This window comes from Arachis ipaensis, chromosome B10 (genome assembly GCF_059453495.1).
Source record: "Arachis ipaensis isolate K30076 ecotype BB chromosome B10, ASM5945349v1, whole genome shotgun sequence".
NCBI classification, from domain to species: domain Eukaryota; kingdom Viridiplantae; phylum Streptophyta; class Magnoliopsida; order Fabales; family Fabaceae; genus Arachis; species Arachis ipaensis.
Window position 1 is genome coordinate 134147941 of NC_142435.1, and position 72089 is coordinate 134220029.

Here is a 72089-nt window from a genome sequence, read left to right on the forward strand (position 1 = left end):
GATACCATTTGGATGAAAATCCTAAGACCTAAGACTCCCAATATGTGAGGACTAGTGAGCACTGAAACCCTTGCATGAGCATATGATTTAGAGTTCACCCCACTGACACTTGATCACTTCACTCACAGGACCTGACAAGTTGTTCTTCAATCCATCTTAAATGAAAGAACCGATGAGCATAATTCATTTCTTGCTTGGGGACAAGCAAGCTTTAAGTTTGGTGTTGTGATGACAAGTCATCTTAGCCTATTTTAACTAGTCTTTTTCTTTTTTTTTCATTAGAATTATGCACTTTCTTGAGCCATAAGCAAGTCAATTAGGTAGATTTTCATGCTTCCTTTGATTTAATCAACCATGTATGAATTCATGCTATTTCATGAGGTTTTATACTATAATTGTCACATATTATGAAAGAATGAATATCTCATGATTTTAAGCATAGCTTTGATGTGTTTGGTTGATTAATGATAGGTGAAGAAAGCTTGGAGAAAGGTTGAAGCAAGAAGGAATAGCTAGGAGTAAAGAGAAGACAATGGAATAAGTGAAATTGAACCAGGAAGCAAAAAGCTGGACCTAAAGTTAGCCTCAAACTTTTGCACAAACTTTTGGGTGAAAAGTTAGCCCCAACGTTAGCCCCTAACTTTTGGGCTAACGTTGGAACATGAAAATCACCCCTGGGCACCAAAAGTTTGCGCCAACGTTAGCCCCTAACTTTTGGGCTAACGTTGGCACATGAAAACTACAAGGGGAGGAGCAAAAGTTTGCGCCAACGTTAGCCCCTAACTTTTGGGCTAACGTTGGCGCCACAAGTGCACTAAGGAAGGCCAACGTTGGAGCAAAAGTTAGACCCCTAACTTTTGCCCCAACGTGGATAGCAGCAAGTTATGGTGGCTGATATGAAAAGTTGGACCAAAAGTTAGACCCTAACTTTTGCTCCAACTTTTGGTCCAACTTTTGCAAAACTCCAACCCGGTTCATTTGGTTCACTTTGGTTCTTCTCCAAACTCCAAGAGCAATCAACCAAGGCCTCTTTCAACCCAATTCTACCAAGAGCAAAGGCCCAACTCAAGGCTTGAAGATCATTTGAAGAAAGTGTATAAATAGGATAGAATTCAAGTTCTTCAGGGAGCTTTTCCCTTTGAATTTTCATAATAGTTTTCGGAGAGCTTTGGATATTGAGTGATCTTTAATTTCTTAGTCTTGGGGAAGGAGAATTCACTTCTCTTCCTCTTAGTTTTATTGCTTTCAATTTCAATTACAATTGTCTTGGATCTTGGGTTGGAGAATTGAAGAAATTCTGTTTCAATCTCATCTTTGGATCTCTCTGCCTTATTTACTGCTTGATTGAATTTAATTTCTGTTAATTGCTCTTCATCTACTTTCCTTGCAATTTACAATTCCCTTGCTATTGTTCTTGTTGGATCTAGGAAGGCATTGAGATCTAGACTCGGTTTTCTAGTCTCTGGGTCCTGAGATCTGAACTTTCAATTTCTAATTCTCTGTTTACTGTTTTCATGTTCATTTACTTTTCTGCTTCAAGATCCGATTTAACCCAAACCCTCTTCTATTTCTCTGCTTGATGCAAATTTACTTTTCCTTGTTTAATTTCTGCAAATCCAAGTCCCAATCCCCTTTACAATTCAAGTCATTTACATTTCTTGCACTTTAAGATTCTGCAATTTATATTTCTTGCATTCTAAGTTTCTGCCATTTAATTTCTTGTTCTTTAAGATTCAGCAATTTATTTCCTGTTCTCTTTAATTCCATGCAATTTAATTTCTGCAAATCACAAAACACTCAACCAAATCTTGATTCGCTTGACTAAATTAACCACTAAGCTAAAATTGCTCAATCCTTCAATCCCTGTGGGATCGACCTCACTCCCGTGAGTTTTTATTACTTGATGCGACCCGGTACACTTGCCGGTTAGATTTGTGTGTTTTGGGAGAAATTCACTTTTTCACCAAAATACTCATCAAGGATGCTTGTCACTTATCTATGCCAAGGTTGTTTTTTTCTGTGCTATAGGTTAGATAGATGAATTGAGTGCTAGCCTATGAGAGATTACAAAAAGGTCAGTGCCTGGCATATTTGTGGGAGTCCATGCAAATAGATCTGCATTTTGTCGAAGGAAACGTCGGAGTTTATCTTTTTTGTGTTTCTGCAGAGTTGTACCTACATAGGTGAACTTTTTTATATCATTATTCAAAGAAATATTTTGTAATTCCTCCATTAGGGTAGGTCGGTCTCAGAGCTCGGCCCGTGGATCCAACTCGGCTAATGGTGAAAGATTAAGCGAATTGTGAACAACATTGATCTGTGCACCTATAGCTCAGTTAGAAGCAGACATTTTCATACTGATATTGTAGCATTGCCGAGCTTCACGGTGGTCACTGTGGATGGTGGCAATAAAGTCGTCCTGCACGTGAAATTTGACACACAGATGAATTGTAGATACTATAGCACCAAACTCATTCAAAAAAGGACGACCAAGTATTGAATTATAAGGAATGAAATAATCAACAACAAGATATTGGGTATCTAAATTCTTGGTTAGAGTATTCTCACCCTATGTGGTTTTTAACGACACAGATCCTAAAACGGGTACAAGTCACCTGAAAACCCTACTAAGTCTCCAGTGGATGGTTGTCGTATGTGATTGCTCAACTTCATTTTTTGAAATGTAAAATAGAAAAGGACATCTGCACTGCTTCCAGGATCCAGAAGTACTTTCCGAACAATGGAATCCCCCAACTGAATAGAGATCACCACTGGATCATCTAAGTTGGTTACAGTTGTATTGAAATAAGATGATTTGAATACCATCTCTGGAAAGGTAGGAAGAGGTTGAGGATTATTGACAGCACCCTCTATTGAGAGCATAGCTCGGTAGGTGCGTTTATGAGCAGAGCTTGTAATTCCACCACCAGAAAAGCTTCCAGATATGAAATTAATAATACCTCGGAGTTGATCAGGTTGAGTATGCATGATTTTGTCCTTTTCATGAGGAAATTGTCCGGCAGAAGAGTGGTCGGTAGAATTTTCTGTGCGCTTTTGAATGTGGCCACCGATATATTTGTCCAAATGTCCCTGCCGGACTAATCATTCTAGTAGGTCTTTGGCCACAACACACTCATCAGTAGTGTGTCCATGTTTTTTATGAAAGACACAATACTTCGACTTACCAACATTCTTCACATTTTGATAATTTCCAGCCTTCCGAGGAGGTTTAATGAGTTTTGCGTTCAGTATCTCCTTGATTATTTCTTCCTTCTTGGTATTGAATTGTGTGTAAAAATCATAACGTGGTGTTAACCGAAAAGGCTTCTTACTGTCCCGAGCTTTATCGTCATCTTTATGATTGTTGCTTTTCTCTGACCTCCGAGCTTGCCAAAACTCTTCAATCTCCATTTGATCTTTAGCTTTTTCTTGAAACTCGGCCAAGGTTCTCGGCTTAGCGACGGTGATAGTTTCTTTAAAATTCTCCGGGAAAAGTCCACTCTTAATAGCGTGTAAGTGCACTTCTAGATGGAGACTTGGAATGCTCATGGCCATCTTAATGAATCGGGTAGCATATTCCCAAAAGCTTTCATGTTGTCCCTGCTTGCTTGTGTTTAGATAATCTAAATCATGCAAATAAATAGAAGATGTAGCAAACTGATCTTCAAATAGCTTGGCCAACTCCTGAAAACGTGAAATAAATTCTGCAGGCAAAGAAGAAAATCAATCAAGTGCATGACCGTCTAAAAAAGTAGGAAAACAATGACATAAAATAGGGTCTGAAGCACCGTTTACTATCATTATGGAACGAAATATTTTGACGTATTTTTTTGGATCTCCCAAGCCATCATAAGGAGTTAAAGTCATTGGTAATGTAAAGTTCTTGGGCAATTGAAAATTCATGACATCTGCAGTGACTGGACCAACTACGGTATCCAATTCGGCTTCTTCAAGGCTGGTTGATCCTCCTCTGGTTTCTGAGTTTAAGAAACATGAGTTGGATCGGAGTTTACTTTCTCATTGTCCGATTGCTCGTGCCGATCATTATTATGAGTTATCCGAGTATTAATAAGCTCGACTATTTGATTTTCCATTCTTTGATTCCCTTCTGCTATGCGCTGATTAGCCTGTTGTAATTCCGTTACCATTCGAGGAAGCTCGGATGGCGTTGAAGGAGGTTGATCAGCCATAGACAGATCTGAAAGTTCTAGAGCCTAAAGAAAAAGCTTTAAATCCTCAGTCCTATGGTGGGCGCCAATTATAACAACTCAAGTTTTTAAAAATTAAATAATGAGTTATTCGTGATTTATTATTTTATTTAAAGAAAATAATTTTTTTTAAAATAATTAAATTAAATTTTATGATAGTTTGAGTTTAAAATTTATTAAAATTTTTAAATAATTTTTATTATAATGAGTAATTCGAAAAAAAACAAAAGAATTATTATTATTATTATTATTATTATTATTTCTTTTTGTCTTGGCCGAATGTGCCTTAAGGAAGTAAAGATTAAAAAAAGGGCCAAACGTGGCTATTATGTATACATATATACATATATAACTATGACACATACGTCCTCTCATGTGTCACCTTAATACTAATTAATCATTCTTCCTTCATTAACCATTCTTCCTCCAAGCTAGCAAGACCAAACCATTTTCTTTGGAAAAATAAAGAGAATGCCGTGAGAGAGAGATTTCCATGGAACCTCAAAGTTTTCGGCTCCAATTTCTTTAGCGCCAATTAAAAATCTAATATGATAAAAGTGTTTGTAACTTCCTCCTTTATATGTTGGTATCATTTTTGTTCGGTAGAAGTTGATGGTGACGTACCTCCTCTTTTCCTTGAGTTCGGCCAATCAAAATTTTAGGTGGCACAGACAATTTCTGACGTTTTTTCTTTCAGCAGTTTGATTAAAAATCTTTTCTAAAATTTTTGTTATCTTGATTTCTTACAAAAGTAGAATTTGGTAATTTTATAATAATTAAATTTAAATTTGATAAATAAATGTTGGTTTGATTGATTATTGTTGAGTTTGATTGAGTTTTATGTTGAATTTGGTTGAATTGTTGTTATTTTTGAGATTATGGTTTGGCCTTAGCGGATTCAGCCTTGAACTGAACTGTTTTAAGTAAATTTTGGGGCTGGTTTATGTGAAAATACTGAAAAATATTGATGAGGTCTGATGGTCGAGAAATTAAATTAAAAGTTATAAAAAGTTGGTACCGTAAAGCTCGAAAATAGACTTAAAAATGAAGCAGAAACTTGAAGAATTTTAGAAATGGGGTTCAGTTCCTTGGTAAAGCTTTAATCATGGAAACAAAATTTATATTTGAGATTGAAATAGTAATTTAATAAAAACTTGAAGTTAATTTTATAATTATATACGTTTTAGGATATTTTGGGTAATAATTAAGAAGTTCAGGAGTAAAATAAAAATTTTATAAAAGATGCAAGGTTATTTTGGTAATTATATTATATGTAAAAATATTTTAATAAATTATAAAATATGTTGGGATAAAAATATAAATATTTTAGAAAGCTCAAAAATATAGAATAATTTAAAAAAAAATAATAATAAAGTTCAAGTTAATAAATTTTGGGTAAATAAGAAAATCATTATTATTGTTATTAATTTATTAAGATTATTATCAATGTATTTTTGAAATATATTATATATTAGTATTTTATTTAAAAGATATTATTTTATTTATGATATACTAAAAGGGTAAGTAGAGAACTATCCTAAAAGCTTTAGAAAGACAAATCTAAATTAAGAATCTTTGATTCTCTTTTCATAAAACACTTAGGGAAAGGTGAGGGAATAATGCAAAGATAATTTATATTGTGGAATGATAAGAAAGAAGAAAGAAATAACAAAAAGAAAATGAGATAAGCAGAGATATGGTGGTGAGTCCACCGAGATTTGCTTTCCAGAGATACATCGGCCAATCCAGGGGATGGTCGCACCTGTAAGACAGAGGTTGCTTCTAGAGGATATCAATACATACATTGGCTAGAGAGAGCCTCACCTGTAAGACCGAGGTTGCTTACAGAGGTTATGTTTGCATACATCGACTCAAGAGAGTCGCACTTGTAAGACAGAGGTTGCTTACAGAGGTTATGACAGTGGAAGCCAAACTCAGACAAAGGTTGCTGAGTTGAGTCTGGAGTGGGTCAAAATCGATAGATGAGCTCATTACCCGCGTTAGGGAATAAACATGCATCATAATTGTTTGCGCATATTTTCTATGAATTCTGTTTTCTGTGATTGTGTATGTGTTGTATTTGTTTCTCTTTATGTTCTTTAGTTATTATGTTTGTTGCGTGTTTCAGTTGTTATTGCTGACTGGGTATAGTATTAAAACGGACTTAACTAACTACCCCGACCCTATTAAGCCCCAATTCATACCCCCTATTTTCACCCCTTTCAGCTACAGGTGCGAATGTTTAGTGCGGAGCTACGGGAGCATAGAAGATTATGTCTACGAGTTGAGTTGTTAGAATTTATTTTTCCTTGTCGTTTATTGCTTTTAGTTTTTAGAAGGGTAGGATCTGTTTTTGAAAATCTTGGAATAAGTCTATGTATTTAATGCTATGTGAATATATATATATATATATATATATATATATATATATATATATATATATATATATATATATATATATATATCTTTGTGGTTAAGTGGTTTAAAATAAAGAATCTTCCTTTCCTTAATTAAAAGTTTCGATTTGTATTCGCAAAGACTCAATATTAAATAAATATAGTATGAAATTAAAGGAGTAGAGGTAGGTGATGCCCAGACTTTTAGTGCGATCATAACGTGCTAAAAGTTACACCAATTGTTCTTGTGAAGTTTGACGTAGTATAACTCGTCCTTCGATGATTATCTCATAGTCTTCAGTTGGGATAAGTTATACTTCGGCACCAAGAGAACACAGAGGGTAGACACCTGCAAAAAGTACTTCAACGCTCAAATTAGTATATGAGTAATCAATTATTCATTTTGCAACGTTTAGGTCAGTTTCTTGCCTCCCTTTTTTATATTTGGAACAAGTATCAATAATCGTTCAACCGATTAAATTACCTTAATGTCAAATAAAGGCATTTTAGAGCATTTTAATATAGTTTTAATATTTGTCATTGATAACCGATCCATGATATTATAGTCGAATTATAACTTGTAAATGAGTTATAACGGACATATCAATAATAATTCACAAAATACAATTATCTAATTTAAATGTCTATTTATTCTAAGTATAATTATCACTATCGTTATTATTTATTATTATCATCGATGTTGATTTTTCAATCTCAATTTAAATCAACGTCATCAACAAAATTTAATTATTAATTCAAATTAAAAATTAAAATAAAATAAAAAATTTTATCGATTATCTTTTAAAAGTAAAATATTGATCCGGAATTGAAAAAATGAAGATGAGAAAAATGCCATAAAGGTTGAGAAAAATGAAAGAAGCAAAAAAAAATGTGATTACAGAAGGAAAAGACTAAGTGTTTATTTGAGTGCCATTAAATTGATAAAAAAATTTTAATGAATAATGATTTTTTTTATTTTTTTAGTGTGTTTGATAAATTTTTAATAGTAAAAATAAAAATACCAAAAAAATAAAAAATATCTTTTTTAAGAATCTACAATTTACATTTTTATTTAAATATCTGTTTTTTTTTAAATTATTTTTTACATAATAAATAAATAAAAATATTTTTATATAATTATATTCAAACATAATTGATAAATAAAAATTTTTTTATATGAAATATTCAAATATAAAATTATTTTTATTTTTTTAAAAAATAACTTAAAAAATATCTTTTTGTTAAAAGTTCACTCAAACAAATTTTAAGGCTGTTACGTAGCCTCAATTTTTCTTCTCCTTCCTACTTGCTAATTGACACCGCATTACAACTTACAAGTTACAACATATGTTTGCACGAGAAATACATTCTAGAAAATGAAGTATACAATCTCTTCTTTCTAAAACAAAAGAATTACTGATTGAATATTGGTTACGGGCTAAAGGATTTGATGGTTTTAAAATATTTGGACTATTAAATGGTCCCATAACAAAATATATTTTTTAAATATTTTAATAACTGCTAAATAGTCTTTATTTAATTTTAATTATAAATTAATTTTTTATATATTATTTAATTATAAAATCTATTTTTATTTTATAAATTATTATTTTATTATACATCTATCTGTTTATTAATAATAAAAAATTAAAATAATAACAAATTAAATCTTCTATTAATCATAATAAATATTTTGCAATCTTAATCGATCATAATTTACGTACTCCGTATTTTGTACAATTTTAAAAATCGAAGATGAGCGGTGGAGTGAGCGGGAAAGAGACTTTGAGGGTGAAACACGGTGAGGCAGCCGATAATGTCGGCGGAAGAGAAAAGGGGGAGAGCGGGGGAGGGATTGCATCAGGGGAAAAGGAGGATCATATTTCGGGAGGGGTTTCTAAGCCTTTGAAGGTTTCTTTCAGGGACAAAGTTGTGGGTTCCAAGATTGCTAAAGCTTTTTCACCTGTTGAAACTTTATCGGGAGATAACATTGCGGTAGTTTCTGGGAAGTAAGGAGATCTCTTGCCACCGAGTGTCACGTTTACCCAAGAAGCTAAGAATTGCTTGGCAGAACCTTATAAGGATGCTATAGTGATTAAGGTACTAGGTAAACATTATAGCTACACTGCATTGTCTCATAAACTCCGAACGGTATGGAGAATTAAGGGAGGTTTTGATTTATTGGACGTGGGATTTGACTACTTTCTTGTGAAGTTTGATGTAGCTGAGGAGCGAGAAAAGGTTCTCTTAGGAGGTCCGTGGATGATCGAGGGAAATTATGTGGCTGTGAAGCCTTAGGATCAAGAGTTTAGATCAAGTGAAAACTGTTTTGGAGCAACTTTAGTGTGGATTAGAATTTCCGGATTACCAATTTGGTGCTACCGAGAAGATGCAATGCTCCGTGTTGCGGCTGCAGTTGGCATTCCCGTTAAGGTTGATTGGGCAACAAAATTAGCTGAAAGAGGACGATATGCTCGAGCCTGTGTTCAGATAGATTTAGGATTGCCAGTGACTAAGAAGATTCTTGTTGAAGGTGTTGAATATGAGGTTGAATATGAAAGTCTTCACCTTATTTGTGGCTCTTGTCTCAAGTTTGGTCATGATATGAAGGTGTGCAAGACTGACAGCAATGCAGGAGGAGGAACTAATGCCAAGGTGACCAGCGATGTAGCAAAGCAGCCAGAAAGCTCAAATTCAAAAAATCCAGTACATGTGGAAAAGGCAAGTTTTTATTTTGGCAAGAATCTTGGAGATGAGATTGTAAATGTTACTGTCCCGAATTTGGTGGAGAGTGATTTGCATGCTGTTCATGTAGACTATGCACAACATGAGGATTTGGAAGGTTGGACTCAAGTGATTAGGAAAGGAAAGTATAAAATGGGTCAAAAGCCTTCTCTTAGCACCCATCAGGTCCAACCAAAAGTAAAGAAGACTCCTAACAAGGCTACCAATACTTGGACAAGGCCTAATCACCAACGTACAACACATGCAACTGGATCCAAAGTAAAATTAAGTAAGGGCATCAATATTGGAAAACGGGTTACTGTGGCTTCTTCGGGGACCCGGCACAATGTTCATCATCAGCAGCAAGGTGAGACAACAAATGGCACTGTGCAAAAGCGTCCTCGCCCAAACTCGTTGCAGAATTCACCAGTAGATAAGGATGGAGCATCGACGGCGGGTATGGTGCAAGTTTCGACGGAGAAAATTGGGCTGCAACTTGAGAGTCCATTAAAGGCAGGATCGTCGAAGACAGGGACATCATGTTGAGTCTCGGGTTTGTTATTGGAGCTTTCTTTTTGCTGTTTTTATGGATAGTTTCAATATCATAGCCTGGAATGTGAGGAGTGCGTCTAACAAGATGGCCCGTGTGCATTGCAAAAATTTGGTGAGAGTATATAAACCATCTTTCTTCTTTCTCTTTGAGACTCATACCATGTTTAATAATTTGAAGAATTTTTGGGATAAGTTGGGTTTTCATTGTGTTGGTATTGAGGAAGCAGTAGGACACAGGAGTGGCATTTGGTTTCTATCTTCTATTGCTAATGCTTCTTGTGTGGTTATTGATCAAATTGACCAATGTATCACAGTGAAAGTGAGTGTGGGTAACTTAGTTTGGCTTTGTAGTGCAGTATATGGGAGTCCTCAATTCGAAAAAAGATGTATGCTTTGGGATCATTTGCGTTCTATTAATTCAGGCCATAATAGACCATGGATGGTCGTTGGTGATTTTAATGAGATTGTGGCACCAGATGAGAGTACAGGTGCTTATTTTTCTTCTCACAGAGCTAGTCTATTAGCTACTACTCTAGATGACTGTGAGCTCTTTGATCTTAAAGTGACTGGTAGGAGATATACTTGGTATAGAGCAGTTCAGGCTGGCAGGGACTTGGCTAAAAGGTTGGATAGAGATATAGTTAATGAGGCGTGGATGACAATGTTTCCTGAGGGTTATTCTGAAATTCTTAGCAGGCTTCATTCTGATCATTGTCCTATTTTAGTTCATTGTCATGGTAGCCCCAGAGTGAAAGGTTCACGTCCTTTTAGGTTCCAAGCTGCGTGGGCAACACATCCTTCTTATAAACATGTTATTAGTAAGGCTTGGAATCAAGAGTTTGGAGGCGTTACCGAAAGGCTTAAGATGGTTCAACAGGCTTCTTTGGACTTCAACTCAAAGATTTTTGGAAATATTTTTGTGCGAAAAAATAAGCTGGAATATCATATTGATCAGATTCAACGGCCTTTGGAGGTTACCAATGTGTTATCTCTAAGAATTAAAGAAGCTGAACTGAGGGAAGATTACAATAGGCTTTTGTTGCAAGAGGAACTTTTTTGGTACCAGAAATCTAGAGAGCAGTGGGTCAAGTATGGGGATAGAAACACTAAATTCTTTCATCTTCAGACTTTGGTACGTAGAAACCATAATAGAGTACATGGATTATATGTTAGAGATGGGTCTTGGTCTACTGATCCAGATATTCTCCAGGAAGAAGCCCTCTCTTTTTACAAGAATCTCTTTGGTACAACGGAAGAGGTTGAGGTTGATTGTTTAGGGGATGTTCCGATGCCCACTCTAAGCATTGAGACTTGTGCTAGGTTAATTGACCCTGTCTCTTTTGCGGAAGTCAAGTCAGCAGTATTCAGTATGAGCCCTTTTAAGGCTCCTGGTCCAGATGGCTTTCAAGCTTATTTTTTTAAAGAATATTGGGAGATAGTAGGCACTGAGATTTGGAATATTGTCCGGAGCGCTTTTTGGGAGAGTTCTTAAATCCTAGCATCATGGAAACTCTGATTGTGCTTATTCCTAAAATTGATAACCCTACCTTTATGAAGGATTTCAGGCCTATTAGTTGTGTAATGTTGTTTATAAAATTATCACCAAAGTATTGACTAACCGACTTCGGCCTTTTCTTCCAGATATTGTTAGTCCTTTACAAGGAGGTTTTATTCCGGGTCGTGGTGCTCCTGATAATATTATTGTAGCTCAAGAAATTTTGAATTTCATGAAGCACACAAAATCCAAGAAAGGTACTCTTGCTTTTAAAATTAATCTTGAAAAAGCTTATGATAGGGTGGATTGGAGGTTTTTGGAGAGTACTCTCATTGCTTTTGGTTTTCCTATCATCACTGTTAATTTGATTATGACTTGTGTCTGTGCATCATCTCTTTCTATTATGTGGAATGGGAATAGATTGGATAGTTTTGCTCCTAGAAGGGGGCTTAGACAGGGCAATCCAATGTCTCCTTACTTATTTGTGCTTTGTATGGAAAGACTTGCTTGCTATATATCTCATAAGGTGGTCGAGGGTGTGTGGAAACCAGTTTCTGTCACTAGGGGTGGCCCAAAATTTTCTCATTTGATGTTTGCAGATGATCTCTTACTCTTCTGTCAGGCTACAAAGAGTCAGGTCCAAATGGTCATGCATTCTCTTAACATTTTTTGCAAGGCATCTGGCATGAAAGTGAATCTTGAAAAGTCTAATGCTTTTTGTTCTAAAAATGTGACTGCTCGTAGAAGAGATATTTTTACTAGTGTTTCTTCAATACGTTTTGCTTTGGACTTAGGAAGATATCTTGGAGTTAACCTTAATCATTCCCGTACCAGTAGGGCTTCTTTTCATTCGGTGATTGAAAAGGTGAGGGGAAGATTAGCTAATTGGAAAGGAAGGCTTCTAAATAAAGCAGGGAGACTTTGCCTGATCAATTCTGTTGCAGCATCTATTCCTGTCTATCATATGCAGGTATCTTTTTTTCCAAATTGGGTTTGCGATAAATTATCTTCTATTATGAGACAGTTCCTTTGGAAGGGTCAAGTTGATGGTAAAGGTCTTTCTCTTGTTAATTGGAGGACCGTGATCACTCCAAAAAAATTTGGTGGCCTGGGTGTTAGAGATCCTGCGTGTGTTAATATATCTTTACTTGGTAAATTGGTATGGCAACTTTTTCATTGTCAGGACAAGCCTTGGGTTGCTCTATTGAGGGCGAAGTATCTAAGGAATGAGGGAGTTTTAGATGGCCCTGTCCCTTGCAATGCTTCTCATGTTTGGAAGAGTATCTCAAAAGCTTTTGGTGCTCTTAAGGATGCCTTCTCTTGGTGCGTTGGGTCACTTGATCAATCTTTTTGGTTTGACAATTGGAGTATTGAGGGTCCAATTGCTCAAGATGTCCCTTTTGTACATATAGCTGACTCTGATTTAACTATTAGAGACGTTTGGAAAGATGGTCAATGGAATCTCCATGATATTTTCTCTATCATTCCAGAAGATGTCAAACAGTGTTTGAATGCTTATAATCCGGATTTGAATGCTGGAGAGAGTTCGGGTTGGTCGTGGGGTGTGGCATCTTCTAGACTTTACTCAGCTAGGAGTGGGTACAGTTGGCTAGCCAAAAGAAAGTTTGACTGGAATGAGCATGATAATTGGTTGTGGGTATGGCGACTGCATATTCCTGAGAAGTACAAGTTCTTGATTTGGCTCAGTCTTCATAATGCTATTCCTACGACAGAGTTTCGTTTGGGTCGTGGTTTAGCTTTATCTAGCACCTGTCATCGGTGTCAGAATGGTTCTGAATCAATTCTTCATTGTCTTCGGGAGTGCCCTAGTGCCAAGGAGGTCTGAAACCTTTTAGGCCTGTATTCAGATAACTCGAATTTACATGATTGGCTCTACAGAGGTGCAAGGAGTGAAAATATTTTTCTTTTCTTTTCGACCATCTGGTGGATTTGGAGAAGCAGGAATCATGACTTATTTAATATAGATGATTCATGGAGTGCTAGTAAAGTGGTGAGTTTGATTCGTAGTTCAGTAAGGGAGTTCCACACTATTTTTGCTATGCATCAATCTCTGTCTCCTCCTTCACTTTGTTTGCATTGGGTTCCACCTCCAGTTTATTCTGTTAAATTGAATTGTGATGCTAGTTGGTTTGCTCCTTCTGACTATGCTGGTTTTGGTTGTATCATTCACAATCCTGATGGATGTTGGTTGAAAGGTTACACTGGGAAAGTCGAAGTGTGCAGTGTTCTTTTTGCTGAATTGTATGCAATTTGGAGAGGCTTACTTCTTGCTTGGGAGAGTGGATTTCGTGACGTTATTTGTGAAACAAACTGTTTAGAAGCTCTTTTCTTGGTAAACCAAAGAATTCTTGGTAAGGATATTCCGGAATGGGATTTGGCAAAGCATATACAGGAGGTTATGAATTGGAATTGGAGAGTCTCTATTCTTTTAATTCAGAGGATTGCAAATAGTGTTGCAGATTGTATGGCTAAAGTAGCTGCTTCTGTCGCGGACATTCATTCGAATTGGAGCCAACCATGGAGTGAGCTTCAACATCTAATAGATTTAGATATGACCCTAGCCAATTAATTTGGTTTTGTCTCTTTTTTTTCTTTCTTTTCTATTTAGTCACAAAAAAAAAAATCGATCATAATTTTATTATTGATCTGTTACATACGTATTGGATTGGAAAAATAGTGTTTGTTAGAAATTCAATCGATTGGATGCACAAATCAATCGATTAAAATTCAGGTTTTCCAAACTTCAATCGATTGAAATTGATACACAATCGATTGAATTTTGTAAGGCATGTACAGTTTTTCTTATTCAATCGATTGGTGATATTACCAATCGATTTAAGTCTTCAAAGTAATATAAATTTTCACAATTCAATCGATTGGTTGTGTTACCCAATCGATTGGATTGTGCAATGCGTTATATGTTACGCTTCTCTAAATTTTTCTGCTCGTGATTATAAATTATTATTTTATTATTCATGTATTTTTTTTAAATAAGAGCTCAACACAAACGTGGAGCATTTGATACATAAACAAACAATGAACAACAATCAAATAACACCTATTGTTACCACATAAATTGCTCAACAAATACGTATCCCCGTGTCATCTCCGGCATTGTCATCAACAACAAAAGGGATCCTTACGTCTCCACTCCTTGTAATTATGCATAGTCATTATTCATCTATCTTATCTTTAAAATTCTATCTTCAATTTTTAAGTTTTTATTTTGATTTAGATACTCTAATCTTATCTTTTCTTTAATATTAAGATTATAAATTGGTGAATAATCTATCAACAATTACTCAATCCTACCATTAGAATCGTTTATCAATCTGATTAATTATCAATTTTTTTTATTATTTTGTTCATTGTTTATCCATCTACTTAATATCCAATTTTTCTTTATTGTTTATCCATCTCTTTAATATCCAATATTTGTTCATCATTAATCGATTTTTTTACCGTAGTGTTTAGAAAATAATTCATCGTTTTGATTACAAAATCGAGATTAGTCTCTAATTTTGCAATTCTTTGTTTCGATTATTTATTCATGCAATTGATTGTGTAATGAAAAAATTTTTTTTTATCTTTTAGTAATGGATTTTTTTCTAAAATAAAATAAAAAATTATTATTTTTCAAAACCCAAATTTTTAACTTTAATTTTTCAAATACGAATTTTTTTTATGCAGAACAAGGCAAACTTCACTTCAAATTCTAAAAATAAATGGCTAAATCAAATTATTAATCTTCACACTAGACAATGGCAACCATTATAGGAGTACACAAGAGTACATGAATAAGTCTTATTTTTATTGAAAAAATAATGATTTTTTTTAATTTATAATGAAAAAATTATTGTTAAATACGATTTATTCCCGTGTATCTATGTATTTCTCAAATTGCTTTGATGATTTCAATCGATTGGTATCAATCGATTGAATAAAGAAACCCCACATGCCGTGAAAAATTCAATCAATTGTGTATCAATTCCAATCGATTGAAGTTTAGAAAACCTGAATTTCAATCGATTGGTTTGTATATCCAATCGATTGAATTTCTAACAAACACGATTTTTCCAATCCAATATGTATGTAACGGATCAATGATAAAATTACGATCGATTAAGATTGCAAAATATTTATTACGATTAATGGAATATTTAATTTGTTATTGTTTTAGTTTTTTATTATTAATAAACATGATAGATGAATGATAAAATAATAATTTATAAAATAAAAAATTGATTTTATAATTAAATAATATATAAAAGATTAATTTATAATTAAAATTAAATAAGGACTATTTAACAGTTATTAAAAAACTTAAAAAATATATTTTATTATAAGACCATTTAATAATCCAAACATTTTGGGACCATCGAATTCGGTGCTTAGTTACGGATATCACACAAGAAAAAAATATGTAAACTTCTATCTTATTAAATGCGTTGAAAAAAATGAATCTTTTTAATTCTTCATTTATTTTTTATAATATTAATATTATTACGTCATGATTTAATTATGACCACCAATTTTTCATAATTTATTTTTTTATCACCATCAATAATAATAATAATAATAATAATAATAATAATAATAATAATAATAATAATAATAATAATAATAATAATATCAAATTTAGAAATATCAATTTCAGTTTTCTTATTTTTATTCCTTTAGAATGAGTATTTTTAAAATATTTCAGCAAAGTTTATTTTTTATATTAAATAATAATTTATTTTTATCACTATGAAAAATAAAATAATAAAACTAAAAAATAATTTTAAATAATTACATAAATAATAATAATATCAAATTTGGGGATATACATCTCAATTTTCTTATTTTTATTTCTTTATTAAGAGTGTTTTTAAAATATTTTTCAGCCAAATTTTTAAAAAGAAAAAATTAAATCAAGTGAATTTTCTCAACAAGCTCCTCAAAATCCTTGTCAGAGCTTCCCCATTCTCCAACAGCCTGAAGCGCCGCTTTTCGAAACTTCAACGCGCAAATCGTCTTCGGTTCACCGCGTCCACTAACCAACTCAGCTAAAACTCGGGCAAACTCATCCGAGTCAGGAACCGCTCTCTCCCCTTCCCACACCTTCTTGGCCACCTTCAACTCCTCCACAAGCATAGTAGCATCCACAAATTGGTCCACAAACATAGGCCACGCCAGTATAGATACACCAGCAACCACTGATTCCATCATGAGTTCACCCGCAATGACTCACAAACGCCCCAACGCCACGTGTCTGAGTATCGCAACCTGCAAGGGCCATCCCCTTGTCACTAAACCCCTCCCAGCCATTCGATCCTCAAACCCAGACATGAAATCAACGCACCGATTATTCCCTCCTCCTTTAACTGACCATGCAAAATGGAACTAATCGCAAGTGTCTGTTCCACCGAATTACCTGGCTTCCAAAACACAAATACACCACCTCGTGGCGGTTTCGCTTATCAAGCCACGAAACGACGTTGTTTATTAGAACATAACTCATTTCTCTTTGTTAGAGTATAAATTAAAATTAATTTAGATCAATTAGTATCATTTATATTTATATAGCATATTTGTATATTAATTGTAAGATTGTATGTTTTTATTGCTTTGATTCTTCTAACACCTATAAATATCCTTGTACATTGTACCTTTGAGACATAATCAATAACACCAACATTTCTCCAGTTTAGTCTCTTGTTTCTAATATGGTATCAAGAGCATAAGTTCTTTTTTTTTTCTATGAAAATTCGTTCATAGTCTCTTTGTTTTTCTCTTCTGGCAGTGCTCTTTGCCCTCATTTTTCGAACTTTTCTCGACTCTTTGGTTCGTCACCGCCGTCATCAGCGTGTTTGTCTTGTCGTCAAGATTTCAACGCCTCCAGACTGCCATCGGACGCGCCCTTATGGCCGCCTGAAGACTGGTGTCTGCTTCATGTTCTCATCTCTCTAGACGCCATCCAGCACCGTTGGATCCACGCCCAGGATCAACAGCACCAGACAGCGCCACATGTCGAAGCCAGCAACACACGCGGACCCGCTCCCGCCCGCGACGAACCCGACCTAGCCTGCCTTTCCGACCTGTATGCCAACTCCCTGTCTGCGTCAGTACTAACGCGTCTCCCTTCTCCTATCATGTGTTGCCACGTGGCTTACCCTGCTAATGTGACAGCTGACGTGGTAGGCAGTGGGACCTTTCTTAAGATTTTTTGGTGAGCTCTTTCCATTTTTGTCCTCCATTTTCTTGTTTTCTACCCCAAATTTGCAGTTTCTTCTCTTTTTTTTATCTTTGTTTATGCTATTATGGAAAAACTGGATGATTTTCAGCCTATTCCCGTTATCCTTAATGGCTCTAACTATGCTCATTGGGTTAAAGCTATGCAAGGATTTCTTAAAGGGCGAAAACTCTGACGTTATATGACTGGTGATATTGTTTGTCCTGTTAAGCCAACTGTGACTGAAAAATCAAAAGATGAGACATCTAAAGACAAGGAGGATGTTGAGAAAGAATTTGCAGAAAGATTAGAAGATTGGGATAGTAAAAATCATAATCCAAAAAACAAAACACAAAACACAAAACATTATATTGAACATTTATATAAAAATCATATCGAACATTTATATGAAAATAATAGTAAAAATTTTTAAAAAATAAAAAAAAACACAAAACATTATTACAACACACAAACATATCTTATCCAAGATTACAACTTACAAGTCCAGAAATACAAATAACAAATCATAATCCATAAAACAAAATCTTAAAATATAACTTTCATTCTAAAAGAAAGCCATAAAAGTCTTCAACATCAAATATTTTTTTTATTGTCAAAATATAACTTCCAACATACAACTCCATGTTCTCTGTTAAAATAACACAAATATGAATATATTAACATACATCATAAACAAGAATACCATATATTAAATAAAAATTTGACATAATAAAAAAATAATTACCTAAACTCCTAAATTCCCCGTATCCATCTCATAATCTCAAAAAATTAGAATTTATATAAATCAACAATTTATGAGAGTTAAATTTGACATGAAATTGAACTTTAATACCAAATAACTGTGCTAAAACTTCTATCCACAAGCATTTGTACAGAATATGGGAGATGATGACTAATTGTCGTAGACCCAGACAACAACTATTATTCATTTTTGGGTAATAAAGTAATCAAAACAATAGAAGGATATAATAAGAAAAGTGGAAGATAATACATCCTCAATAGCAAGAGAAAACACCAGCACCATAAAATTATGAGAAACATCTTTACACATATCTGTTAAGAAACCGAATATCATATCCTAAATTAGTTGGTCAGCCAAATAATCCTCCTTAAAATATGAGCATGTTCTACCCAAAAAGTAATATGGACCACATGCTTACAACAATAAGCACCAAGTATCTCTGTAATCTAGAGCACAGGTCTATGTATATCCCTTAGCTGTTAGGAAATTATTTGATTTCCTAACTTATTTGTGGGCAATACATATATTAATTATAATCACAAATTATGCTATTTCAAATTAAATGACTTATATAATGATGATCTCATTTATTGTTTTAAATACTAATTGAATAAGTCATTATTACTTTTGATTTGGAATTAAATGAGAATAAAACCGGATATTATCTTTTGTTCCTTAGATAATTATCTTTTTGGATTTTAGATATATTATCTTTTGGGCTTTAGATACTATTTTATTTGGACTTAAGGGTTTAATGGGTGCCATGCTCAAATATAAATAGACCTTCAGGGTTTCGGTCCCCAATATACCAAAGCCGCCTTTGTTACTCTTTCCCCATCAAAAGAGTTGCAGTTCAGCTTCCTAGGAATACAGAAGGCTTTGATTGAGGAAGATCGAAAGAACCACAAGATCCAAACTCTTCCGATCGTATGATTCATGTTTATGAATTCAGGTACACTTCCGCATTATAATATGATATATTTTTGATGATTTAATATGGATGATCTGGGATAATAAAATTATTTATTCTAACAAGTGGTATCAGAGCCATCCATAATTTAATCATCAAAAATATTTAATTTTATTAAATCAATATATATACATATGCACGATTTACGTTACATATAAAATCGCTGCACGCTTCGTAAAATAGTTTCTGTCGTGCATATATATATATATATATATATATTAGTATGTTTACTTATGCGCATCATGAATTTTCTATGTGTGTGTATAGAAGTGCTAGTAAGTATATATATGTTGATCAACATTATCATTGTTTGGTTATCCATTAAAGTATATATATGTATAGATATATTATATGAGATCGATTTGCCATTTAATTTTTATAATGATTAATTTTAATTTTAATGGATCAAGAATTTATTTGGCACATATATTCAGTTATAATTATTTTTTTTAAGGTCTGAAAAAATACTATTAAGATTTAAATCCTTTTGTGATTTAAATATTCTTTTAAATTGTTACATAAGAAAATTAGTAACAATTTGGATTATTATACCCACATATTTTATAAAGATTTGATTTTAGAATAAATTGATTGAACATTATGCTACCAAAGTAGCCTCTTTTGTAAAAATTGATTTATTCAAAACATAAGGAATATGGTGTTATGTAATTCATGCGAATATTGGTCGGCCCAAAGGAAGGTCTATATTTGGCCGAATTACATACACATATTAATAGTAAATATATGTTTGGGTAACAAATTAAGAATAAAGTAATGCTTATTATTTATGCGGACAATAATCGGCCCAAAGGAAGTTTGTTGTTTGCTAAATAATAAGCATTGCACACTTTTGTTTATTTTCTATTAATTATGCGGTCAATAATCGGCCCAAAGGAAGGTTATTGTTTGGCCAATTAATAGAAAATATATGCGGTAATAAATAGGTTGCGAAATTTAAGTTTCCATGTGCGCATTAAGTCGGTCCAAAGAAAGGCTTAATGTGTGACAGGAATTTTGACAATATTTGATTACTGTAATGAGAGTATCACTTACAGTTAATTTTTCTATCCAAAGATTGAAAATTAATGTTGTGCTGGATATCTCAATATGGATTTTTACCCATTAATTAACTAATATTTACTGCATGTTCTTTTTTTTTTTTTTTGTTCTAATCCAGAAACTATGGCTTTAGCTACCAATGTTTCTGCGCAAATTAGCAGTATTCCTATGCTGAATGGTTCAAACTTTAAAGTTTGGAAGGATACCGTGGAGATTGTCCTCGGTTGTATGGATCTGGATATAGCTCTTCGAGAGGAGAAACCCACTTCCACTCCGGAAAATCTCAATGAGGTTAAAATAGAGAAGTGGGAGAGATCCAATCGAATGAGCATTATGATCATGAAACGCTCAATTCCTGAGGCGTTTCGGGGCTCAAATACTGAGGATAAAGATGCCAAACAGTTCCTAAAGGATATTGAGAAATTCTTTACTAAGAAATTCAGTGCTCACATGGCTTTATCTTCTCAGTATAAAAGAAAGCATGATACTACTGCGGATGCGCCTTCTCAGCAGAAAAAGGCTAAGAAACAGGATCAAGTTTCAACCTGTTTCTTCTGTAAGAAGGTGGGACACATGAAGAAGGATTGTACCAAATATGCCACTTGGCGTGTAAAGAAGGGTATAATTCTTACTTTCGTTTGTTCTGAGGCTAGTTTAAGTTATGCACCTGTTGATACTTGGTGGGTAGATTCTACTGCTACTACTCATGTAAGTGTCACTATGCAGGGTTGCCTGTGGAGCCGACCGCCAAGTGATGCTGAAAGATACATCTACGTGGCAGATGGCAATATAGTTGCAGTCGAAGCTATAGGAACCTTTAGATTATGTTCCACGAGTGGATTTTACTTGGATTTATTAGAGACATTTTATGTACCGTCATTTAGACGGGATTTGGTTTCTGTTTCTCGTTTGGACAAATCAGGTTATTTTTGTTCGTTCGGAGACAATAAAGTCAGTCTCTTCTATAATTCGAATAATATTTGCTCTGGTCATTTGATGGATAATCTATGTAGGCTTGACTTAAATTCCTATAATAATGAAATACTGCAAACGGGTACAAAACAAAAACTGAATGAGAATTCGGCATCATTATGGCACAAACACCTAGACCACATCTCTAAACAGAGAATTCAGAGGCTCGTGTCGGATGGAATTCTCGGACCCCTAAATTTGGCGGACTTTGAAGTCTGCATTGAGTGCATAAAGGGAAAAAGGACAAACGAAAGGAAATTAGGTGCCGAGAGAGCTAAAGATATCTTAGAATTGATACATACCGATATATGTGGCCCATTCCCTACTGTCTCTTGGAATGGACAACGGTACTTTATTACGTTCATAGATGATTACTCTCGTCACGGGTATCTATATTTAATTCATGAAAAGTCCCAAGCCTTGGATGTTTTTTCAAAGCTGAAGTTGAACTTCAACTTGGAAAGAAAATTAAAGCTGTCAAATCTGATCGTGGTGGTGAACACTACGGAAGATATGATGGTTCAGGTGAGCAACGTCTCGGGCCTTTTGCTCTTTTTCTAGAGGAGTGTGGTATTGTTCCGCAATACACCATGCCAGGCAAACCTAGCATAAATGGTGTTGCAGAGCGAAGGAACCGAACTCTTAAAGACATGGTGAGAAGTATGATTAGTTATTCTTCCTTGCCTAAATCACTCCAGGGAGAAGTCTTAAAAACCGCAGTGTACATCCTTAATAGGGTGCTAAGCAAAGCAGTTAACAAAACCCCATATGAAATTTGGACTGGGAAAAGGCCCAGTATAAAGCATTTGCATATTTGGGGATGTCCAGCTGAGGCGCGACCTTATAGGCCGCATGAAAGAAAATTGGACTCAAGGACAATTAGTTGCTACTCTGTTGGTTACGCTGAGCGTTCACGGGGTACAAGTTTTACATTCCTGCATCAAGGTCTATTTTTGAGACGGAAAATGCGAGATTTCTTGAGGATGTTGAGTTTGGGGGGAAGGAAATATTAGGAATGTTGCTTTTGATGAGGATTCTGTAACTGACAATGATCAGGTCCTTGTGCCTATTGTTGTTCAAGATACAGTTATAGTACAAGAGCAAAATGAGAATCCTACTGTAGATCCAGTTACAGTATAAGAGAACAATGAGAATATTGTTGTTGCTCGAGATACTGCTACAGTATAAGAAAATGATGAGAATCCTCATCAACCCCAACCCATACAGCAAGCTCAACAACCTCAAGAAGTGTCATTAAGGAGATCCAATAGAAAAAGGAGAAAATTCATCTATGGTCTCAAACAAGCTTCCCGTTAATGGTATCACAAGTTTAATTAAGTCATTACCTCATGGTTTTGAGGTAAATATTATAGATGAATGTGTATACCGCAAGTTCAGTGGGAGTAAATATATCTTTTTGGTCTTATATGTTGATGACATTCTACTTGCCAGCAACGATATAGGCTTGTTGCATGAAACTAAGAAATTTCTATCGAACAAATTCGAAATGAAAGATCTTGGTGATGCCTCTTTTGTATTAGGAATCGAGATACTAAGAGATCGCCCTCAAGGTATTCTTGGATTATCACAAAAGAACTATATCGAAAAGATTTTAAATAGATATGGCATGAAAATTTGTAGACCAATGGACACACCCGTAGCTAAAGGAGACAAGTTTAGTCTCAAGCAATGCCCCAAAAATGATTTTGAGAAGACAGCAATGTATGATAAACCTTATGCATCAGCACTAGGGAATTTAATGTATGCTTAAGTTTGCGCACATCCCGATATATCATTTATAGTAGGAGTGTTGGGTAAATACTTGAGCAATCCGGGCATGGATCATTGGATAGCTGTTAAACGCGTAATGCGTTATTTAAAGAGAACAAAAAATTACATGCTTATTTATCGAAGATCAGAAAAATTGGAGATCATTAGGTACTCTAATTCCGATTTCATGGCATATGGTTGCGAAACTTTGTCACTAAGCTTCATATAGTAGATGACATTGAAAGGCCATTAAAGATATTTTGTGACAATAAGTCAGCAGTACTATACTCCAATAACAATAAGAGCTTGACAAAATCGAAGCATACAGACATCAAGTTCTTAGTTGTTAAGGAGAAAGTTTAAGAAAAACAGATTTTCATAGAACATATAGGAACAGAGTATATGCTAGCAGACCCATTAACCAAGGGATTGATCCCTAAAGTCTTTCATGAGCACACTGCTCGGATGGGTGTCAATAGTTGTGATGTCTTGGTTTAGTGGGAGTTTATGCTATATGTCCTATGACAGATATTGAGTTATTTTCTGCAGAATTAAGTTGATGGTTTATTTCATGTTATGTGAAATGTTCATTTTGCAATATTTGTATTGTGTTTGATCTCAATAAAGTTGGACCAACTGGAAATAGACATGCATGAGATCACTTGGCATGTAATTTCCATATTACTCATCCAAATTTGATCTATGTCGTTGAGTATATTAGGATGGTGATTGGCGTGGTTTAGTCACGACATTTAATGTGATAAAAGCTGCGGTAGTTCCATATCTAATGTATGAAACGGACCAGATTGTTAAAGTAATGAGAGAAATAGCATTCAGATGCGCGCATAAAGTTTATAAAGATGTGATTATGTCAAGAAATAATATATGTATAGCCCAAGTGGGAGATTGTTAGGAAATTATTTGATTTCCTAACTTATTTGTGGGCAATACATATATTAATTATAATCACAAATTATGCTATTTCAAATTAAATGACTTATATAATGATGATCTCATTTATTGTTTTAAATGCTAATTGAATAAGTCATTATTACTTTTGATTTGGAATTAAATGAGAATAAATCGGATATTATCTTTTGTTCCTTAGATAATTATCTTTTTGGATTTTAGATATATTATCTTTTGGGCTTTAGATACTATTTTATTTGGGCTTAAGGGTTTAATGGGTGCCATGCTCAAATATAAATAGACCTTCAGGGTTTCAGTCCCCAATATACCAAAGCCGCCTTTGTTACTCTTTCCCCATCAAGAGTTGCAGTTCAGCCTCCTAGGAATACAGAAGGCTTTGATTGAGGAAGATCGAAAGAACCACAAGATCCAAACTCTTCCGATCGTATGATTCATGTTTATGAATTCAGGTACGCTTCCGCATTATAATATGATATATTTTTGATGATTTAATATGGATGATTTGGGATAATAAAATTATTTATTCTAACATTAGCATCTAAAAGGACTTAAGATAATCTATTTAATCATCTAGCAAACCTTGACAGCATAGATCCAGCAGCAATCAACAATGTTTTTTCCTGGAAAAAAGTGGAACTTGCTATTTTGCAGAAGAGGAATATAAGCCTAATGTATAATATACAAAGGAAGATAAATTATAAACTGCAATAAATCAACAAAAAAAGACATAATAAAACAGATTATTCAGAGAACGCATAACAAAGATTATAAAAAGGAGGTTATCAAACCCTAACTGTTTCATAATTAATTAATTATAAATCCTGTGTAAAAAAAAAACAAAAAAGCTAAAAAAAAAAAAAAACAAACAGGAAAAAGGAGCATCAAACCTGAAATCAGGTGAAAGTGGAGGAGGAGGAAGAGGACGGATAACTGGCTGCTGTAGTGGGGGAATGCGACGGCGACTTCGTTGGAGGAGTTAGGGGACGCAACGATGAGTTCTTTCCACGAATTAGGGGACGCTTCGGCAGCTGCTTTCCACAAGTTGCGGGAACGCCATGGCGAGGCAGGAAACAGAGCGGTGTGGAGGGGAAATGGCGTGATGCGGAGATGGCACCGTGAGGGGACAGAGAAAAGCGCCGGGAAAGAGAACGCCGTTGTGCCCGGTGATTGCGCGGTGAGTGGGACGGCGAGGTGAGACGAACAATGACGAGGAAGGTGTTCGGAGGTGCCTGGTTAGGTGTAGAAAGGATGGAGAGAACACAGAAAGGGGTGTCGTGAGGACAGGGGTGAGGGTGACTGGGTGAGCGACGCTAGTGAGAGGGAAAAGGGATTAGCGTTCTCACTTATATATATTCGGAAATGACTAAAAAACCAAAGTGAGAAATAAACTAAGTGTGTCTAAATAATTTAATATATTCAAAAAATGTGGGGACAGAAATCCCCGCTCGAATCTCCGCAGCTGCAAAAAATTTTGTCCCCCATTCCCGTAAGAAAAATTCGCCACCATGCCTCGAGAAAATTTTGTCCCTATCCCCGTCCTAGGAAAATTTCGCGCTGGAGATAATGTTTGTTGGTTAAATTATGTTTATGGTACCCAAGTCTTACCCATGAAGGGGAATGAGATAATGGAGGAGGGGGCTCCATGGGGACCGTTGCCATTTTTTACCCAAGGGGGCCATAGTCACCAATTTAAGTAAGATTAACAACTCTACTGGAGTGGATCTTTTTCAATGAGAAAAAAATTGGATAGTTTTCAGTGTTTGATCTCATCATTTATTGTTCCCTCTCTCTTATTAATTTTTGGTTTTACTTAGAATTAAAGGTAAGAGATCACACTTTATTCTCTCCAATGAAAAAAAAAATGGAGAGGATCCATTTCCCAACTCCACTATCATGAAAATAGCTAATAACCCACTTTGATGCACCTCTTATTCTCAAAGAATTTGATTGACTAAGCCAACTTATTTAATATATAACACAATCAATTCAACTTGATAAGTAAAAAAGATACATATGCATATGCATATTTATACTAGTAAAGAAGGAAAAAACTTTTATGACTTAAACAATGTGGGACTAACTCATAATACAATATAATAGCATATGCTAAACTAGACTAACACAAACATACAAATATATACTCCTGCATCATATTGTAAGGGGGATAATAATTTACTATTACAGAGAAATAAGTGGAGAATAGCCTTGGAACTTCCCTAACTCGAATAGGGTAATAATATTTCCAGATCTTCTTCCGTTCTTGTTGAGTGTGTTTAATTCTTTATTATGTTCTGAATGAAGTGCTCCATCAGAAGAAGATGTCTCCACAAGTAGGTAGGGATGGTAATACCACCCGAATCCGCGAGTATCCACCTCGCCCCGTACCGGGACGGGTTTTTAGCGGGACGGGTTTTTAAGAGGGGCGGGGCGGGTCGGATTTAGGTAATACCCGCCCCTACCCACCCCGCTATATATATATAATATATGTAAAATAATTAGTAAATAATTAATAATATTGTATCATATTTAAATTTTTACTTTAATTTATGTTATGTATGTGATAATGGTTATATAAATTTTGAAATTTAATTTTATTTATTAGATTTTAATAATTATAGGAATGGGTAAGGGCGGGGCGGGTTAGGGTTCAACGTTTTACTACCCGCGGGTAGAGGCGGGGCAGGTTCTATGCGGATTGTTGTACGGCGGGACGGGGTCGGGTAGAGCAAAAACCCGCCCTTACCCGCCCCGCTGCCACCCCTACAAGTAGGCATCATCTGCACATATAGGAGTTGCTCACCACACATTCTACCATAAGCTAGCTGAGTATATATAGAGCTTTACTACTCTGCAATTAGTATACGTGATAAATATCTTCCAACTACTTAACTGTCACTAACTGCCACATAACTAACTCAATAACAACTTGCATGTTAATTCTGCCTACTAACTACACTACTGAACTACTACTACTGCCAACTAGCCTCTCAGTTATGTAATACAATGGGCAAAGAAATAAACTGAAACCACCACCACGAGAAAAAAAAAAGTTACATAACCAAAGGCTCAAAGGCAATGCAATTGAGGAACAAACAGTTCAAAACTAAAATTCCATATTTATTATACTTCAGCAAGATAGCTCTAACTAATCCTCTACGATAAAACCAGTCAACCCCCAAAAAAAAGCCAGCAAGATAGCATCAAAAGCCTAACAGCCTCAAAATCTATAATACGAAATTCATCATATATTGTGCATGATTCACGGAAAAAAAAATATGACCAACCTGTCGATTTAGATCCCTAGCCTTATTTGATGGTGGAGCTTCGAACAGTCAAGCTTGTGGAATATCAATTTCAATTTTCTTATTTTTCATTTCTTTACCATTAATGTTTTTAAAACATTTTTCAGCAAAGCTTATTTTTTCTTTAAAAAAAAAAAGGAAAAATTAAACCAAGCTATGAATTTTCCCAACCAAGCTCCTCAAATCCTTCTCAGAGCTTCCCCCTTCTCGAATAGACTGAAGCGCCGCTTCCCGAAGCTTCAGCGCCCGAGTTGCCTCCGGGTTATCGCGTACATTCACCGTCTCCGCCAAAACTCGGGCAAACTCATCCGAGTCAGGAACTGCTCTGTCCCCTTCACACACCGTCTTGGCCACCTTCAACTCCTCCACAAGCAGCGTAGCATCCACAAATTGGTCCGCAGACATAGGCCACGCCAGCACCGGCACACCGGCAACGACCGATTCCATCACCGAGTTCCACCCGCAGTGACTGACAAACGCCCCAACCGCCACGTGTCTGAGTATCACAACTTGCGGGGCCCAACCCCTTATAACTAAACCCCTCCCAGCCATCCTGTCCTCAAACCCAGACATGAAATCAACGCACCGATCATCCCCACCTTCTTTTACCGACCACACGAAGTGGACCCCACTTTTCTCCAAAGCTGAACCAATCGCGACTGTCTGTTCCACCGAAAGCACAACCTGGCTTCCAAAACACAAATACACCACCTCGCGGCGGTTTCGCTTATCAAGCCACGAAACGACGTCGTTTATGGGAACAGAACTAGTTCCTCCTCTTTCTGAGATAAACGACGAGTTCTTTTGGTTTAGGCCTTCCGGATCTGGAAGTAACGGTCCAACCGCCCAAACGCGATCATGGCGAAGCTCCTTCTTTAGGTGTTCAAGATATGGCTTCTCCAACTCGTTGAACGAGTTAATAACGAGTCCCCAACTGGCTATGTTCGCGAGGAACCAATCCCTAAAATGCTCCGAACCGGGGACACCCGATGCATATCTTCGGAACAACGGCGAGACCTGCCACCAGGGGTATTTTGGGGAATTCGGGAGGGTGTGGAAGGAAACGAGTTCGTTTTGATCGTTAGGGTTTTGGCGGTTGGGGACATGGGCCCAGAGGAAGTATATGGCGGAGAGAGCGAAGGATCCAGAAGGGGAAAAGACGATTCTGCGAATGTTGAGGTGGGTGGCGAGGTTTTGAGTCCAGCCGGAGAACATGTCGGAGATGATGAGTTGAGGAGGGGAAGGGTGGGAGTGGAACCAGTGGAGGAGAGGGTTGTAGAGGTTGGAGAAAGAAAGCATGAGGGAAGGCACGGAGGTTGGCATGCCTTTGGAGTTTTCTACGCCCGGAGGGAGGGATGGGTGGGAAGGTAAGGGGAGGACCAAGGGGTGGATGATGGCTGAGAAAGAAGAGAGGAGAGGGTCGAGGAAGGTGAGGTTCTTTGGGGTGGTGAGAATGGTGATGGTGATGGCGGTGTCGGTGGAGGCTAGCTTGTGGGTTAGGTCTAAGAGGGGTATCATGTGGCCCTGTGATGGGAACGGAACCACCAGGATGTGGGGTGGTGGTGGGTTGTTGCCGTTTGGACCGTTCATGGTTGAATTGAGGCCAGAAGGGTGTTTCCCAACTTGGTAAACTATATCATAAGTAATACTAACTAAGAAGAGACAGTGAAGTTGATATGAAGTACGCCGTTTATGAGTCAAAGTGTCAAAAGTATAAGAAGTTAAGAACTAAGAAGTCATCCATCGTGGGCGTTGCAAGACTTAACAGGCTTGCTTACCTACCCTCACCCCCAGCTAACTGCTAAGGACAAACTATCTTAGCGACGAAAGGATTTTAAATTATTTTAATGATTACTTATTTTTAGAGCAATTTACTATAATGAATAAAATGGAACCAATTTTATGTAACCAATTTACTATAATGAACCCTAAACCAATTTTATCATAATGCACAAAATGAAAAATGGATACTAAAATACATTTTTCGTAATTTATGTAAATCGCGACAGAGGTCTCGTGGTTTATAAAATACACGTAATCTGCTATAAGAGTGTCGCAGATTATGTGGAGAACTGATCATAAACTGCAACAGGAGTGTCGCAATTTACGTGTAGGCGTGAATTGTACATAAACTGCGAGAGAGATGTAGCGGTTTATGCATTAGTATACAATTTACATAAACATAAAACAAAGTGTGTGGTTAACAAAAAAACATACATTACATACACCTAATTCAATGGAAATAAACTAAGTACAAACACATATAATACAAAAGTACATGGTAAATCCGACATACATAGATATCATCAATGGAAACATAAAATAGTAAGCTACGGCCCCTGCCTATTCTCATCCTCGTCGACAGAGTCATGTCCAAATGCGTCCAGGAGATGCGACCCTGTACCACATCGAGCGGCCCGTCTCACTCTGGTGGGCCTCTGGTGCTGCTGTGCTGGAGGATCGACCAGCATGCCCACGCGCATATGCAGATGCAGGCGTCCCTCCCATGCCCAACCAACTATCATACGGACTACCAGCAGACTCATTCAGGTCTACATGTAGCTGGGGCTGGAATCCATGAGGGTCAGACATCTGCGGCTGGTACCGCTGCATATCATCCATATCTGGGCGGTACCCCTGCGCAACGTCCATCTGGGGCTGGGTCTCAAGCACCTGATCCTGTGGGGTCTGCTGCTGAAAATGCGGAGGGCCGTCATCCCGGATGAGATATGCAAAGTCGGAATAGAACTGTGAACTCCCAACCTCGTGGTCCATATCCATCGTGAAAGTCGGACCCGCCAGGTCATCATATATCTGGCCATGGATGTCGTGGTATATCTGGGAGCTGGAAACATGTGTAAGAGGAACCTCCTAGGTCTCCGCCGTTGCATGCTCAGCGGGTCTATCACCAGGACCAGCAGATGTGCCCCCTGATGAACCACCCCGACGCTGAGGACGGCCACCCCGAACACGGTGATCGGCATGTCCGACTCTGTCGCCACCGGATCTGTCATCCTGAATCATGTCATCCAGCCATCGCCACTCCTGGTCTGTAGCCCGGGTACCAACGCGTCGTCGCCGCTCGACGCGCTTGTTATTTGGCATGTTTGGCATGGGTACCCTCGGAGGAGCTTGTGACGACCCTCTCTGAACAACATCCTGTGAGATCTCCTCGGCCCTAGGATCGACAATCAAGGAATCTGGTGACAGAAACCTAAGAGCCACTCTGTACCACCACGGCAGGAAGTCTGCGGACGGCCCGGGATTAGGCACCCGGGGATACTCAGGACAGCATCGAACCTGTTCTGTCAACTAAGGTGCCATACCTGGTAGTAGCTCGCGAACCATCTGTCCCCACTCCTCACATCCTTGGCATGGAGCCAATCAATGTTCGATACCGACTCAGGCTCGTGCCGAACGCCACCCAACTGTGGCAGCACCCTATCCACCTAGTGCCACTCAATGACGGCGAAGTATATCAAGCAAGTACATGTACGCCATAACCGACTGTGCTCCTCGGTGAGAATCTATGGATGAACAACAGCCATCACGTCGAGCGAAGCATAAGGCTCCCAAACAATCTACAGATATTGACAGAATACATTAATTAGTTAAGTACTAAATCAAAATTGACAGAACAAATTAACTAACAAATATATAGTCAAGTACTACATAAAAATTGAAAGAAAATGAATAAACTTACATCTCGATCGCCTAATCGGTCCAACGCTAGGCGACACTGGATGACTCTCTCCTCCTTGCGGTCGGATGAAGGCAGATATGTGGCCCACCTAAACGTAAAAGACGTTATAGAAAGTTAACAAGTATAACCATAATAAAAAAAAGTTACAGTCTCAAGCATAACTATACAAATATGTATACCTAGATGCCAATGGGAAGGAATATGTGTCGAAACCCCGCGGCCTGAGGCTAGAAAACCGCTAGAAAATCCATGACTGCAGTAGCTGCAGGTGGCCTGCCAAGTTCGTCACGTTTCTATTGGCCACCCGACACATGCATCGATATAGCCAGGCCAACGCTGCCGACCCCCAGCTATAACTGCCCATATCATCAAGTCTCGCCACAAAGGGAAACCACCGTATATAAACCCGGTTTCTACTCTTGTCACCGAACAACTAAGTGGAAAGCAGCATCATAATATAAGCCCGTGCATATATGCGTACGGTCTCCTCCGTAGCATCATCTGGCAGCACCCTGAACCTCTCATGAAACCAGGTGAAGTGAACTGTATACTGCTTCACCTTATTCTGTGGTGGCAGCTCGCCAAACAGTTCCTCAAACCACTCCCACGCTGGTCTGCCTTCTTCCATAAACTTCTCAAAATCAGTAAGGCACCCGGATACAGGTAAACCATCCACGGGCAGTCCCAACTGGTATGCTACATTCTGCAACGTGATAGTGCACTCTCCAAAGGGCATATGAAAGGTATGCGTCTCAGGACGCTATCTCTCAGTGAAAGCACTGACTAAGGGCTCGTCCAACCAGAACCACCTGGCGTTGAGCCTCGCCAGGTGGTACAAACCGGTCCTCTCCAGATATGGTATGATCCTGTCATGCAGAGGCATGTTCTGCTGCCTTCGGACACTATATATACACCTAGTCGGCTGGAACATGTCACAGAATAAACCAAACATATAAAAAAATCCAACAGTAATTTATAGTCATCTACCACATAACTACAATTTTAAAGTTTAAACTGGTAACATACACTTCCTATTTTCTAATAACAAAATTCAATGAAAGACATAAACGATTAAAATAATAATTTAAATCTAAATTTAAATACATTAACTAACAATAACGAAACTAAAAATAACCAAAACAACGAAAAATCCGAACAACATTATACAAAATACATTAACTAAAAATTATAATGCTAACCATTTCATTTATGCTCCCAGCCACGTGCGTAACGCCGTTGAGCCTGTATAGATTGCGTGCCTCCGCCATGGTCCCGGCTCCGATCTCAACTCAACTCAACCACTTTTCTCTTTATTCCTCTCTCTAGAAAATCACTACTTCTCTCTCTATAATACTTTTTCTTCCAAGATAAATGTAATCCGCGAGACCCCTTCAGCGTATTTATAGTAATGCATAAACCGCTACACCCCTCTCGCGGTTTACGCACAATTCACGCCCACACGTAAACCGCAACACCCCTATCGCGGTTTATGATCAATTCTCCTTGCACGTAATCCGCGACACCCCTATAGCGGATTACTTGTATTCTATAAACCGCAGGACCCCTGTCGCGGTTTACATAAATTATGCGAAAAATGCATTTTGGTATCCATTTTTCATTTTGTGCATTCTGGTAAAATTGGTTTCCATTTTATTTATTATAGTAAATTGCCCTTATTTTTATGGGTGTTTTTCTCTATACTTTTTAAATAATAATTAATTTATATTTAAATGTTTTAAATATAAAACATTATTTAAATGTTTTTATTTTTATTATATGAAAATAATTACTTTACATAAAAAATATTTATAAAAAGGAAATTATATCATGTAACATTTAAAGTTAAATTATGTCACTTAATTTTTATGCATTGTAGTAAAAAAAATTATATAGATAACTAATTATATATTATTATATTAGTAAAAAATTATTTTTTAAATTCATTACTTAAAAAGTTATTATTGTATAAAATTATTTATACTGTAAATATATTAAAACTAAATTATATATATTTAGCCTACCAAAAGTGTGGCTTCAAATTTATTTATTTTGAAAAAAGGAGCTCAAATCATTATTATTTTTAGATAGAAAAAATAGCTAATATTTTCGGAAGTCAATCAACATTTTAAACGTATATCACGGGAAGTCACCAAAAAAAAAAACGTATATCACGGGAAGCGAGAAAAAAAGTTTAAATAAAAAACTTAAAAGAGTTGGTTAAAATTATCTAATAAATAATTTATTTATTAAGATAGTCTTTGAAATTATATTATCATATAAATTTAACCTACCATTGCATACCTGTCCTTTTCTAAACATGCTGATATGCTATTTTATATTAAAAAAAAAGTATTGGACATGATGCTAGTATGGTACTTTATCAAAGACAATACACTAATCAAGTCATGAACATGTTTCTATCTCATGGAGATTACGCAGGCCATCATGTTAAACTTGAAGTTTACACTTTAGCTTCCTTAGTTTGCTAAAAGTGACGTCAACTGTCAAGCCAACGGCATCAAACAAAATATAAACCCGGACAGCCTTTGATATGATGTCATTGATATGATGTCAAGTAAACCTTTCGACTAAATTTTAATAGTAGTCTTTGAGATTTAAAGACTTTCACCCTCAAATTCAAAATTAATTTACTATATGTACATCATATAAACTCTTCTTCGTCTTCTCATTGTTGCCTTGTTTAAACACCAAAACAAAACAACGTTGTACAATCCCGTGTCTAGTGTGACAAGACAAAGTTAGCTCAGCACTTAGTTTGCTGATTTAGTATTAGAAAGAATCCTGGGACTATTATGATACTCAAAACTGGATCTCCGAGACCAATATAAAAAATTTTAAATAAGATACTAAAATGATAAAAGTTGTGAATCTAATGAACTACTTTCGGATTTAATCTAAACCTTTCATATGACGAGGCCGGAAAATCTAACGACCGAATACTTTAACAATTCTATAAGGAGGTTCCCTTCTTTGCTTCTAGTTTTTGATAGATTGACCTCTTCTGATGGATCCACGCCTTATTATATATAAGTAATTGAAATCATAAATGTAATTCAAAATCATCTGCAATGTCAATGTAGACATCTAAAGCGAATGGATCAATGTAACTCATCGACAGAATAATCCTGAAAATACTAAAGAAATATCTATATGCATCCACAAGGACCTCAAGTTTCTCATATCTTTACTACTTAACAATAACATAAGGCTAGAAGATTCCTGTTCCAGTTAGCCTGACGTAACAAACACGATAATCCCTTCTTTTCTTTTTCTTTTTCTTTCTTTTCTTTTATCCTAAACTGAGTGTCCACACAAGTAGGCATCATCTACACATATAAGAGTTTCTCACCGATCTGTGCAAGTCTTGACAATCATGTGTGAAAAGCAAGAAGCCACAGCGCAGCAAAATCCTGGGTTTAAAACCTAATATACTGTGCTTGATCACCAAAGTTTGTTTTTGAGCCAGAAAAGGACGAAGACAACTCCGAAAACAATAGCAACAGGAGCCCACTTCCGAATTAGAGCCTACAATGGAGATTTGATTTCAAATTATAATTCTATCTATACTCAATGATCTAAAAAAGAGAAAAACAATGGGTTAAGATATATACCGAAACCAGCACCATGAGAAAAGTTTTACATAATCAAAGGCAATAATGCAATTGAGGAACAGTTCAAAACTAAAAGTTCCAAATTTATAACAGAACAATTTAACATCTGTATATCCCACCTAACAGTAAAGAACTATCATCCAAAGAAAAGGGTCTTAAACTCTGATCAGTATTATTATATTTCAGCAAGATAGCTCTAATGCTCTATTACAAAATCTGAGCATACTGCAAGGTTCTATAAAATTTATAAAACCACTCAGTGTAAAACCAGCAAGATAGCATCAGAAACCTAACATGCATCAAAGTCTACAGTACGAAAATCATCAAATAGCGTGCATGATTCTCAAAAACAAAATATGACCAACCTGTCGATTTAAATCCCTAGCCTTATCAGCATACATGCGGGATTCTGATGATAAACGGCTGGACATTTGGCTGACCTCTGCATGATGAAATTATCACATGGAATTAAAAACAGCATATATATCATAAAGTACAAACATACACATATGAAGAGGATATATGAGAAAATCATATATAAGGAAAGGAAGAAGAGTAGAACTATGAAATTTTAGCAGAGATTTTTGAGAAAAATCACAAGCAGTGGAAGCCAAATAAAACTAACTTAGTGTTTGTATCATTGATTATGTCATCTCTATTACTTCCCCAGTCAAGGGTCTTACAACACATTCTACTATAAATCTAAAAGACTTTTAAACCAGGCTTAACATACCAATAAGATCAACTGAGAATAGAGACAAATATCTGTGAAATGCCAATCATTTGGACATTCGTAATAAGTATCACAATTTACGGTCAGAAAAGATCATGACAGCTCCAAAGAAGTGGCTTCATTGAAATAAATATATAACTGAAAAAATTTAACCACGTAGAAAGCCTAGCTACATTTGACGAACATATAATAAAGGCCCCAACTTTCATATTCTAGTCAACAAAACAAGGCTAGTAATGTAAATTTAGTTACCCAGATGTAGCAGACCAAGCAATTCAAAGATAAAAAGCCAACATTAAAATTAAACTAAGAGAAGTATCTTACGGTCCAATTGTTCGCCAACACCAAGAACTTCCTGCACATTTCGAGTCATTATCTGGTGGACTTCATAGAGTTCATCATTCAACTTTGAAATATTGCGCTGTGTATGGGTATCCTGGTAAAGTTTCTTTGTTTTCTGTATAAATGTGTCTGTTCACATTTAAAAGGAAAGGGCAAAAAAAAAGGGGAACGTAAACACCAGAGTAGTAAGAAAGAAGTACAAATGATACATGACATGATAGAAACAGATATCTACCAAACTTAATGAAGGCATAAGGTCTGGCAGCAGTTTCAATTTGAGATCCATTAACACGCTCAAACTCGTTCCTTAGCTCTTCAAGATATTGAAAAGCTAGTTTCTTAGGGTATGCACGATCACACATTGTCAAGTAACATACACGTCCTTCTATTATATAACTAAAGATCTGTCAAGGCCAACTTTGGGTATGAAATTATTTCAAACGAAGTTCACATAAATTATAAACAAATATAACTAATACGAAAATCCTATTATAAATAAAACAGACTCCAGCTTATTCTAAAGCATCAGACCGAACAATTTGCAGCTATAAATATAGAAATAAACACGAGTAAAGGAAGTGGTACCAAGCCAAGCAAATCATGTTTGTGAATAGGAAGCCTAATATTATCTCAAAGATAAGAGCATGTTAACCAAAAGCAATATCAAACTACAGATATTTCCATGACCCTAATAAACTACACCTTGCTTGTTATTGTGTCTGATATCATCATTGATAATGATGAAAATTATCAGTGAGAAGCATATTATTACATTCGTTTACAAGATGCATAAGGTAATGTAAAAGCAGAGAGATACAGAATAACCAAAGAACTCCTTACTAATAACCACAGTACAATCATGACATTATCAAATATATAAAGAGAAGGATACTGGAAGACATAAGGGCCAGTTTCAATTGACATCCTCGACGCCTCATTGTGCCCTCTTGAGAGATTCTTAAATAAAGCCTTAACTTGCTGTTTGTAGAATTCAGCATCTTTAAGATCGCGACCATCATCCAGTCCTTCAGCTAGTGGAAGGCCGTCAGTGACACGGGCAATCATAGTCAACTTCACCATCTTTTACAGTCTATACCTTTGTAACAAATCCAAAATACACTGCACCATAAATATGAAAGATGGTCACAAACTAAAGTTGGTTCATGTTAAAGGCTAGAGAAGGGTCCAACAAGAGCGGGTGGCCCTTTTCTTAAGCAAAAACAGCTAAATGTTGGAAGAAAAAATTCATCAATTTATAAAAACACTTCTTCCTGAATTGTTTTAGGATTCTATTTTCATGACAATTCAATCAAACTTAAGTTTAAATTAAATAGATAAACAATTAAGTGAAAATAGTTAAAATGATTCTGTTTAATGTGTTAAACACTAGGCATTATAATTAATAAACACAAAATATAAATATAAAAGAATATATAAGTATGTAAGTTTTTCTTTTTCAAAAAAAAAAAAAGAAAAAAGATATGAACAATTGAAATTTTAAAAAGGATGTTGTCTTTCCTCAAACTGACAACCTGTCTGTGAAAGATAGGTCTTTTTTGGCCTAAAATTAGAAGTAACAAATATGTATTGTGTTTTGCATCCTGTTAAACACTAGACACAAATTGATAATAAAGATGGAACTCAAGCACAAATGCAATGCAATACACCAGAGAATGCAACAATCCCCACTGTGATTTGCCGCACTACAAGTTCTCACTCACTACCTCAATTCAAACCAAAAGAGACATGAATTAAACAAATGATACCACTTATTAGTTATTACCACTAGTGATCTAAGAGATATCATGCTAAAAAAATGTGCTACTTCATGAGCTTCACCTAATGGGCTCCATAGAATTTCTGAAAGAGATAGCCCTATAGCGACCTAAGGTCCATTAGATTTTTGTTCAGTTGTTACCTTGTTGGCTTAATAACTTACATTTTTGTTACCCAAATAAAGTAATACCCTACTAGATGCTCATTGCAGACTATACACACAAATTCGAAATGATGGAAATATTAATGAATCAGCAACTACATTTGTAATTTTGGCCCCAAAATTGACATCAGATCCTGGATCTGTCCCTGTTCATAAAGTTAATCCTAAATAAGATACCGCTTATATGATCAAAGCAAGCAGAATCGTTGCAAAAGCTGAATATTCATATTGGATTTAAAAAAAAAAAAAAGGAAAAGAAATCACGAAACCAATCAAATTACACAACAATGGTGTAATTGGAGAGAAAGCACGATTGGTTTTTTTTTTCCTTTTGCATACCAGAAAACGTGGTGGAACTGGCTCGAGAGGGAGAGAGACGGAGAGGAAGAGATCGCCGCCGCAAAATGCTAATTCCGACTGGGAATGCGCCGGTGCCACCGCTGCGAGTGTCTTTCTCTTCTCTGTTTGTGGAATTAGGGTCCTCTTTCTTTCTTTCTTTCTTTCTTTCTACACTCTCTCTCCGTGACTACGTGTCTCAGGGGACCCGATTAAATGCTCCTTACAACTTTTGGAGTATTGAAACTCCCCAAACAAAATAAGTAATAAAGTTGTATTTTATTTGTTTTTATCATTATTATTTGCATTTATTTTTGTATTGGGCTACTGGGCTAGTATACTAAAAACAAATCAATTTGGGCTAAGGGTTTTCAATGTTTTTGTGCGATAAAAAAAATCTAGACCATTACTAAATCAGATTACATTACTTTATTTTGATTTGATATTAGATTATCATAAAATTATAAAAAAATAAAAAGTTAAAAAATAAAAAAAAAACAAAAATATTCTTTTAGAATTAATATGAAAAGATTAAAATATCATTTAAAAGTAACTGAAAATTTAATTTAATTTCAGAAAAAGTAAAATAAGTTTGTAATAAATTTTAAAAAGACAAAAATAGTAAAATACTCTTTTAAGATTAGAGTTATTTAATTATTTTAAAAATAAAAAATTTATATTAAATTTAAAAAGATAAAAATACTCTTTTTAAAGAGTAACATTAAAATTTGAAAGTCTAAAATATCTATTTAGTATTAATGATCTTTTCAAGTGCTTTAAAAATTAGAAATTTGTTCTAGATATTAAAAAAAAATAAAAATATACTATTTAAGATTAATTTTAAAAAGACTAAAATATTCTTTTAAGATTATTGTTGTTTAATTAAATTATAATGTTAAAATTTAAATTTAATTTTAAAAAGATTACGATATACTTTTAGATATTTTAAAATGACAAAAATACTAGTTATACAATTAAGGTTGTTTTATTAATTTAAAAGAAGAAATTTGTATTTGGTTATAATAGATCTAAATACATTATTTAGTATTCATTTAAGGTTAAATTACCTTGTCAGCTTTTATAATTTCACTAAAGAGTAAAGTATTGTTTTTGTCCCCAACATTTGGGATAAGTCCTATTTGTGTCCCTAACGTTTAAATCGTCCTATTTGTATCCTTAACATTTATAAAAGTGATTCAATGTTATCCTACTATCGATTATACTAACAAATTAGATTATATTTTTCAATTATTCTCACTTGGATGTATTCATTCTCAATTTGATCTCACTTGGATATGTTCGATTTTAATATTATACCCATTATTTGTATTTAGATTCAATTATGTCCGTAGAAAAGTGAATTATGTAAATGTTGTAGGAATTAGTTTCAACATTTGATGAGCTATTTTTCGGAGTAGATCATCGATTCTATCCCAGGCATTTGTATTCTAACTTCAAAAAGAGATTTTTAAAACTTAAACTAAAGCGTTCATGATGTGTAATTGACGGCAGGATAATATTGAATCACTTTTACAAATGTTAGGAATACAAATAGGACGATTTAAACGTTAGGAATACAAATATGATTTACCCAGAACGTTGGGGACAAAAACGATACTTTACTCTTTCACTAAATTTGTAGTTAAGTATTTATAGTTTAAAAGTTTTTAATTGATTTCTTACACTATTTTAAATCTATCTTGTAATTAGGTCTTTTCTGTACCAAATTCAATAAAGTTAAAATCCAATCGATCTGACCTAATTATATTAAATTTTGTACCCGACGAGCATATCAAATGAAATTTTACTGATTATATCCCACCTTAATTGGTTTGGATATCAAATTTAAGATTCTGCAAACCCAAACTGACTTAATTACCTTACATATTAAAAAAATAAAAATATAAAATTTATATAATTTTTTTCTAATCGTAATCTTACTTCAACCACCATTCACCTATTTTTTTTTTTTATTCTTTTTTTTTTCGTTGTAGATGTTTTTCCCTTTACTTTATCTTTTTTTTTTTTTTATAGAAATTTAATTCTAATTCACTAATTAAGGGTGTTCACAGGTATAGGTAATCGATTACCCGTCCAAAACCAATCTAATATGATTATATGGGTTTTGGACCTAAAAGATAATTAGATCAGATCACCTAAACTTTTGACAAATTTTTTGTCAATCCAATTATATTCGTATCAAATATTTAAATACTTTTGTAATTGTTTTTAAATATTAAAATACCTTTTGTCAAAGTTAGTGACTAATTTATATAAATGAACAACTAGTCAAATAACAAATGATATTATAATTAGTAATAAAATTGAATGTTTAGAGTAATTTTACTGGATTGAACTCTAAACTTAATAGCTCTTTAGATTAATATCAAACTAACAAACTTAATCTCAAATTATTTGTTAATTGAAAAAAAAAATCAAAATTATTAACTTCTTCTAACTATTTGATATCTCAAAATATATTAAATTAATAAAGAGCACCTCAGATTAAAATTAATATGATGAATAAACAAAATAAAAAAAGTTAGCAACAATATATTGACAAAAAATATAATTATTTATGCGACCAAATTTATTTATTATAATTTATCAAATTAATCAAAATATAATTTTAGTTATTATCGCTAACGTTATTATAGGCATACTGTTGGATAACTTTCTATTTTACATTTTAGATATTCATATATTAAAATTAAATTATAAAGTAAAGTTAGAAAAATCAAAATAAAGCGTGATGCATAAATTATGTGTACAATTATACAAATATAAATTTTAAGTTGATGCATAAATTATTGAAAGTAAATGCACCATATATAGAGAACTTAATTTGTGTTACACAAAAGATAAAATACGGAAATAAATTAATTTTCTTAGTATGTATTAATTGTTTAATTTATATAATAATAGAATGAGATATTCTTATAATGTTAAATTTTTAATAGTAATCATAATTGTCATTTATTGGAAATATAAATTGAAGGTTATAATTAATGTGTTTATAGTTTCACGAAAAAGTTAATTTTTTTAGTAAATATTAATTGTTTAATGATCCTACCAATACATATATGTTTAATTTAATTAATATCAGATTAAAATGAATTTTTAATGGGGTTTTAAAACTCTAAACAATAAGAGAGCCACTCGGGGGACTTTTCTTCAATTTTGTGTTCGTTTTTTTGTTTTTTGAGCTTTTTTTTCTTCTTTTGTTTTCTCGTTTTATAAATTGGGTTTTGGATTTGGCTGTATTTTTTCTATGATTGAGGATGTCAAAAAAAAGTTTAGATTTATAGTTGTGTATGTTGAGTTAAAAAAATAAATAACATATTGATGATGATAAATATATTAATTGGGTTAATAACTAAGTGAATTTTTAATAATGTGATTCAAGTGTATAAGCCCAAATTACTTTTGTTGCAGCCCAAATTTTGAAAATCCAATGAACTGAAGCTGTTGAATGGATAATGATCCACTAACCGAGTCCATTAGCTTTCAAGTAAAAGAGAAGCTACCCTAAGCTAAGTCTCAGACAAATTCTCTTCGGATAAACACAAGAAGAAAAAGAGAGTGTTTCACTTTTGTGTTCAAACACCAAAGAGAAAGAAAGAGAAAGCTAATCAAGCTAGCTAATATCAAATCAAACAAATCAAAAGAATGCTAAACAAATTCAGAGGTTAAAGGTAATTTGTTTCCAATTGCATGCAAGTTAATTACTTCACATTGTCTCCTTCTTCCTGCACCACCATTTCGGATAACAAGAAGAAAGTGGTGGCTGAATTTTCTCTACTGTAAATCAATGGCTTACATTATTTCTTAGAGCCAAAAAATAATTTCAAGGGTGTAAATTTGGAATTATCATTGAACAAGCATGACTCTACTTCTCTTCCCTCCTCGGTAAAGCTAATATCCAGATTTCAAATTTCAAATTTTTGGAGTTGATTGAAGAAAAGGAAGAAAAGAGTTCAGCAAGTCCAAGAAGCAAGAAGTTAACTTGGTGAAAGAAACCCTAGCCGTGACTCAGAACAAGGTAAAAAAAATTTGATTCTCATCTGAAGACGAGAGAGAGAGAGAGAGACCTCACAAACTGAGTTTGAAGTCTTGGAAGAATTGCACCTACAATAAAGGGAGTACTCCGCCAAGATGAAGAACAACATTTCGAGTTCAGAAGTTGGGTTCAGTGCATAGAGTCAAGGCTGTGAATCATCATTTCCTTCATGGTTTACTGTTTGTATCTCTGTTTCAATATATATCTTTCTTTGTATTCATTTTGAGGTAAAAGGCAAGAAAGAGACATGACGGAGGAAAAATGTCGGTAAAGATTTTTACAAAAATATCGCGTTGCAAGTATAGTTCTAAACCGACAATTAAACCTCAATCAATGTTTAAATTGTTTGTCACTTAAGCAAACCCAATAAAATTAACCGAAGTATTTAAACCTCAGATCATCTCTCAAGGAATTGCAGGGAAGTGTATTTATTATTGGTTATGAAAAACATATTTTTGGGTTTTGTAATAAGAAACAAGAAAGTAAAATGGCGAGAAAATAAACTAATAACTAAGAAGGCTCTTAGCAAGGATTGAGAATTAGAAGTCCTATCCTTATTATCATCATCAATTGTGATGGTAAATGTGAATTGCATTCACTTAGTTAACCCCTAACCAATGAAGGAAGGTCAAGTGCATACAATTAACTTGAGTTCACAAGTCCTAGTCAACTCACAGTGAGAGACTAGCTTTGGTGAAGTTCAAGCTAACCGGCAATCTCCAATTAACATATAACAAAAGACTTTTGATAACTCAAGAGTCTCTAAATAACCAATCCAAGTCAGGAACATAAAAATCTAAATTAAAATCCACCCAAGCATTTGATCAAACACTTGGAATGCGCAAAATAAAAGCATAGAAAAGTAATAAGAGAATGTAAAATCTAAGACCAACAATTGCAAGGAATCAATAATAACAAATGAAGAAAGAAGCAATAAACATGAAATACCTCAAATTGCTTAAAAAGGAAATTGAATCTAACATGAAGAGTTCATAAACTAAATTGGAAAAATAAAGAAATCAACAAAAGAAGATAAACTAAGATGCTAGAAGAATAGAATGTAGAATAGAAACTAAATTAAAGAAAGATGGGAATCTGAATTGGAGAAGAAATAAACCTAAAAACCCTAAAACCTAAAATTGTGAATGAATGAGAAGTGAATCATTTCCCCTTCCAGCTTCACTCTGCAGCCTCTAATCAATATTTTCGGGCCTGAAACTGGGTCCAAAGCAGCCCAGAAATCGCCTCCAGCGTTTTCTGTTAATTGCAGCATGTGACGCTCTGTCATGCATACGCGTCAGTCACGCGTATGGGTTGCTGGACTTTTCACTGGCCATGCTAGGCGTCAGCCACGGGTGCGCGTCATCTGTCGAATGCACCAGTCACGCGTACGCGTCGCCCATGCGTGTGCGTCGCTACTAGATTCTCAAAACTTCAATTTCTTGTGTTCCTTCCACTTTTGCATGCTTCTTTTCCATTCTCTAAGCCATTCCTGCCCTATAAACCCTGAAAACACTTAACAAACATATCACGGCATCGAATGGTAATAAGAGAAGATTAAAATTAGCGAATTTAAGGCCAAAGAAGCATATTTTCAATTATAGCACAAAATTAGGAAGGAAAATGTAAAACATGCGAATTATATGAATAAGTGTGAGAATAATGGATAAAATCCACTAAATTCAATATAAAATAAACCATAAAATAGTGGTTTATCAATCTCTCCACACTTAAACATTAGCATGTCCTCATGCTAAGCTCAAGGGAACCAAAAGAGTGAAGAGGGATGGTAGGACTTATTAAATACAACCTATGTATATGAATGCAACTACATGCAAGATGCTGTTACCTACTTGGTTAAAAGTAAATCAAATTCTCCAAAAACAAATATGAACTGGATCTCACTAATTCAAATATCAGAATGAAGTACAAATAGACTTGCAAGAAGAAAGCTCGTGAAAGCCGGGAATAAAGAATCGAGCATCGAACCCTCACCGAAAGTGTATACACTCTAATCACTCAAGTGTTTAAGGTTCAATTCTCTCAATTCTCTACTAACCTTGCTTTCTAAGGCTTGCTCTTCTTCTACCAATCAACAAAAATTTAATGCACAAATACACATATCAAGAGGTCTTTTCAAGGGTTGTAATGGGGTTAGGGTCAAGGTAGGATTGTATTTGGTCAAGTGGACTAAAATCTGAATCCTTAATTAACCTAAACTTCCCACCTAACTTAAGACAATCCATGTAATCAAAACATAAAATCTAACTACCCGTTAATTATGTTTTCCACATATTCATGCATCCGAATTTTGAGTATAGTACATATGCATTGCTATCACCATTTACTTTAGGGCATTTTGTCCCCTTTTATCATTTGCTCTTGTTCTTTTCTTTTTCTCTTTTTTTTATTTTTATTTTCTTTTATTTTTCTCAATGCATATGATTAAGGTATTGAATGCAGGAATATGTGCTCAACTAATTTTTTTCACATTTTCACCAAAAATATACAATACCCAATTCCCAAACCAAATGTTTCCAAACCCAACTTTCCCACACTTAAATCATGAACACTCTCACTAGTCTAAGCTAACCAAGGATTCAAATTAAGGACATTATTATTTTTCGCTTAGAGTTTGTGAGGAGCTAGAGTAAAGAATAAATAGGGTAAAATAGGCTCAACATTGGTTTGCAAAGGATAATGGAAGGGTAAGGCCATATGGGTATGTGAGCTATAGTGAAACAAAGGCCTCAATCATATAAGTTCATGCATACATCAAACAATAGAAATATAGAATCAAGCAAGACAAAGATCACAATTTTAGAGAGAACAACACACACCAAAATAAAACATTAGTTGATAAGATGCAACCAATCAAATAGGTTCAAAATCTCACGATTTTTGTGTCTTTGAACTCTAAAACCATGTTCCAAATACAAATTTTTTCAAGCAAGTTCAACAAAAATTTTAATTCAAATTAGTAAAATGCTATAAAATAGTTTCTTGGAAAATAATTCATTACTTCAACCAAGTAGTACTATTATGCAAGCAACTAACTACACATGCAATCTATTATGCAATGCAACAACTAACTAACAAAGAAGAGCAAGAATTGGTGTTGGGAAAAGGAATTGTTACCCGTGAAAGTCGGTATCGACCTCCCCACACTTAAAGATTGCACCGTCCTCGGTGCATGCAAAGATGTGCAAGTGGATGGGTGGCTACAACTAATACTTTTCCTCAAAAGATGGTGCATAGAAACTTGTTTGTCTGCCCCATTTAGAAGTTTTCCATTGTCCTTCTTGGTGGCCATCCTGAAAGAAGAGAAAAAAGAAGAAGAATAACCCACAACAAAGATATGCAAACAAATAAAAGATGGGTGGGCTAATGCCAAATAATAATGAGGTTCTCAACTACATGGTAGCTACAACATGCAAGTGAGAGAGCAATATAGGCAAATAGCATATCAATAGTGAAAGTATTGCAATAATGGGGAGAGAGAGTGGGTCATGAAAGGCAATATAAAGTCATATCAATGAACAAGGAATAAAAGTGTCATGAAAGAGTAACATTAACCTATAAACAATAGCACCCAACAATATAAAACAAGTCACGAAGCACCAAAACAATGCAAGAAATATTCAATAGTTGAGTAAGAAAATTCAACACCAATGAAAAAATTGCAAACTCAAAAAAGAAAATAAAAACCACAAAGTTAAAATGCAACGAATAAAAGTATGCAAATACAATAAGTGAAAGGGAATGAAAGAGAATAAGGATGAGAAGGGAGGAGAAGAAAAAGAAGTTGCGCGGGTGACGCGCGTGCATGAGTCACGCGTGGGCGTGAAAACAGAAAAAGTCAGCTGATGCGTATGCGTCGTCCATGCGTACGCGTGGGTAGCCCAAAATAAAAAGTGACGTGTGAGCGTCGGTCACGCATACATGTAACTACTCGTCGTACCAGACGCATGATTCCAGCACAGTTCCAGCTCAACTCTTGGGTTGAAGTACTGGACCATCAAAATTTTGGCGTCGACGCATACGCGTAGATGGTAAAAAACGCAAATGACGCGTATGCGTCAGTGACGCGCACGCGTAGGTTGGGCTGTGCCTCTAGCACCCCACCAGCGCGGTCCTGGCACAACTCTCTGTCCAGGCCATGCTGTCGTGCCATTTCAGCACGGTTTGGGCACGAACCAAATTTGGGCATTGACGCGTACGCGTCCGTCACGCGCACGTGTGACAGCCCTTTTTTTTAAATATAAGAAACTAACAAGCTATAAAGGTAATGCCAACCCTTATTAAACAAGTAAAACCATAACTTCAACTAAATAAACTTAACTAAAAATAAAAATGCAACTTATTACCAATATAAACAAAAAGGGAAAATAGGAAGAATTTACCATGGTGGGGTGTCTCCCACCTAGCACTTTTAGTTAAAGTCTTTAAGTTGGACATTTGGTGAGCTCCTTGTCATGGTGGCTTGTGCTTGAACTCATCTTGAAACTTCCACCAACGCTTGGACTTCCAGTAAGCTCCAACATTTCCAAGTGAATTCACCAAACCTTGATGAAGTTCTTCACAAGCTTTGAGTTCCCTAAGTTGATCCTCTTGTATGCCGGGATCCCAAATCTTATTTCTACACCCGTCTTTAAGTGGATCATCAATGTTCCAACCGGATGGCAAGCAATTCAAATTCTCTATGAAGTACCAAACTCTTCTCTTAGATCCCACCAATTGATCACTAGTCCAACCTTTGCATCTAGCTCTTGAAATCTCGACCTTGATGAGTCTTGATTTGCAACTCCAACCACTAAACATCCTTCTCTTACGCTTCATTCCACAAAGCCTCCTAAGTTGGCCATCTGTTTCAAGAATACCATACTCAACTGGGATAGTAAAGCTAATAGAGATAAGTTTTACCCGCTCAAATGAAACAGTAGACGGCAACCTAGGTATAGAAGTCTCCAACGATCTTGACAAAGCATATTCAACTCCCGTCCACCCTTGCCGAAGGACTTCCACCTTTTGAAAATATTCTTCACTTTCAAGCTCTTCCTCACCGAGTTCATCCAACTCTTCTCCATCACTCAAATCATAAATATGAGATTGAGAGAAATCTACCTCAATGTTGCTTTCAATTTCATTGGGAGAAGGTTCTTCAAACTCAAGGGATTCACTTATGGATGCAAATTCATTACTAGGATGGCCTGATTCAACATCATCATCAGCAATGGAACTTGCCTCTTGATCTATTCCGTCCAATTCTTCATAGGAAATATGCCTTGGAGGTTGTGCACCTTCTTCCTTAACCTCTTTTTCCAGTCCAATGGAGGGGGATTCAATTGTAGATAGAAATTCATCAATTATTGAATCCATCTCTTGATCAACCTCCTCAAAGTCTTCAACCATGATATGCGTTGGAGGTTGTACACCCTCCTCATCATCAAATTCAAACATCTTAGAAGGAGACTTTATCACTTGAGATTCTCATGGAGGTTCCGCATCTCTTAAATCTTCAACCACTTTTTCAATAATTTTGGCATTCTCCACTTGCTCTATTACAAAATCTAGCTCCTCCTTGATGACTTCCACCTCTTGACAACTTTCTTTAATTCCCACTTTCTTGTTAACTTCTTCCAACTCTTCCCCATTGATCGAGTCATGTGTTGGAGGCTGTATACATTCCTTCTCAACATTGGTTTCACATCCGATGGAAGAAGCTTCAACAAGATTTCTATTGTCACTTAGTGTAGAGTTGTCTTTAATGATGGAACTTTTCTCTTGTTCAACCTCCCCTAATTCTTCAACTATTCCCTCATCTTCAAAGGTCTCTCTTACCTCTACTTTTTGGGCCTCCTCTTGCTTCTCTTGAAGTATGGATGCGTGAATCCGATTCATTAAGTCCCCAAGACGATCCATTCTCTCTTGTTCCATGTTACCAGCATAATTGGGACCGTATTGCTCTTGGATTGATGGATATGGGTGAAAAGGAAGTGCACTAGAGCTCGAGGGTTGAGTATTGGGAAGGGTGGATCCACATGGGATATAAGAGCTTGGAAAGTAGAGGTGAGACCAGTGAGAGTAGAGGTAAGTGTGGTTTGAAGCTCTCGTTGCCCTTGGCGAATAACACTAAAGGTATCATCTATGAGAGCTTGGGGTGGACAGGAGGGTTCATTTGTTGGGAGAAAGGGCTCATAATACGAAGGTGGTTCTTCTTGATAAGGATATGGAGATGGTGTATATTGAGGTGGTGGTTCTTGGGAGTAATTGTGTTGGAATGTGGGTGGTTCTATGTATGGTTCATATGGTGGTTAGTATGGTGGATAAGGGTTAGGGTCATATGGAAGAGTTTGATTGTAGGCTTGTGAGTATGGTGGTTCAAAGCTATATTGAAGAGGGGGTTCATAGGTATATGGTGGTGGTTGTTGATTGTCACGAAGAGGTCTACCATAACCATTGTCTTGGTATGCATCATAGAATGGTTGTTCCTCATAGTATGTTGGTGGAGGTTGTTGCCAAGAGGGTTGTCCATAAGCTTGAGGCTCCTCCCACCTTTGATTGTCCCATCCTTGATGCATGTTCTCATTGTAGCTTCTATTTTCTATAACATAATTTGAACCAAACTCATAGCCAAAGGGGTAAGAATTCATAGTAACAAGAGAAACTAAAAACAAAAACTAATAAGAAATAATAAAAATAAACTCCTAAAACTAGAAACAACTAACAAAGAAACAAAAAGGCAAATGTAAGGTCCCACATCGGTTGGAGAGGGGAATGAAGCATACCTTATAAGGGTGTGGATACCTCTCCCTAGCATGATGCATTTTGACGAGTGAGTGTGGGGGCTTCGGCTATCATCCCTATCGTCAAAGGCAAAATCGTGAGGCATTGTGTGCCAAAGTGGACAATATCGTGCTAGCGGGTGGTTTGGGCTGTTACAGATGGTATCAGAGCTGGAGCCCGGATCGATGTGCCAGCGAGGGCGCTGTGCTCCTTTAGGGGGTGGATTGTAAGGTCCAACATCGGTTGAGGAGGGGAACGAAGCATGCCTTATAAGGGTGTGGATACCTCTCCCTAGCATGACGTATTTTGATGAGTGAGTGTGGGGGCTTCGGCTATCATCCCTATGTCAAAGGCAAAACCTTGAGGCCTTGTGTGCCAAAGCGGACAATATTGTGCTAGCGGGTGGTCTGGACTGTTATAGCAAACATATTCACAATAACCAATAATAAGGCACACATTTGCAATTCTCCGGCAACGGTGCCAAAAATATGACGGAGGAAAAATGTCGGTAAAGATTTTTACAAAAATATCGCGTTGCAAGTATAGTTCTAAACCGACAATTAAACCTCAATCAATGTTTAAACTGTTTGTCACTTAAGCAAATCCAATAAAATTAACCGAAGTATTTAAACCTCGGGTTGTCTCTCAAGGAATTGCAGGGAAGTATATTTATTATTGGTTATGAAAAAACATATTTTTGGGTTTTGTAATAAGAAACAAGAAAGTAAAATGGCGAGAAAATAAACTAATAACTAAGAAGGCTCTTAGCAAGGATTGAGAATTAGAAGTCCTATCCTTATTATCATCATCAATTTTGATGGTAAATGTAAATTGCCTTCACTTAGTTAACCTCTAACCAATGGAGGAAGGTCAAGTGCATACAATTAACGTGATTTCACAAGTCCTAGTCAACTCACAGTGAGAGACTAGCTTTGGTGAAGTTCAAGCTAACCGGCAATCTCCAATTACCATTTAACAAAATATTTTTGATAACTCAAGAGTCTCTAAATAACCAATCCAAGTTAAGAACATAAAAATTTAAATTAAAATCTACTCAACCATTTTATCAAACACTTAGAAGGCACAAAATAAAAGCATAGAAAAGTAATAAGAGAATGTAAAATCTAAGACCAACAATTACAAGGAATCAATAATAACAAATGAAGAAAGAAGCAATAAACATGAAATACCTCAAATTGCATTAAAAAGGAAACTGAATCTAACATGAAGAGTTCATAAACTAAATTGGGAAAATAAAGAAATCAACAAAAGAAGATAAACTAAGATGCTAGAATAATAGAATGTAGAATAGAAACTAAATTAAAGCAAGATGGGAATCTGAATTGGAGAAGAAATAAACCTAAAATTCTAAAACCTAAAATTGTGAATGAATGAGAAGTGAATCATTCCCCCCTTCCAGCTTCACTCTGCAGCCTCTAATCAGTATTTTTGCGCCTGAAACTGGGTCCAAAGCAGCCCAGAAATTGCCCCAGCATTTTCTGTTAATTGCAGCACGTGACACTCTGTCACGCGTACGCGTCGCTGAACTTTTCATTGGCCACGCGTAGGTGTCAGCCACGTATGCGCGTCATCTTTCGAATGCACCAGTCACGCGTACGCGTCGCCCATGAGTGCGCGTCGCTACCAGATTCTCAAAACTTCAATTTCTTGTGTTCCTTCCACTTTTGCATGCTTCTTTTCCATCCTCTAAGTGATTCCTGTCCTATAAACCTTGAAAACACTTAACAAACATATCACGGCATCGAATGGTAATAAGAGAAGATTAAAATTAGCGAATTTTAGGTCAAATAAGCACGTTTTCAATCATAGCACAAAATTAGGAAGGAAAATGTAAAACATGCAAATTATATGAATAAGTGTAAGAATAATGGATAAAATCCACTCAATTCAATACAAAATAAACCATAAAAGAGTGGTTTATTAAGACACATTAAAAAAAGCCATTGAGTGAAAAGGCTGAGAAAAAACACTTGAGAGAAAAGCCAAGAGTGAATTTTAGATTTCTTTTGGTTGTATTTTCGTTTTATGTCTTGTACCTATAAGGTAACCCCTTTCTAAGTTGAGTAAGAACTTAGTGTGTCGAGTTTAGGTAGTTACATAACCAAATCAAGTTTATGTTGAAGCTTGATGTGTCTCAAATAGGATTATGTTGAGTTCTAGGAAATTGGTGTATGTAATACTTAAAAGGTAGTGAAAATTCCACCAATGTTGTGGTGGAGACTGGATGTAGGTTTCATTGTACAACGCAACCAAACTAGGATATATGGTCGTGTAACTTTCTTCCTTTCTGCTCTGATTCTGTTTTTCTGGTTTTATAAGACAAAATAAAATTGTCTCCTGTATAATCCACTTCACAGACTAAACAGAAGCCAAAACACAATTTTTAGTTTAAGGCTTTATTAATCAAAGTTAAAAGAAGGCCATAAATTCAACTCATCTTTCTCTAAGCCATCAAGAACCTTCAATTGGTATCAAGAGTCCGGTCTCAAGAATCAAGCTTCACAACTTGGAAGAAAGGTCTAATGGTGAACAACATGGGTACAACCACAGTTGCCTACACTCTAACAGAGGGTTAGTCAAACAACAGGCCTCCCTTCTTCAATGAAAAGAACTATACTTACTGGAAAGAAAGAATGCAGATCTTCATTCAATCAATTGATTACAACATATGAAAGATAGTTGTGAATGGTCCCAAAATCCCTACAAAGACTAGTGCTGATGGAGTGGTAACTCCAAAAGAGGAAGCCAAATGGAATGATGATGACAAAAATAAGGTGGAGCCGAATGTTAAAGCTATAAACTTGTTGTACTGTGCTATCAACTTTGAGGAGTACCAAAAGGTGTCTAGATGTAAAACGGCAAAAGAAATATGAGAGAAACTCCAAGTCACACACAAAAGCACCAAACAAATCAAAGAAACAATGATTGATATGCTGCGAAAAAAGTATGAAATGTTCACTATGATGGATGAAGAAAGCATTGATGAGATGTTTGAGAGATTCTCAATCATCATAAACAACTTAGATGCTATGGGCATGACCTATATTGAACAAACTCTAGTGATGAAAGTCCTTAGAAGCCTTACAAAAGAGTGGGAAATAAAAACAACTGTCCTAGCCGAAAGTAACAACCTGAGTCCACTAACCTATGATGAGTTGAGAGAAAAACTCCTAGCATATGAAACTGCACACACCGGCTAAGACACAAAGAAAAAAGGAGTGGCCTTAAAATAAAAAATTGAATCTATGGAAAGTGATTCTAGTGATAGTTTTTTCAGATGACGAACTTGTATTTTTTGCCAGGAGACTAAGGAGACTAATGAGGAACAAAGGCAGGTACAAGGGCTCAAGCTCAAAAGAGTACAAGAAGGATTTGAGCAAAGTAATCTGTCACAATTGCAAGAAAATAAGACATTTCAAGTTCAACTGTCCAAAGCTCAAGAAAGAGGACAAGGTGAAGAAAGAAAAGAAGAAAGTGCCCATGGCTTCTTAGGAGGACCTCGAAAATGACTCAGATGAAGAAGAAGACTCTGAAGATGAAACACGAATCTGTTTCATGACTGGTGAAGATCAACAAGAAGAGGTAAACTACTATGACTTATCTCTTGAAGATTTACATGTTATTGTTAATAATCTCACTCACCATTCTGAAAAAATGTTGAATAAATGCAACAAATGCAAATCTGAAAATGAAGTTTTGAAAGCTGAAAATGAGTTTTTAAAAGAAAAAGTGAAGGAGGCTGAATGTGCTATTGATCTTATTGAAGAAAATAGATTTTTAAAATCTGAAATTGAAAAGTTCAAAAAAAGCACATCATTGATCCTTCTCAAGAACTTGTTGCTGAAAATGAAAGATTAAATGATAAGATTAAACGCTTGAATACTGATTTGGCAAAATTTGCATATAATTCAAGTAACTTGGACAAATTACTTGCTAATCAAAGACCATTATTTGAAAAATCAGGTTTAGATTATGTAACAAAAAATTATGCAGTTTTTGAAAAACCACTTGTAAAATTCACAGCATCATCTTCAAAAATAAAACCTTCATTTGATAAATCTGGTCTTGGATATTCATCAAACATTGATGCTACGTTGGAAAAGTCCTATTTTGATAAAAATGTATCTTTTCAAGAGCTGAACCTGCTTCAAATAACTCTGATCTAGGTTACATCTCTAACAATAAGGCCGTTTTTAGAAAATTCTTCTTTCACAAAAGAGCCTCACGTTCTAGAAATCTATTTCTGTCAAGAAATTCTGGTTTAAAGTATTTTGCAAGAGGAGGTGCTAATGCTGAAAATGAATTTATCAAAAGAAATGCACCATTTTCAAATACTAGAAAACTCAAACCTTTTAATCACCATCAACATCATAACTTTAATTGTTTTCAGCAATATGCACACAAAAATTACTGTTTTAATTGTAATAAATCTAGTCATTCTTCCTCCCAATGCTTTATTGACAAAAGAAGAGTAGAAAACAAAACATACAAAATTATTTGTGATTTTAATGCACTTGAGCAACCAAGATAGATTAGCTTCAAAGGATCCAAATTAGTTTTGATACCTAAGGTTACTTAAGAGTATGTGCAGATTTGCCTAGCATCAAATAAGAAGAAAGACATGTGGTACTTGGATAGCGGATGCTCCAGGCACATGATAGGAAGGTCAACATTCTTCATCAAACTGAACAAATATGATGGAAGATTTGTGACCTTTGGAGATGATGGTAAAGGTAAAATCATTGCATTTGAAAAAGTAGGTAAAGATCTCTCTACCTCTATTGATGATATTTTCTTAGTTGATGGTTTGAAGCACAATCTTTTGAGTATTAGCCAATTATGTGACTTAGGTTACTTGGTAATTTTTAAAAGATTGGAATGTCTTGTTGTGAGTGAAAAGACTAATAAAGTGTTGTTTGTTGCTAACCGTTGTGATAATACATATGACCTCACTCTTGATGAACTAAAAAAATCAAAATATAGCTTATTTGCATTTAAAAGAATCTGAAAAGTGGCTTGGCACAAAAAATTGGACCATACTAGCATGTTTCAAATAAACAAGCTTGTCAAAAAGGAATTAGTAAAAGGTCTTCCTAAAATTAAGTTTGACAAAGACATCACATGTGATGCTTGTCAAATGGAAAAACAAACAAAGAGTTTATTTAAACAAAAGGAAGACATTTCTACTAAAAGAACACTTGAATTGCTACACATTGATCTCTTTGGTCTAATAAGAACTCAAAGTTTGGGTGGTAAACATTATGGTTTAGTAGTTGTGGATAATTATACAAGATTTGGTTGGGTTTTATTTATTGCTCACAAAAATGAAGCATTTTTTGCCTTTGAGGCCTTTTGTAAAAGAATTCAAAATGAAAAGAATTTGAAGATTGCTTCATTTAGAAGTGATCATAGTAAAAAGTTTGAAAATCAATTTTTTGAATCCTTTTGTGATGAACTTGAAATTTCTCACAACTTTTCTTGTCCAAGAACACCCCAACAAAATGGTGTTGTAAAAAGAAGAAATATAAGTATTCAAGAAATGATAAGGGTCATGTTGTGTGAAAGTGATGTTCCTAGGTTCCTTTAGGCTAAAGCCCTGAACATGGCATGCTACATTTTGAATAGAACAATCATAAGAAAATTTTTGAAAAAAACTCCTTATGATCTTTGGAAAGGAAAACCACCAAATTTGAATTACTTTCATATCTTTGGATGCAAATGCTTTGTTTTAAATACAAAAGAAAATTTAGAAAAGTTTGATCCAAAAGCATACGAATGTATCTTTGTAGGTTACTCCACAACTAGCAAAGCATATAGAGTTTAACATCAAGATGCTAGAATCATTGAGGAGTCCATACATATTATTTTTTGTGATTCTAACTTGGTTCAAAGTGTTTTGGAAGACTATGATGCAGGAAATCAACAGGAAAGCAACAAAAATGAAGCCTAAAATCAAGAAAAAGGATAATTCTGAGCAACCTGATCCTGAACCTGTTGCTACAGATGATTCTGCAAGAAATAATTTCATTTTATCTCCTGAAACTAGCGAAATCCTAGGAATACCAGTTCCATTGATCCCAACTTAACCGGATATGTTCCTAAATCCTCAAGACCTCGTGAATGGAGATTTCTGAAGAACTATCCACAAAAATTTGTCATTGTGGATGTCTCTCAAGGTGTCACAACTCGATCCTCCTCTAGAAAGGCAATTGAAGAAACAAATTCGGTCTTTCTATCACAAATAGAGCCTCAAAATATTGAAGAAGCACTTGATGACCCTTCGTGGGTAAAGGCTATGGAGGAAGAACTTCAACAATTTAAAAAGAATCAAGTTTGGACACTTGTTCCTAATCCCATTGGAAAGAAAGTGACTGGCACCAAGTGGATTTTTAGGAATAAATTGGGTGAATATGGAGGCATTGCTAGAAACAAAGCAAGATTAGTGGCACAAGGATATGATCAAGAAGAAGGGATAGATTTTGATGAATCCTTTACTCTCGTGGCTCGAATGGAAGCTATTAGGCTTCTTCTAGCATATGATGCCCATTGTGGCTTTAAATTATTTCAAATGGATGTGAAATGTGCCTTCTTAAATGGAGTGATTGATAGAGAAGTGTATGTGGCACAACCACCTAGTTTTGAAAATAAAGAGTTTTCAAATCATGTTTTCATATTTTAAAAGTTTTTATGGATTGAGACAAGCTCTAAGAGCTTGGTATGAAAGACTTAGTTCTTTCCTTTTGAAAAATAATTTTCAAAGAGGCACCACAGACACTACTCTATTCATTAAGAACTCTAATGATTCTTTCATTCTAGTCCAAATTTATGTTGATGATATAATCTTTGGATTAGAAAATGAATCACTTTGTACTAAATTTGGAAAACTCATGACAAGTGAATTCGACATGAGCATGATGGGTGAAGTTAATTTCTTCTTTGGGCTTCAAATTAAACAAACTCAAATGGAATTTTTATTCACCAAGAGAAGTATGCCAAGGAATTAGTTAAGAAGTTTGGTATGAAAAATAGTGCCATCGATATTTCTAAAAATCCAGTTTTGCACTCAAAAACTAAATATATTGAAGTGAGATTTCACTCAATAAGGGAACATGTTCAAAAGGGAAATATTAACATTCAATTTGTTAAATCAGAGGATCAATTAGTTGATATATTCACTAAACCTCTGGCTGAGGATAAATTTTGCAAATTAAGATTTTTGTCTCTCAAGTCGGGAGGAGACAATTCTGGGCAAGTGAAGAGTCATCTTCTTGAAACATGATATCCAAAGTTCAATTCCAAGTTCTGAATCATGTGGGCCAACCTTTCTGGTCAGATTTCTTGTGGTCCTTTGTGTTTCCTTAAACACAATTTCTTTTGGGCCAGATGAGAGTTAAATTCTTTTGAATGTGGGTCTTATTGGTTTGTCTTTTATTAACAATTTTTTTAATTTTTATTATTTTTATTACTTTTGTTTTAAATGAAAAATCTTTTCAACATGAGGTCAAGTCTTTTCAAAAGTTGTCATTGGTTCTGCACATGCATGTTTCTAAGAAACCATTAACTTGTAGCAGTTACCAAACATCACTCTTCATATCTCCTTGCATGCCTTTTTGGTTTCTCCACTACCATCATTTGTTTTGAAAACTGCAAAATCTTTGTATCACAATAATGAGGAAGAAAATTGCTGCACAAAGAGGCACCCACACTCAGCAACTTCCAAGAATTTCTAAAAGGTCTAGAGCCACTTCTCATTCTTACAATCCCACCTTCACTCTTTTACCCACACCTTCACTTTCTCCTCTCACACCGAACCCATGGAAAAAACGAAGATGACCCCTAGGTATCCATCCTCTTCTCAGGCAGCGGCTCCATCAAGCGCACCATCTCGCCCTAATGCCTCAAAGGGAAAGCGTCCAGCCACAGAGGAACCTCCTCTTGATCCCTCAAGGCTAAAGCCAAGGTTTGCTCCTCAGCATCCTCAACGAGGTAAACCACATATCCCTCTTTGTTTAGTGAAAGAACCTCAAAATGTAGATCCTTTTGCTCACAAATTTCACTTTATGAACTCTCACTCCCATTACAACCCTCAGCGTTTTTCCTCTGCCATGAACTTTGAATTTTTTCGAGGTGTTGTTGATCACCGTCCCATATGTCCTACCTTTTTGGCTGACTTACCCACACTGAAAAAGAAAGATTTTATTTTTGTTGAAAATATTGAATTTCTGGATTGGAATCATCTTTTCAAAATAAAAAAGTCAGTATATCCAGATTTGGTTCATGAATTTTACACCAACATGACCTACCATGAGGAAAACATTCATTCTTATGTAAAAGGGCGTGAGTTGAACTTGAACAGTGAAACTTTAAGTGATGCCCTAGGATATACAGATGTTGGTATTTGTGCTTACACTTCGGATAAATGGGATGAAGGATTCCACTTGTCATATCAAGATGCCTTGGCTCATATTTGTAAAAATATTTCTCTGATTGATGGTCTCACTCTGAATCATAAAGCCTTGGCCTTCTTCATGCTCAACTGCACCATATTGTGAATCATATCATTTTATCCCAAAGCGATTCTTATCAAAGAGTGTCATTTTATGATACATTGGTTTGTATGCCATCATCACTAAAACTGAAATTTATTTTGCCTATTTAATAATGAGGCATATGCATGATTGCATAAAGAGTGACAAGAATGTGTCTCTCCCTTATGGCATGTTTTTAACTTGCATTTTGAATCATTTGGTGTTGACATTTCCAATGAATCCAATGAGAATAGACACTCTTATCTAAAAGGGAGTGGTGCAGTGAAACAGCAAAAGAAATGACCAACAAGAACTGAAAAAGTTGTCATTGATGATGATGATAAGCTTGATGACATTCCTCCTCATTCAACTTATGGAACATCTACTTCAACCAGTCACAAATCACTCCTCTATGGAGTTGTCAAAGATGTTTTGTAAGAGTTCGTGAACTTGTCCAACCATCTCATTTTCACAAGTCAACAAGAGCGGAAGCTTGTAGTAAGGAATGAAAATGCCTTGCGAAAATTCAGAGATAGAGTGGCTGTCCTCCTGAAATATGTGGATAATATACATGAGGATGACACCATGGCTATGGATCAAGAAGAACCACTGGACTCTGAAGAGGATGGCTCAGATGCCTAGGAATGTCCCTTGATGAAGCTTTCTATTCTCTGGCTCTTTGTGTTATTGAACAATTTCGTTTTTAGACTCTATTTCTTTATGTTCTGGATGACTATATGACCTAAAGACTACCTTATTTGCACTCTCTTTAATTCATTTTAAGTGGATTTTAATGACTAACATCTATTTTGCAGGCCTATTGTTTGAAACTGTTCTTCCCTGGTTGACAAAAGGGGGAGTAGTCATGTTGAGTAGCTTTTGAGTTGTTTTGATGAGTATGATGATTTAGTGAATTGGAAAACTATGAACTTATTGTTCTGATGGTTAATTGCATGAACTGGTACCTTGATGTCATGATGACATTGAAAATTTGATAAAATTGAACTCTGAACTGGTGATTAATCATATATCTGTGTCATGATTTGGTGTTTGGCTTTAATGCTTTAAAATTTGAAAATGTATGATGAATTATTTTGTTTGAGCTGCTGAAAAGGTTACATGAAAGCATGTGTATGTCTTGTATAGTTGGGTTCTCTGTATGTGTACATAAATAGGAAACTGAAGATAAGCACACATTAAGGGGGAACAACCTGTGAGAAAAAAGGGAGAGCACGTAAAACTTTTTGGTATCATCAAAGGGAAGTGTCTTAAACTTGTCTATATCAATTCCTTTGATTATACCATTTGAAACTATGTTTGTCATCAAGGGGGGAGATTGTTGAGTTAAAAAAAAATAAATAACACATTGATGATGACAAACATGTTAATTAGGTTAATAACCCAAGTGAGTTTTTGATAATGTGATTCAAGTGTGCATGCCCAAATTGCTTTTGTTGCAGCCCAAACCTTGGAAACCCAATGAACTAAAGCTGCTGAATGGATAATAATCCACTAACCCAGTCCATTAGCTTTCAAGTAAAAGAGAAGCTACCCTAAGCTAAGTCTCAGACAAGCTCTCTTCGGGTAAACACAAGAAGAAAGAGAGAGTGCTTCACTTTTATATTCAAACACCATAGAGAAAAAAGAGAGGTTAAAGGTAATTTGTTTCTAATTGCATACAAGTTAATTACTTCACATTTTCTTCTTCCCCTGCACCACCATTTCGGGTAACAAGAAGAAAGTGGTGGCTGAATTTTCTTTGCTGTCAATCAATGGATTACATTATTTCTTAGAGCCAAAGTACAATTTCAAGAGTATGGATTTGAGATTATCATTGAACAAGCATGACTCTGCTGCTCTTCCCTCCTCGGTCAAGTCAATATCTAGATTTCACATCCCTAATTTTTAGGGTTGATTGAATAAAAAGAAGAAAAGAGTTCAGCAAGCCCAAGGATCAAGAAGTTGACTTGGTAAAAGGAACCCTAGCCATGGCTCAGAACAAGGTACAAAAAGGAAAATTGATTCTCATCTATAGACAATGAGAGAGAGAGAGAGAGAGAGAGAGAGAGAGAGAGAGAGAGAGAGAGAGAACAAAGTGTGAAACCTTACAAACTGAGTTTGAAGTCTTGGAAGCATTGCACCTACACTAAAGGAAGCACTCCGCCAAGATAAAGAACAACGTTTTGAGTTCAGAAGTTAGGTTCAGCGGATAGAGTCAAGGCTGTGAATTATCATCTCCTTCATGGTTTACTATTTGTATCTCTATTTCCATGTATATCTTTCTTTGTATTTATTCTAAGGTAAAAGGCAAGAAAGAGAGGCATTAAAAATAAGCTATTGAGTAAAAAAGCTGAGAGAAACACTTGAGAGAAAAGCCAAGAGTGAATTTCAGATTTCTTTTGGTTGTATTTTCGTTTTGTGTCTTGTACCTGTGAGGTAACCCTTGCTAAGTTGGGTAAGCACTTAGTGTGTTGAGTTTAGGTAGTTATATAACCAAATCAAGTTTATGTTGAAGCTTGATGTATCTTAGATAAGATTATGTTGAGTCTTAGGAAATTGGTGTATATAATACTTAAAAGATAGTAAAATTTCTAACAATGTTGTGGTGAAGACTGGATGTAGGTTGCATTATACAAGGCAACTAAACTAGGATATATGGCTGTGTCACCTTCTTTCTTTCTGCTCTGATTCTGTTTTTCTATTTTTATGAGAAAAAATGAAATTGTCTCCTGCATAATCCGCTGCACAGAGTAAATAGAAGCCAAAACACATTTTTTGGTTTAAGGCTTTATTAATCAAAGTTAAAAGAATGCCATAAATTGAACCCCCCCTTTTCTAGGCCATCAAGAACCTTCGGTGTGTTTGCATGTGTGTGGAATTTTTTATGTAGGATTAAATATACTTTATGTTCTTAACATTTTTGAAAATTTTTAAAAATATTTTTAATATTTTATTTGTTTTAAAGTGAAAATTCAGGTACAGTTAACTTTATGTAAAGTTGATAGTTGAAAATCATTAAATGATTTGACAAGTTTGACTAAATTGTCATCTAACAACTCCCAACTATCAACTTCATATGAAGTTAACTACAACTAAGATTTCACCTTGTATTAATTTTGTTCTTAATATTTTTGATAAATTTCAGTTCTATCCCTACCGTCAAATTTTTTACTGCAACTTTAAAGTCAGCATTTTTCTTTCTAAATTTACCCTTACTTCACCCATCATCATCATCGTTACACTATTATCTCTCTCTCTCTCTCTCTCACCCCTTAATCCACACAACAGTTCTTCCAATCCAACTAGGGGTAGCAAACAGGCTAATCCACCCTGCTCCACCAAAGCCCACCCCGCCCCGCCTAGTGAGGCGGTCCTGAATTTCTCCCATGCCCCACCTAACAGTGGGTTGACGGGTTGTGGGCTAAGCTCACCAATTCTCTTTTTTTAATTAATTTTTTATTTTTATTAATAAACTATTAAATATTAAACAATATATATAATTTCACAGCTATTTCAACAAATTTATAATTTCTAAAGACATAAAAAATTATAATTTCTAAATTCACAAACATTAAAGTCTATAATTCTAAATATGTAATAAACATAATCATCAACCAAATTTTTTGAAACAAAATAATAAAACCAACATTATAAATAAACATTGTCAAAAATATATAATTAAACAAATTTAAGTCTCTAATCAATCAAATATAGAACATAATCCAAATTATAACTTAGAACTTCTTCAATTACAAAAAAAATAACGGCCCGTCGAGGAATCCCGCCCTGACCCGCCAAATCCCGCAAATCAGGCGATGCAAGTTAGGCGGGCTTTTTAATTATGGATGTTTCAAATTTTCAACCTGGCCCACCTTTTTTTTGCGAGTTACGCGGGCCGTCTCGGCGGGTTAGGACCTGTTTGCCACCCCTAAATCTAACTTCAACTATTGTACTCTCTCTTGAAGTCATTTTTCTCTCTCACTTTTTTTGAAATAACATCTACCCCACCACATGTCCTCAAAATCAAGTTGAAAACAATAAGGGTAGTTACGGTTGGATATTATGTGTTCAAACAGGGACACTAAAGATCCACATACGGCTCTTATATATTTGAGTAGCATGGTACTATGTATCTATATCACCATGCTTAAAAGTACTATTACTCTTTTTCCATTGCCAGATGATTTTGTCTCCTTTCTTTGCCTCAACTCTTTCTTTCTTTCACTGTCTTTTTTCTTTAAAAAAAAAAACAAATTAAAAATTTAAAATGGAATGTTGTTATAGTTTGTTGTTGTTGAATGATAAGATGTTAGTGATGGTGTGGTTATGCAGTTGTAGTTAGGGTGATAAGGGAGAAAGTGTTGGTAATGGTGACATTGCAGTTAATGTTAGGGTGAGGGATATGGTGGTTGGGGTTGGGGGAGGTTGCAGTGTAGTGAAGGGTCATTGGGATTGATAGTAATTACGAGGGTGAGGGTGATGGCCAATGGTTGCTAGAAAAAGGGAAGGATTAATCATATATATATATATATATATATATATATATATATATATATAGAGAGAGAGAGAGAGAGAGAGAGAGAGAGAGAGAGAGAGAGAGAGAGAGAGAGAGAGAGAGAGAGAGAGTAGTGTGATGATGATTGTAATGGTGGGTCAGGCAAGGATAAAATTGGAAAGAAAGACATTAACTTAATGTTCACTGTAAAAAATTTGATGGTATTCTGATGATGATGGTAGTGGTGGGTCAGGCAAGGATAAAATTGGAAAGAAAGATATTGACTTCCTGTTCACTGTGAAAAATTTGACGTTAGGGATAGAATTGAAACTTATCAAAAATGTTAAGGACAAAATTGAAACAAATTAAACGCTAGAAGTATTTTTGAAACTTTTTGAAAATGTTAGGGACAAAAAGTATACTTTTTCTTTTATATAAATTAAATAAATGTTTATTATGTTTATGTCTAATCTATATTGTATTTATTATTTTATGCACTGTATCACATCTCGAATACTGAGTATCCATTGTAATTATGGTCGTATCTCGAATTTTGACAACTGCAATTCAGTTGAACTCGAGTGCACCTGAGATATATTTAAAACAGGATCTTGAGTATCGTACACACTACAAGAAAAACACTTAATGCCGTCGAATTTACCGGCATATATGGCAATAAATTCGTCGAGTAAAAAAGTTACCATCGGATTAGATTTTTCAACGGTAAATTCACCGCTAATATTTGGAGGAAAAAACAAAAACTTGGCGCAAGCATTATCGTCGGAATTACTGGTGCTGGTAAAGCTCAATTAATGGAACGCTGTATTTTGGTCATATGCAGTGCATTACCGTCGGATTTATTAGCTGTTAAATCTGACTATAAACCTATTCTCCCCTCACTTTCGAGAACACTCTTCTCTCTCCCCTATTCTCCTCTCTCTTCTATCTCCTCTGCAAATGCCTCCGGCAGCCCCTCCGACCACCCTTCGCCAGCACTGCCCACCTCCATTCTCCTCCAAAGTCTGCGTGAAGTTGCCTGTATCGTGTGTCTCAAACAGAGTTGCTCCCTTTGTCTCTGCCACCGTTGGAAGAGCTGCTGCAGTCGCTCCCTCTGTCACCGGAGTTATGTCTCTCCTCCGTCGTCTAAGTAGATTGCCTTTATCCCTCCCCATATTCCATCTTGTTTTTATTTTTTTAATAAAAAACCCTAACCCCTTTTTACCCTAACCCCTTTTTTGAACCACCATTTAGTTCCACCTCTGCCTCTAGTTCCTCTGTCCGCAGCTGCTTCAGTTGTTGCCTGCATCCCTTTCTATTTCTGCCGCTTCTAGTTGTCCTGCTCGGATCCTCTGTCCGTGCTTCTGCCAAGGACAAATGCCTCAGAGTGAAGGGACCATCAAAAACTTTTATAGTAGCTTGTTCCATCATTGTTGCTAAGCTTTTGTTTATAAGTTTCGAGTTTGATATCAAGAAAATGGTACTAGAGTCTAGTATGAATTTTTTTTTTATCTGTAATGGAGTCTGGTATAAAATAAATGTTTTATTTGTAATGGATTTATCTGCAACGAATACCCTTAGTAGGACCTTTTTGTTGTGTTGAGACTTGAGACATTGTAGCTTAGTTTTATTTCTGGGCATTAACCCCAAAGTTTGAGTGAAAGACAAAAAACCATTTTAAGTCACTCATTTTTCTCTACTCAACCACTTCAGAATTAATAGAAGTGATCCATGAAATCATTCTATTAAAGTATTTACTTTTCATCACCAAACGTAATACCCTATTATCCTAAGCCTTACCTCATGACGTAAAGCAAAAGATAACAAAGTGCCACGACAGTTCTAAAGCTCGTACGATAATATATATATATATATATATATATATATATATAGAAAGAAATAATGTTACTAGAAGCTCAATTCAAAAGAACTCTAGCTATAGCTCGCGGAGTTTAGGCCGACTAGTTATATACAGACAATATAGAGTTTTTGAGTTAAAACAGCATATACAACTTATCTCTCAAATCAAACCTCTAAGCAACAAAGTCTAAGATACAAAAGAGAGAGTACTACAACAAAATAATCAAAATACAAAAGGTGATAAAAGATCCTCCACTCCGTCACTATCTCACAACTCACCAAGGTGGGTTACAACCTGCATCTGAAAAACAACAACAACAACATATGGTATGAGAACCAAAGGTTCTTAGTATGGTAACAGTGCCCAGTAATGTAAGATATAAAGTTCCGGGATGCTAGAGGCAATCCTAGAACTTCACATCAAGCATAAGATTCAAGCTTATAAAACCATTTAATAAAGTCCTTTAACAGGTAATCTAACTTAGGGGATTTCTAAACTAATAGTAACACCATTGTCCCACAGCCTTCGCCTTCCTAACCTCCATGTGATCCCATTGCCACCGCCTACCGAGCCTCCTCAATCCCAGTAGAATACATAAATATATGCAAACAAGTAATACACAAGTAATGTTCATATATAGCAAGTAAATCAGGAAGCAAGTAACCATGTTATACACTTAGGCAATATAGGCAAGCAAACAAAGCAAGCAACCACATAGAAAATGCACATGATGAATTCCTGTCCTATTGGCTGTGATATCACATTGTCAGTTTAACTACCAACGCAACACATTCTCATGGGAATGTCGCCTTTCGGTCATGAATATAAATGGGTACCCCCACAGGGATATAGTGCCCGGATCACTTTCCCAAGTATATAGTGCCTGGCTCACTCTTGTGACTCAAAAGGATGCGATCGGGATTCTTTACCACAGACTTCACATCTTAGCATAAGTATGACTAACCCCTGCCCTTACACCTACAACTCAACGTAAGTGGGACGAACCCGGCCCTTATGCCTACAACTTAGCGTAAGCGGGACAAACCCAGCCCTTATGCCTACCGTATAATAACTCATCAATATCAACATAAAACAGTATTCAATAAGTTCGTCATTCATCTCCGAGTCCCAAACTCATCATAAACATCATTAGTTCTTGATTTCACAAGTTATCATCAACTCTCAAGTTCTCAAAGTCATCACCAATATAACACTTCACTCGTTTACCCACAACTTCAGAAACCTAAGACTCCATCTTCTAAACTCATATAAAAATTTACCAATTTAATTCACTAACTCATCTCTATTGGTCTTAGGGCCTAATTACTAGTTAGAAATCTTAAATGGTAGTTAAAGAAGTTTAGAAAGCTAGAGAACCCTTGAAAAGTGAAGAAAACAATTTTTTTCAGCAAAACAGGGGTCATGCGTACACATGCCCTGTCCCACGTACGCATGAGTTGAAATTTTGGGCGTCCGCGTACGCGGCACCCTGTTCGCGTACGCGAGATACCTCAAATAGAAAAGGATGCCCGCGTCGCGTGTTAAAAGTCGCGTTTGAAAATACATGCTTGCGTATGCAAGAAAGTGCCTGCGTACTTGAGACCCCCCCCCCAGAGAGAGGAGAATGTCCGCGTCGCGTATGCATGGTGTATCAGACTTAGAAAATTTTTAAAGTTGCAGAATTTCATATTTTTGCACCGAATTTCAAACGCGCATAACTTTTTTGTTTTAAAACATTTTTCGTTCGTTCTTTGAACATCTTAAAGGTCTCGGACCCAACTTTCATAAAAATCTAGTTTCATAAAAAATGGGTTCCGGAGGGCAAGTTATGCCTCCCCAAAGTTTGTTAAAAATAAGATTTTACACAAAATCATCAAAGTTCTCTAGTTTCGAAATTTCAAAGCCAAACCAAATCAAAACCTACTCAATTTCATCACAAAATACTATCACACACTATAATTTACCATTTTATTGTACTTTAATCACTTCAACACCTATCTCGCTCAATTTTACCACCATAATTCAACAAAATCAATATTTCAATATCAACAATTTGCACAATTCAATCCCTCATATACATCCTTTATCAATATACAACATCATCACATCACTACCGTAGTATCACAATCATTATATCACAATTATCATCCTCACATCCAACCACATTTAACTCATACAACCTCATCATAATTTACATATCACATACATAATCCAATCAACCATTTATTCAATTTAATCCTATCCGAAGGTCAACTAGCCTAAGTGTCACGAAACATTACATATTACATAGAGAAAACCGAGACCATACTTTGGCCGATTTTCAATGTGTACAATTTCACCAAATTTGATTCCAACAAACTTCCAATCACCAACACCGCTTCCCAAGTCACCAAATATCAAGCTATACACACCAATATCACTAACATCAATACCTAGAATTTACCATATACCAAACCACAAGAATTTTTGAGAAAATTTACCTTAAATCTAATGATTCTTCACTATTGGTTGACACCTAAACAATCAAATCACAAAAATTTACTCAAACCAAACCTCAAATTTGAAATTTATTTAGGGCAGAGAAAGAGAGTATGAAACTCAAAAACTTATCAGCAAAAATTAATTATAATTGACGGGCTCAGCAAGAGTTTCGCGTAGCCACAAACGAGACGCGAATCGGAACACCGTAGCTCAAGTTATAAGAGAAAGAAGTTGAAGATAAATAGTGTTCTTCTTCCCTCTTCTCTCAACTCATGCAGCTATAAGTGTGTGTGTTTATAAAGTTATGAGGCTGAAATGACCTCACTTAGGATTATATATATGTTGGGCTTGGGCCCAATCTAACCTGTTAGTGTTTTTAGTTCGTTTGGTCCAATTTTGGGCCAAACCTTTATAATTAGTGTCCAATTTTTAATTCTAAATATTTTCCTAAGTTTTTCTACTATTTTTATTACTCTCACACAGTACGGACAAACTTAAGTCGGTACTGCCGGCTAATTTACAAGTACACATTTTTATGTAATTTTTCGCAGAAAATTATATTTTCACCTCAGAAAATTCTGCTGAATTTAAATCTCACCTCCAAATTTTAAAATTAAGACTTCTAAATTTTTGACCTATTTTCAAAAAAATTATTTATTATTATTTTACGTTAATTATTTTTGGTTCTTACACCAAGTGGTTTAGATTATGATACCTATGCTGCCATATTTCAGCAAAGGTAGCTGAGTTTGTGCATTGGTCACATTTAGAGTTCAACGATAGAGCATGAGATCGCTTGTTAAGGGAACAATGTTCAAAATGTGTTAAAAGTGATTTTTTAGGGGTTTTGGATGCATGGAATGCTCAACAAGTCAACAGTGACAAAAATATAAAAGTCTTTAGTAGGAGATGATGAAGAGCAAGGGAAGAGCTTGTTCGGTGAGGATTCATGTAGCCTCTTCTCCCTCTCTTCAACACAGGTACTTCCAAAACTTTTCAGACAAGTCTTTCTGGCTAAACTTATTTTAATCTTTTGGCTCTAAGATTTTTTCTATTTTTATGTCTTGACGAAGCAGAAAATTTATGAATTTGCAGCTTGTTTGATTGTTGGTCTTGCTTGCATGTTATTGGTAAGACCATAAGAGAAGCTGTGTGCTACTTTTATATTTGTTCTGTGGTATTTATGTGTTTTACTTGTCTTGTTTGTATATTTCTATTCCACCGAGTATATAAATTTACTATGAGAGAAAGTATATAAAAATTATAGACAAATTATTATAAGAAATTGTAGAACTTTGAATTTTATTCGTTTAGAAATTATTAAATTTAAATATTTAAAATTATATATTGAATTTTCAAACAAATTTAAAAAAATTAAAATTTAAGTTTACCGTCGGTTAAATCCGCTGCTAACTATTAATTTAATTATTAATAATAAATAATATATTACCGTCAGATTTTTTGGAAAAAAAATTTGACGGTAACAAGCTCCAAAATTTCGCAATTGAAAGTTTATATTCGTCGTTAAATCTGGTGATAATTAGCGGCGGACGAAAAAATCCGCCGATAAATAGTTACTGGCGAGGTTTATACCGTCGAATTTATTCCGCCACTAAATTCGACGACTTTCTTATAATGATATCCGAGATATGCACGCAACGTTCCTGTACCCTAAGCATACAAAATCCAGTCCTTTTACATTTTGACACATTTTTGTTAGGTTTTCTTGAGCACTATGTCAAATAACCTAGTTGTGTGTTTAGGGACATCAACTGACTGGATGAGACGTGATACATAGCTGGGCCATTGGAATTTAAAGCTGATGTTTCTGTCTTTTTTATATAGGCTAGGAATTGATTTATTCTTTAGTTAGATATACTTAAAATTTATTTAAAAGACTGTTAAATTAATTTATTATTTAAATTGTGGTGTAGATGACGATGACATTTAGGTTATGGTGTTTTTGTTATGCGAGTTTAACATGAGTTTTTTTTTATGCAAATAAAATTAAATATTTAATTTCTTTATTTGCTTATATTTTATTTTATATTAAGTTAGATTTTACTTAGATAATTTAGTTGCATGACTTTAATAATTTGACTTAGATGATGTTAGTTGTAGCACTTTAATATTTTGACTTAGATCAAGTTAGATGATTTAATTTAGTAAATTTGAGACATACAATACTTAATAAAAAAATCATGTTTATGTATTTTTTCAAACACTTTGAATGCTTATACCCTGTTGTGTCAGTCTATCCATCCCAGCACTAAAAATCCTACTATCATATATTAGGGAGGTTAGGTTTGACCATGCAGTCGAGTTTAAGGATTTTTTTCTTTGACAATCTTTTACTCTGTCTTTGTTGAGCGGTGAAGATCAGAGATCCATAATTTTTACCTACCATAGGGTGAGTGCAACATCACACTCCAAAACGTGGCATACCATTTTGGTGTGTACATGGATAATGAGCCGATCAGGGGTGCATTAGAGATTTCCAAATGTTCTACGGCCACCCTACGTGAAAGTGAGTTGAAGATCTGCTCAGTATTATGCCTCCACTTCAGCCAGAGGAGAAGAAGGAGATTTTCACGCTGAAGATGATTTGGCTCAAAGACAGAGTCACATATATTTTGTATGGGGTAAATCTAGTTACTTTGAGGAAGTATGCCCAATGTTATCTATTAATGTTGAATTTGAGATTTTTATTTATGAACAAGTTTAACAACCTTGTCCCTATTAGCGGGTTTCTATTGCCAATATTTGAGATTTTGTCGAAGTGCTACATGAAAATTCCATAGACATCCAGTTGAGAATTGCTTACAATGACATTGATATTTCAACTGATCCGACTTTACAACTCTGTATTCAACATTCCGCTGAATATTGTAATTTTTCACTGACATTAGAACAATATTTCTACTCCTAAACTGTGTCCCACTCGAAACTCAACCGCTCCATCCGTGTTATAATCTTTCCCTTTGCAAAAGTTGAAAGGGTCATCCAGTTGCATGGCATCCAGGTCAAGAGTGTGATAATGACTTGGAAGATCTAAGACTTGAGGAATAGCCAATGGTGGAGGAAGAAGGAACCAAGCACCCCTAACACTTGGAGTCTCCGGCACATGCCCATCCTAATAACCACTCTCACTAGATGACTCGGTTTTAATAACATATTCCGAATCAGACTCACTCTCCTCCTCCACATGACCACTCATCTTTGGCGTAGTGAATAGGATTCGCCACTAGTGGTAGGTCCAGCTGTATCGAAGAAGAAAGCCCACCACCACCACCACCACCTATGTCATAAACTTCAGCATACCATTCTATTACATGTCGTGGCATGAGCTTCAAATGCATGTCGAACATTATCCACACATGGTCATCACCTTCGATCCAAAATGTCATGTTTTGAAACCTTTCATCTGACAGTGCTGACAGAAATCTGTATCTGACCCTTTCAATCTCCTTAGAACCAACTGCACCCATATTCATCAACATTAGATTCTCTAGTGCATCGAGAGAATCATCAATATGAAATTTTTCAGCGAATCGAGAGAACTTAGACGGCAAGTGCACATCATCACAAAAGAATTACACTCAAATATCATTCCATCCTCACTATTTCCTATGACCCCATTTGGATAAATAACGACAAAGAAAAACTCACTACTAGCCATATCTATAAATATAGGGAGAAGAGAATGTACTGTCCGTATGGATTGTGCTAAGTTATGGTGCTTGTAACTCTTTATATAGGTAAAAAAAAAATTGAAATAGCTATCTAGGATGCAGAGTATTCGGATGTACTGCATCCAAAAAAGATATCTTCATATCTCGGTCGCTCAATACTTAAGAGAAGCATAAGCTTCAAAAAATCTTGATTTCGTGTGCAACTGAGATATTCGTTTAAAAAATTGTGTCTTACCTAAGATGCATTGTATTTGAGATATTGATTTATCTTTCTTCTAGTTAGCGTATCCGAGATGTGATATACGTGTTTAAATTGATAAATACTCCAAAAATGACGTACAACAATAAATAAAATATTTATTTTAATTTAAATTAAAAAATATTCTCTGGGTGTTTTTTTTTTCAATTTTTTTTTTGTATATTTGCATAACATTAAATCACTATTTGTTTACACCAAAAATATATTTTATGGCTAGTCACTAATCAAGAATATAATTCGAATGAATGGATATGATACATAAGGACTAAATGTGGTAATGGACAAGATAGAAGAGAGTTTAAACTCCAGCATATTTTTATTTATGGGTTTAAACTGTTCAATTCGAATCTAATCTGCGGGATTGAGAACCGGATCTCAAGAGCTAGGGTTTTTGATTGAAAATCTCAAAAAGAATGAATTTTTACAAAAATTGAGAAAAAGAATTTGAAGATTCAAAAAAATAGGGGAAAAAAAGTTGAGGGCAAATAGTAGTAAGCTTCATCTGCCATGATTCGAAAAAGTGGGAATTAATAGGGCATTCATAGAAGAAAAAGAAGAAGAATGAATTATACGAGATCGGTGGGTGTAGCTAGTGTGATTCATGCAGTGATTCTAAATTTTGGTAAAAAAAAAATGTTGTTGAATGAAGGGGTAGTGGAGTCAAGCAAGATTCATGGAAGAAGAAGAAAAAGAAGAGACAAGAGTCAGAGAGAGTAATTTTGGAAGGACTTATTAGTCCTATTTTTGAAAATTGTTTGAGCTTATTAATTAGTCTTTAATTTTGAAAATTATTTTCATGTAGTACTCATATTTGACACGTTAATTGGTTATCATTTCACAACGTTGGAGGGGACAATTTGACCGATTGCTTTAATAGATGAGGATCGATATAGTGTTTTAGAATAATTAAAAGACACTTTATTCTTCAAATAAATGGTCAAAAATCGAAATAAATATTCACTCTAATAAATCTATTAAAAGAAAAATAGTTATGTAAACAATTAAAGATTGAGAACTCCGACTTCATTACTTGTTAGTACGTTATTTCCGTGAACTGTGATGATGGTAGATTAGGTTAAGCAGAGAGTGGATACTTAGAAAGTACTACGATATTTAATTAGAGAGTAATTGAAAAGAATGTGAAGAGTGGATAAATATTTATCAAAATTTTCTATACCTTTATAATTTAGGCTAAAATATTGAGCAAAACAAGTTTATTCTTTCAAAAAAAGAAAGCGATTTCTTTTGGTGTCTACTCAATTATTACTTTTTGACTAATATCACATCAATTGTGGAACGTGAGATTAAATCCAAAAACTTGCCGTTTCAACCATTTTGATCACTATTAAGAATAGTTAGTTCTTAGTACTAGGGCTTAAAGATCACTAAAATAATAAAATTGGCAATGTGACTTTTCAAACTACCAAAACAATTAGAGTGGTGAAACCCACCAGCATGTGGAGGGCGTGTACTTGTGTGCAGACTAAATGGTGTGTGGTCCAATATCATGAGTTTCATAACTCAAATGGGTCAAGCCCAATGGCTAGTTAGTTACTTGGGATAGTGACACCCATTAAAACGTGGGGTGCTTATAGACCTTCAGGGTATCTTTTCAAATCTTGATGGATTGTGAAACAATGCTACACAAATTTAAATATCTCCATACCTACAAAGATCTCATATATACAACCTGATTTGTATCATTTGACAAGCTTCTGTATATTATTGCCATAGTTTAATCATCATCATTTTTTCCCATAGCCTCGAAATTTGTTAGCATGAAGAATATATAGTCTCATTTAAACTTTTCTCAAGTTAAGTGACATTGCAAAGAAAATATATCTAAAC

The 72089-nt window shown here is 35.2% G+C and overlaps 2 protein-coding genes and 1 pseudogene across 4 annotated transcripts; all 3 read right to left on the minus strand.

Moving 5' to 3' along the window:
* Window positions 1-27297: 27297 nt before the first annotated feature.
* Window positions 27298-29232, minus strand: UGT89B1 (UDP-glucosyl transferase 89B1). Its single transcript, XM_016325903.3, has one exon. It carries the CDS (start codon window positions 28964-28966, stop codon window positions 27521-27523), a length of 1446 nt encoding a protein of 481 aa, XP_016181389.1. The 5' UTR covers window positions 28967-29232; the 3' UTR covers window positions 27298-27520.
* A 511-nt stretch (window positions 29233-29743) lies between these two features.
* LOC148581793 (uncharacterized) lies at window positions 29744-30490 on the minus strand (annotated as a pseudogene).
* A 3609-nt stretch (window positions 30491-34099) lies between these two features.
* On the minus strand, window positions 34100-41321 carry SEC22 (Synaptobrevin family protein). 3 transcript variants are annotated; one of them, XM_088483482.1, is made up of 7 exons: window positions 41207-41321; window positions 38065-38259; window positions 36679-36905; window positions 36022-36182; window positions 35769-35915; window positions 35077-35153; window positions 34100-34625 (listed from the first exon to the last, which is right to left on the minus strand). In XM_088483482.1, the coding sequence occupies exons 3-7, from the start codon at window positions 36864-36866 to the stop codon at window positions 34542-34544; spliced, it is 657 nt and encodes a 218-aa protein (XP_088339608.1). In that variant the 5' UTR covers window positions 36867-36905; window positions 38065-38259; window positions 41207-41321; the 3' UTR covers window positions 34100-34541. The 3 variants fall into 3 exon arrangements, with proteins under 3 accessions (XP_088339608.1, XP_016181203.1, XP_016181202.1); XM_016325717.3 differs by lacking the exon at window positions 41207-41321 and adding an exon at window positions 37825-37871 and having other exon boundaries at window positions 38065-38300; XM_016325716.3 differs by lacking the exon at window positions 41207-41321 and having other exon boundaries at window positions 38065-38324.
* Between the last annotated feature and the right edge of the window lie 30768 nt (window positions 41322-72089).

What these genes read in the sequence shown, in the direction of transcription:
- UGT89B1 (XM_016325903.3), bottom strand. Translation starts at nt 28,966, where the DNA reads ATGAACGGTCCAAACGGCAACAACCCACCACCACCCCACATCCTGGTG.
- SEC22 (XM_088483482.1), bottom strand. Translation starts at nt 36,866, where the DNA reads ATGGTGAAGTTGACTATGATTGCCCGTGTCACTGACGGCCTTCCACTA. An exon ending in TGTTGGCGAACAATTGGACC is followed by an intron (nt 35,154 to 35,768) that starts GTAAGATACTTC and finishes TTCATCATGCAG; the next exon opens with AGGTCAGCCAAATGTCCAGC. An exon ending in CTAGGGATTTAAATCGACAG is followed by an intron (nt 34,626 to 35,076) that starts GTTGGTCATATT and finishes TCTCCATTGTAG; the next exon opens with GCTCTAATTCGGAAGTGGGC.